This window comes from Chelon labrosus, assembly GCF_963514085.1.
Source record: "Chelon labrosus genome assembly, chromosome: 14".
In the NCBI taxonomy this organism is placed as follows: Eukaryota; Metazoa; Chordata; class Actinopteri; order Mugiliformes; family Mugilidae; genus Chelon; species Chelon labrosus.
In genome coordinates, this window is record NC_140347.1 from 3,610,740 (window position 1) to 3,682,828 (window position 72,089).

At 42.8% G+C, this 72,089-nt stretch overlaps 2 protein-coding genes across 2 annotated transcripts; one reads left to right on the top strand and one right to left on the bottom strand.

Moving 5' to 3' along the window:
* Positions 1 to 5,056: 5,056 nt before the first annotated feature.
* On the bottom strand, positions 5,057 to 40,290 carry mei4 (meiosis-specific, MEI4 homolog). The gene is made up of 4 exons (XM_084560510.1): positions 40,121 to 40,290; positions 37,543 to 38,117; positions 29,477 to 29,605; positions 5,057 to 5,943 (listed from the first exon to the last, which is right to left on the bottom strand). The coding sequence occupies exons 1-4, from the start codon at positions 40,272 to 40,274 to the stop codon at positions 5,722 to 5,724; spliced, it is 1,080 nt and encodes a 359-aa protein (XP_084416636.1). The 5' UTR covers positions 40,275 to 40,290; the 3' UTR covers positions 5,057 to 5,721.
* A 3,596-nt stretch (positions 40,291 to 43,886) lies between these two features.
* On the top strand, positions 43,887 to 45,337 carry LOC311499734 (5-hydroxytryptamine receptor 1B-like; the record flags this gene model as incomplete). Its single annotated transcript, XM_084560849.1, has 1 exon — positions 43,887 to 45,337. Exon 1 carries the CDS (start codon positions 44,192 to 44,194, stop codon positions 45,335 to 45,337), a length of 1,146 nt encoding a protein of 381 aa, XP_084416975.1. The 5' UTR covers positions 43,887 to 44,191.
* Between the last annotated feature and the right edge of the window lie 26,752 nt (positions 45,338 to 72,089).

Genomic DNA, 72,089 nt, shown 5'->3' on the forward strand with positions numbered 1-72,089 from the left:
TTTCTTTAAAAATATCTTGAGGACGCCTTCCAAAACAGTTTTTTACTTTTACAAATTGCAGAAAACACACGTCCACTAATCAGGTTGTGTCAAGAAACCAGAGGATCCAGGAAACGGTCAAATCAAGATCAAATTGAATTGAATTGAATTTAAATCAGAGGTGTCCAATACGTCGATAGAGATGGACCAGGAGATCGCAAAGGTAGGGCAGGTAGGTTGTTTGTAGTTCAGAAAAAAATAATTTAGATAAAAATTAGTTAGTTCTGGTCCAAGTGAGAAAGTCTGCTGCTGTCAGGACTATCTAACCCTTCATTAGATGACGATAAATGTAGTGAATTGTATTTGTACCATTAGGATTCAGGCAATTATGTATTTTGCCTTGGTCGTTGTGAAAGTACACCGATCAGCCACAACATTATGTCTACTGACAGGAGAAGTGAATAACATTTAAACCATCTTGTGACAGTTCAATGTTCTGCTGGGAAACTTCTGGACCTGGCATTCATTGGTGTGGATGTTACTGAGACATGTAGCACCCACCTAGACCAGACCAGGCACCCCCACCCCATAGCAATGACACTCCTTGATGGCAGCAGCCATCCCCAGCAGGATGCAGCCTGACACAGACACACACACACAAAAACCCTTTAGGAACAACTAAAAAAAAACATGAAGAACAGCACAAGGTGTTGACCTGGCCTCCAAATTCACTAGATCCCAAACTGATCAAGTATCTGTGGGATGATCCACAGAGGCCCCTCCCCTCAAAGACCCCCCCACTAACACCACAGGACACCCTCAGAAGGCCCATGTCCATTCTCTGATGAGTCACCACAAGGGAGACCTACACAATATTAGGAAGCTGGTGTACCTAATAAACTGGCAATCAGGTGAATATCATGTTATGCCTGACTGGTGTAAAAGTGGCACACCTGTACAGTCCCCACCTGGCTGGGTTGTCTCAAACTAAATGTCTTACTGAAGACGATGAATTATGTAGCAGTCAAGACTTCAGCGTCTTTTCACGACACATTCTGACGGATATTCATCGACACACCGTTTACTGCGATGGTCAAAACGTCGATCATCCTCCGCAGGCGCTGAACTCCGGCTTGCTTCCATCTTCAGAACGAGCCGCTGCCTTGGCGGCGTCTCTAGGCGTTGCCCTTCGATCAATAAAGAATGACAAGAGACAATAAAGAAAGGGTCAACCGACAGTGATTGTCTGAAGGCAGGCACGCTCGGCTGAGCAGCTTCCACCACGGCCCAGAGGTTAAGGTTTTACTATTTGTTGAATATTTCAGAGGGCTGCATGGCAAGTAGGGGTGTAATGAACATCTCAGTGTTGAGTGAATTAAGAGGAGTCTGACAAGAAGTGAGATCAAACCGACGAGTAACACGAGAAAATGAGAGTCCTCGCCGTTCACTTTGCTCCCACGGCTCATTAAGATACCCCCACAGGACCTGACGCACAAAGCAAAGGCCAGAATTGCCCCAGATAAATTGAAAGTGAACTTCAGCATTACCTGACATGCTTGGTTAAATAAAAAGAAATAAATCTAATCATGGTCGTTCCTGCAGCTGCTGGAAATCAAAGGCAAGTTGAATACAGAGCTACAGAGAGTTTGTGAAAGCTCATATACAGTTAGTTTAGACTGAGCAGCTTGTGTTTTATTTTACAGGGAAACCAGATTGAATGTAGAAATCTGGATTCAAAACAACTGAAGGAGCATGATGGCTTTATGTTTAATACAACACCAGGAACTGAGTTGATGATATTCACTTACTTGCCAGTGAATTCATTCTTTATCACCACCTTCCTAATATTGTGTAGGTCTCTCTTGTGGTGACTCATCAGAGAATGGACATGGGCCTTCTGAGGGTGTCCTGTTGTTAGTGGGGGGGGGCTTTGAGGGGAGGGGCCTCTGTGGATCATCCCACAGATACTTGATCAGTTTGGGATCTAGTGAATTTGGAGGCCAGGTCAACACCTTGTGCTGTTTTTCATGTGTTTTTAAAAGTGTTTTTGTGACTGCATCCTGCTGGGGATGGCTGCTGAACATCAAGGGGTGTCAATGCTATGGGGTGGGGGTGCCTGGTCTGGTCTAGGTGGGTGCTACACGTCTAAGTAACATGCACATGAATGAATGCCAGGTCCAGAAGTTTCCCAGCAGAACACTGAACTGTCACAAGATGGTCATAATGTTGTGGCTGATCTAAATCCTCCTTCATGACTATCCTAATGTTCAGTTGATGGTATTTTCTTTTCAAACAGAAGACGAGCCAGCTTGGTTCATACACTAGACATACTCGCGTCCTCTGTGAATTGCTTCACTTCTTCTTGTTCCACTTAAAGGAGACTGTGTCCGATCAAGTGTTCGTTTATTCATAGAAACCAGAGTGAATGTCGGGTCCATCCATCAGGCTCTAAATGTGGTTCAGGTGCTGAGCTGGAATCAGCTCTGATGGAAACAGTTGGTGTTTTTTTTTTACAAATCAGCGGTTCTTCCTTGAAAATGTCCGGCCTGGTGTGTGACGAGGCCTCTGGGAAGCTTTTCTAACAAACATGGCACCGTTGCTGCCCGCTGGCTGTGTTACTGACGCCGTGCTTCCATTACCGCTCGTGTTCCTGACAAATGAAAGCCATTAATGAGCAGCGGAAGGCACCTGGTACTAGACGGCCACCGCAACGCTCAGAGCGATAGAGGCGTCCAGGAGGACGGCCCGGAGGACGGATGCTGGCTGTCAGATTAGTCTGAATTAGAGATAAAACCCTCCATTTACCAAAGGAGGATGGATTCACACATGTAAATGAGACTCAGAGGCACAAAGCTTCGGCCACTTCTGTTTATTCTGTCATTATTGTTCCTTGACGTGTGAATGAAAACCTTTTTTCTCTTTAGTAAAGATCGGACTAAAGTGTTTACGTTCAGAAAATCTCTGAGATGACAAACACTTGATGAGATTTCTATCCAGCTCAGTGGAGTGTGTCACCAGCAAAGGCTTCATACATTGAGATTGATGGACGCTGCCTCTTCCTCTGGTGTGTTTCCTCTGGTGTGTTTCCTCTGGTGTATTTCCTCTGGTATGTTGGGAAATAATGCGTCAACGCCGCGTGGCTCTAGTGAATTTATGCCGTAATCTTCCAATGATGCAAAAACCTGTGAAATTAAGATGAACGAGCAGGAAGTCGTCTTGATTTACAGCCTCCTGAACCACATTACTCTCATCAGCTCGTAGAGCGGCTGGGGGGGCGAGGAGGGCAGTGGTAGGGTGTCTGTATTTAAATTTATGTGACAGCGAGCGAACAGGGGAACGTATGGACAGAATGAACAGTGGAACGGTTCAAGGACGAGTCAACGGGAACCAGGACTCACTTTGGGACGTTACGACCTCTGAGAACTGGAGTCAATAATTCTGATCCTCTGGTTGTCATGGGTCCATCAGTTTGTAGATTTATATCAGGAAACAAGTTGAGACAAGAACCAGACGATGACGTCTAGACGACGTCTTTCTACTTCTCCTCTTTTTTCTTTGTCTTCCTCCTCCTTCCTTCCTACTGTTTCCATCTCCTTGTCATCCTCCTCCACCTTTTCCACCTTCTGCTTTGTCTTCCCATCTCTCCTTCTCGATATTCTCCATTTCCTCCTCCTTTTTCTTGTTCTTCTTCTTTCTCCTCCCCCTTGTTCTTCTGCTCTATTTCCAGTAGATGTGATGCTCCACATCATCAGAACATCTCCATCTTCCTGGTCTGCAGTAGAAGAAGAAGAGACGGAGGAGGAAGAGGAGAACCAGAGACAGGGTCATGTGTCATTGAGGAGGAGCAGGAAGGAGGAAGAGGGGAAGGGGGGGGGGGGTGAAGAGGAAGAAGAAGAGAAGGAATAAGAAGTAGAGGAGAACCAGAGATAAAATCAGGGACCAACGATCACTGAGGAGGAGCAAGAAGGAGAAAGAGGAAGAAGAAGAGGAGGAAAAGGAAGAAGTGGAGGAGGAGGAAGAGGAAGGAGAGGAGAAGGAGGAAGATGAATAAGGAGGAGGAGAAGGTAGAGGAGAACCAGAGATAGGGTCATGGACCAAAGGAAGGAAGAAGGATAAAGAGGAAGAAGAAGAGGAGGAGGAGGAGCTGAGGATCCAGATCACCTGTTCAGTCTTTATGGTCGATATAAACTCGTCACATCTCAGTTTCATCTTCTCTTGAATCATCTCCTGATCAATGTTTATTTAAACCAATTCTCTGTCTATCTTCATGAACGTATCCTGACAAACTCTATTTTCATCCATCAAGAGGATGAAGCCACAGCTGAATTTATTAAACTCCTGTTTTCCAGAAAGCTGTTGACCTTAACACCGCTGGGCCTCCGATCTACGACTGAACATATGGAGTCCAGAGTATAATCCAACATGTCCTTGTAACAGGTGGAGGTAGAGCAGAGCGTAGTATTAATTAAACTAAAACATGAGTGAGTCTGGAGGAAGTGTGGGCGGGGCATCAATATCACGGCTCCACGTGGCTCCGCCCTCAGACCGTACTGATCAGACTCTGGATCCAAGATGGCGCCGCCCGTATCCCCGGGAAAATAGCATCAGTTTGACCAATGAGAGGAAGAGGAGATGTGTAGTCCTTATTTATGTACAGTCTATGCTCCAGAGTCTTAAAAACGTCTAAATCTGTATATTTGCTACAGAGTGAATCCAAACATGAGAACAGCGTCAGATCTATGATTAATACACATAAACAGCCTGCCGTCGACCCTCGCTGTGGTTCTCTGCCGGCGACGCCACGCCTGATGACACGGATTCACATAAACCACCAGAGCACGTATCGGGTTTTTATTTTTATTTTCCCAACAGGATATGAAAGATGAGGAGATCACAGACGGAGAGGGGCACAAACCCAGAGCAGACACAATAGCAGCGATGGCTATCAGCGCAGCCGGGACCCCGAGAGCCGGCGGTTATTCATGACGTACCAGGAAACTGATTGGGCTGCAGCTCCGACCCCCGGGCCCGCTCGTTATTGAACATCGAATGAACAGCAGGGAAGAGAGCTGCTTTAAAAAAAATAGATTCTCCTTCCTTAAATCTTTACTAAAATCCCAATCAGAAAGCAGAAAGTTTACCAGAAAGATCAGACTAAGACTAAGAAAACACTTTATAGACGAAGGAGGAAACTCTGGGGTCAAATAAAACGATGTGACGTTAGTGAGTCCTATCAATGTTGGAATGAATAAATTAAAGCACAGTGAGAAAATATCAGGATTTATTTTTGTCTCTTTGCTGTTTTTTACATTTGTTGTCATTTCTTGAGAGTCTGTAAATGGTTTCCATATTTGTTGGAGTTTGTTGCTGCTAAAGACGACGACAAATACTTGGGTTGAGCTTCCTAGCCTCCCAGCTAACAGTAGCGCTTCCTATTTTATTCTATTCTCTTTTGCTCCTGTCTTCTCAGTCCATTGAGTGTTTGGTCTTTCTTATGGACGTATTGACAGTAAAAGAAATTCATAATAACACCAGATCTATCCTTCAACTAGCTTGTGGATATTCTGTGTTTTTTCTAAAACCCAAGCTAAAAAGGAGCTGAACTTGTTTGAGGTTTCCTGAGTGGTGAAACGCCTCCGAGAGGAAGAAGACCAAGGCCTTTGTTTTAGCTTTGTGTTAGATTTACTATGACTTTCCTTTGCTCTATCCTCAGCACCAGGTGTCCAGTCCTACCTTCCCCCATCACGAGGTGAGGAGTCCTCCTATCCTCCACATGTAGATCGCAAACAAGGGAAACTCTTCGGACAAAAGAAAGACCCGCTGCTCCAGGAGACTCAGGAAGTCGGCCGCCGCCCTGCACGGTACCTCCTGCTTTGGTTTCTGCAGCAGCTCCTCCAGGATCCAGAACAGGTGGCACGAGTTCTGGTACCGGTCCACGGGGAACTCGTCGAGCCCGGAGCTTTCCTGGTCCTGTGGAATGGAATCGACACACAAACGGTTTTCTGCGTGAAACTGGACAAAGGCCAGAGTTAAAAGTACGACTTTCACCACAATAACGAATAATAATCACTTGATTAATATAAAACAAAGGTAATATCTTTACAAACTTTCAAAAACACAGTGAGTACAAATGTTCAAAAGCCAATTTAAATATCTTATCGCAATGCATTTGACATTTTCCTGTAGTTAATGGAGAGAAAATGCTAACAATATACAAGACTGGAAGCCAGACCTACTACCTTTGCCTACTAAGAATAGCTACTATTAAGTGGGAGGCTAGGAAGAGCTACTGTTAGCTACAATTAGCCAGGAAGCTAGGAGAAGCCACTTGTAGCTGGGAGGCTAGGAATAGCTACTATTAGCTGGGCGGCTAGGAAAGAAAGAAAGAGAAGAAAGAGCCTTTATTTGTCATTATATTATACAAGTATCATATAACGAGATTGCATGGTCAGACATGGAGGGTTGGCCCTGAGCCGCTGCACTCGCGCGCGCCGCCACTGTGGCCCAACCTGACCGGTGCCTAACACCTAGCATGTTTTGATGATGGGAGGAAACCGGAGTGCCCGGAGAAAACCCACGCAGACATGGGGAGAACATGCAAACTCCACACAGAAAGGCCTCCGCCCCGGGGATTTGAACCAGCGACCTTCTTGCTGTGAGGCACCAACGCTACCCACTGTTCCACCGTTAGCTTGGATGCAAGGAATGGCTACTATTAGCTGGGAGGCTAGGAAGAGCTACTGTTAGCTGGGAGGCTAAGAAGAGCTACTGTTAGCTACAATTAGCCAGGAAGCTAGGAGGAGCCACTATTAGCTGGGTGGCTAGGAATAGCTACTATTAGCTGGAAAGGTTCTGTCATCGTGTAAATCTATTTTCAGCTAATTAAGTGTTTAAACAAACGTTAGGGGGCGGGGCTTAATGTGGTCAGAAGAGTAACAGAGATCATACATGTCATCTGAGCAACGTTGAGTTGTATTAGTTTACAACTAAATGTCTCTGGTTGGTTGGATTTTGAAGAAAATCTGTGTTGGAGTTTTTATAACTTAAATATCTCTAAATTATTTGAATGGCCTAAAGGAACCAGTAGTGATACCCATGGTTATTTCTGGATCCAGTAACCCCTGGTTCTAAGATGATGACCTGATAGAAATAACAACTGTTTCCACTTAAAAACAAACAACACAACAAACCAAAGTTTAATTATTCAAAGCGACAGAAGCATTTCTTCCCAGGCTGGTTCTCAGTGTGTCACGACTGAGATGTCACAGAGAAAAACAAGCACCAGATGGTTGTCAGGTATTCCTCCAGGCTAACACCTTCAGAGAGCTGACAGAATGCGACAACAACAACACACCTTAACCTCCAACAAACACAAAGTATTAGACGACACCAGGATGGATCGGGTCACTCAGCACTCTGCTGCCACGATATGGTATCTCATAACTCCTCGAAAACATTTTCCCAGCAATGAAAGATAACAGATAATTCTGGACTGAACTCTCCTGCTGATAAAACAACGATCAAGTGATCAATCTCCTCCAACAGTCTCTGCATCTGTTGTACCATATGTGATTGATTATCTTATACCCTTAATGATGGAAACGTTTTAGATTAACAGCAATACTCTAATGGTATGGAAACACCAAACTGACAACGGAGAGCAACCAATAACTTGAACTTGAACACACCACAAAAAACGCAGCCAACTGGTACGAGGGGAAATACCACTTTATAAAAGCGGGTGGCAGCAGTCTGTATTCATCACTCAAAGGGGAAACAGGAAGATCTACTATTAGCTGGGAGGCTAGGAAGATCTACTATTAGCTGGGAGGCTAGGAAGAGCTACTATTAGCTTGGATGCAAGGAATGGCTATTATTAGCTGGGAGGCTAGGAAGAGCTACTATAAGCTGAGAGGGTAGGAAAAGCTACTGTTTGCTGAGAGGCTAGGAAGAGCGACTATTAGCTGAGAGGCTAGGAAGAGCTACTATTAGCTGAGAGGCTAGGAAGAGCGACTATTAGCTGAGAGGCTAGGAAGAGCCACTGTTAGCTGAGAGGCTAGGAAGAGCGACTAGTAGCTGAGAGGCTAGGAAGAGCTACTGTTAGCTGAGAGGCTAGGAAGAGCGACTATTAGCTGAGAGGCTAGGAAGAGCCACTGTTAGCTGAGAGGCTAGGAAGAGCGACTATTAGCTGAGAGGCTAGGAAGAGACACTGTTAGCTGAGAGGCTAGGAGGAGCGACTATTAGCTGAGAGGCTAGGAAGAGCCACTGTTAGCTGGGAGGCTAGGAAGAGCCACTGTTATCTTGGATGCAAAGAATAGCCACTATCAGCTGGGAGGCTTGGGAGAGCAACTATTAGCTGATGCTAGGAAGGATGTTAGCTGCAGTTGTTTTTGTTTCATCACTTCCTGGTTCTCTGAGCTGATCAGCCAATCAGAGTGACACTATTTTACAGTCTCTACAATGCACAGTGTGGCATTTACTAACTAATACTGTATCTTCACGGCAGCTGAAATGCTTTAAACACATAGTCTCCACGATTTTTGCTTGGCTTCTCTAAAAGCTAAATATGAATCGTGGAGAGCTTTGACCTCCTAAAAACATTTACTCGACCTGTTAGCAGCAGGTCAGCGCTCAACACTCACTGAAATATGGCAACACATGGAGCATGTTTAAAGTTTCTCTTTAAGAGCAGTGCGGCAGTAGCTGGGCCAGATACTACAGATATTTATGAACGTGTCTGGATGCTGCTGGGTTTTTAGAGATAACACAATCTCATGTGTTAGCCCGTTTATTTAAGGCCACGTCAGTCAATCTTAGGAGTGATAACAGCTTCCATTCGTGGGTCATTTTTGAGTTTAGGGACAGTATGGTGGCGACTAAAGATATTCACACTGTCTGCTGCAGCAGCTGTCAACAAGACGGAGAGCAACACATTTCATCTGCCTGATGAGACGAGGCTCCACAAATCATTGTTAAAAAACAGGATTATCTATTCTCGCCGCCCTCAGACGATCCTTCACAAACCAACAAAGACATGAGCTTGGTGAAGATGCTTCAAGTGAATGATTAGGTTTTATTTTCAGTTCACCTGACACGTGCTTATTTTGTAACGGAAAAGCAACAGAAGCTCTGCAGGTTTTTCTCAGACGTAAAAAGATCCGACCAAGGACACCAGGAAACAAAGGAGAGCTACTATTAGCTCATAGCAGGGAGGCTAGGAAAAGCTACTGTTAACTGGGAGGCTAGATAACTAAGAAGAGCTACTATTAGCTAGGAAGCTGGAAAGAGCAACTAGCAGAAAGGCTAAGAGGCTAGGAAAAACTACTGTTAGCTGGGAGACTTGAAAGCTAGAAGAAGCTACTATCAACTGAGAGGCTAGGAGGCTAGGAGGAGTTACTGTTAGTTGGGAGGCTGGGAAGCTAGGAAGAGCGATTGTTAGCTAGGAGGTTAAGAAGAGTTGCTGTCAGCTAATAGACTAGGCAGCTAGGAAGAGCTACTATTAGCTAAGAGGCTATGAGGCTAGGAAGAGCTACTGTTAGCTAGAAGGCTAGAACGTTACAAAGAGCTGCTATTAGCTGGGAGGCTAGCAAGCTAGAAGAAGCTACTATTAACTGAGAGTCTAGGAAGTTATTGTTAGCTGGAAGGCTAGGAAGATATATATATATACACTTTTTTTTTTAAATTGTCATATTAATAGTTGTTACAGTGTTAAAAGCTCTATCCATCTTTGTTTTAATTTTTATCAAGAAGAATTGGTGCACTGCACCTTTACAAAAATAGCGAAAGACGGTAGTCTGGAGTTGCGTGGCTGTGGATGTGTGCCTCTGAACTGAGGGCATGTTGCAACTAGTAAAGTAAAAATAAAGATGAAGGTTTGTCTTGCTGTTTGTTTTGGAGTTGCAATGGATACATGTTTTAGACTAACATCAAAAAAAAAAAAAAAAAAAATAATAATAATAATAATAATAATAATTCAATGGCACGCGATCTACCCGCACTACCATCGCGATCTACAGTAGCCTACCTGTAGTATGCTACTGCAGGTGGCAGTTATCGCGAGGCTAGTGACAGAGCTCAGATTGGGAATATTTTTATTTTATTTTTTTTACTCCGCCCGGGCCCGGGGTATTATTATTTTTTTAATAACGCATGTTAAAATACGGGAGATTTACGGGAAAATACTAATACGGGAGGACGGCGGGAAAGAAGGGTAAAATACGGGACTTTCCCGGCCAAAACGGGATACTTGACAGGTATGATAAGTAGTTAGATTCAGATCTCTTTCACACCGTATCAGTCTCATCAGACATTCATACTTTTAATGAACCAGGCTCATTAATACACAACATGATATTAACAGTAGGTAACCTGCATGTATCCTGACCACAGTCTGAGGGAGCTACAGCTAACAGCAGGACAGGCTGATTGAGTTATCTGTAGCTTATTAGCGGATGGTTGGGATCCGTCAGACAGTGACAGGATTCACTGCTGTCTTTTAGTAATGCTGATGAACTATCCTCTGCCTCAGCGCCAGTAACAGGACAGCTTTCACCTTCCAGGACAAAGCACAAGGTCAAAATAAACGCCAGCGTCTCTGAACCTACGAGCTAAACGCCGGACGCCAAGGACTCGGGAGGAGCTCAGGGTTAAAGACAAGGTTATTTCACAATCGACTCTCCCGGTGACAACAAGTTTGGTCTTTGAAGCTTAACAACAGGACACTGTAACAAGCCTCTGAATGTCTGCAGGAGGCTACAGCTCCACCACTGAGCCCTGGAAAGGTGATAATTAGATTTGTCAGGAATGAACATCTGTGTTTACAGGTTGATTTCACACGGTTTTATCATTTTAATGAGGAGCTGGGCTAATTCACCTCTCAACAGCTTTTGAATTAAATGGTTCCCACTTTTCTAAACTGTATGTTTATATTATTAACCATGTTTGGCTTCTGCTTCTTTGGATCCAGACTAAAACATCTCAGCCACGATTCTCTGAGGTTTAATAGCTTTGGTGAACTTTTTATCTAGAGCCATCATCAGGTCGGAAAATTAGTAGATCTGGTATTTTTAAAATAATGGGATTGTGATCTTTTGTAGTTATTTATGTTAGGTCTGCCATAAACCAAAACCACGTCCCTGTAGCGTCAAAACATCTTCGTTTTAATGGGAGTTGTTGTCAAAGCCGAAGAAGAAGAAGAAAAGGAACCAATGAGTCCAGATGTCCAATTTCTTCTTTGGATAAACCATCAAAATCTGCTTCTCCTTTTTTTCTTCCTTCTTTCTTCTTCTGTTGAAACAAGTGTTTGAAAAGATGAACCAAGCTGGAATCCATGTGGACATGTCTTGGTCGTCTTCTAAGACTCTAGACATTCAGGACCGCACAAACATGGAGGAAGAAACACTCCTTCTCGTTCTTATTTTCCTTCTTCTATCCCTTCTTTCTCTCACCTCTTCGTCCTTCTCCTTCTTCTCAGTGTCTTCTTCTTCTGTCTTTACCTTCTCATCCTTTTCTTCCTCTTCCACATTCCTCATTCTTCCTCCTTCTCCATTTCCTCTTCTTCTGATCTTTTTCTTCCTCCAAATCCTTCCTTCCACCTTCCTCCTCCTCCTCCTCCTCTTTTATGTCCTTGTCCTTCTCCACCTCCTAATCTGTCCTCTTCTTCTCCTCCTTATATCCTCATCCTACTCTTTCCATCTCCTCTGCCTCCTCCTCCTTCTTCTCCTTTTGTTATATTTACAGTAGATTTGACAGCATCAGAACCTCTTCATCTAGAAACTCGTATCCTGACTGTATCACCATGTAAACTATTCAGGTCTATGTTCAGAACTCCTGATGTCTTGATGTTTTATTATATTTTACACTGAGTTGATATAAATAATTTAGATCAATGTTCAGATTTAGATCTCAAGTCGTTTCTTCGTAATGCAGATATGAATTAATAAACATAACCCACTGACACAAAGGTGAATTAATCGCAAACAGAGAAACAGAATCAAGGAATGAATCAGAGTGAAATATTTTCTTCTTCCATCTCGTCAAAGTGAATTGATTTCGTTGCTGTTCTTTGAAGGCCGAGATGAAAAATAATGCTTTGAGACAAAGTAAATAGTCTGAGGGTTTGTTGGTATTGATCTTTGAAAAATGAATGAGGTTAATTACCGCTAGTCTGTCGAACACCATCTGGATTTCATTATGTTACAACTGAGAAACAAATACCTCAGCATCAACCAGATAGTCTCCAACCAATCAGAGACATTTAGTTGTAAACTAATTCAACTCCACGGCACTCAGATGATTACTGATACTCAACCAAATAAAGCCCCGCCCACACCATCTGATTGGCCCAACAGATCGTTTTCCGACGGAGAAACTCCAGAACAACTTTAAGCCACAAAAAATATTACAGTCGAGGAGTTGGTCTGGCTTCCAGGTTAGCGTACATTACTTCACAAGTCAAATCACAGACAAATGTATGTTAGCTAAAAGCTAGGTATTAGCTAGCATGTTTTTTTTTCTTTGTTTTGTTTTGTTTGAAAATGTGTTCAGTTCTTTTTGTCATTTGTTTATTTACTTATTCAAGTTCGAGAGCCATTTGATTGCCGCGGCAGATCTTAGGCGAGCTCATGGCGTCCCTCAGGGCTCCATCCTGGCTCCTTCTGAAATTCTAATATACTCGAATGGTGCTTCAATGTTAATTAAAATTACAAAAATTACACTGTTGTTTTTTTACATTGGTTGTTTGACGATCAGTGCTTTAAAAACTCATGGACATATCTAAGACCTATCCAGAGCTTCTGTTTACCTCTGTTTTTACTACTGTTTGCGTCAACGCTCCTTTCTATAAGATGTTTTTTTTTTTATTGTGTGTGTCCACTATGTACATGAAGAAAGAAAGATCCAGAAATAAACATAAAATAAGGTGAAACATCAACATCAACAAAGTGAACGCACATAAAGAGCCGGAGAGCTTCACGGAAAAAAGGCAAAAGGCAGAGAAAACATAATGTGACAGGAAGAAGGAAGGAGATTGATTAAAATAAAGAAGGATTGGGCATGGGAGGCGGTCGAGCTGACAAAGAGAACATAATGAAGCTGTGCACGGCTGGATGTGTGAAGGGCAGTAATTTACCGATCAAGGACAGAGAGTGATTTGTCACCAGAGTGGAAAAGAAAGTCTGAGTGAGAAGCTTCAACCGATTATCGACAGCAGCGCCGTCAGTTATCCACCGCTGGCTACTGAATGCTGAATGAGTCTGAATGCACAGAGGCTTCAACCCGTTTCTGACCTCCACAACAACAACAACAACAACAACAACAACAACAACAACAACAACGTTTAGTCCTTTCATTATAATGCAACCTGGTCAATAGACTGTAAAAATAGGGGGCGCCATGACAGCTTCTCTAAAAGTAAAGCCAATGCATGTGGCTAAAGAATAGGTCATAAAAGCCCTGCCCCCTTACTGTTAGTGGAAGGAAGGAAGGAACCGAGGAAGGAAGGAAGGAAGGAAGAAACAACGGAGGGAGGAAGGACAGAAACAAGGAAGCAAAGAGGGAAGGATGGAAAACGACCAAAGGTAGGACGGAAGGAAGAAAGAGAAAAGAAGGAGGGAATCAAAAAACAAAGGCGAGAGGGAGGGAGGAAGGAAGGAAGGAAGGAATCAAAGAGGAAGGAATGAAGAAAGAGAGGAAGGAAGGAAGACAGGAAGGAAGAAAGAGAAAAGAAGGAAGGAATCAAAAAACAGGAGAGAGGAAGGAAGGAAAGAAGGAAGGAAGGAAGGAAGGAATCAAAGAGGAAGGAAAGATGGAAGAGAGGAAGGAAGGAAGACAGGAAGGAAGGAAGATAAAGGAGGGAAGGAATCAAAAAACAGGAGAGAGGGAGGAAGGAAGGAAGGAAGGAATCAAAGAGGAAGGAAAGATGGAAGAGAGGAAGGAAGGAATCAAGAAGGAAGGAAGGAAGGAAGGAAGGAAGGAAGGAAGGAATCAAAAAACAAAGGAGAGAGGGAGGAATTCAATTCAATTCAATTCAAAGCACTTTATTTGTCCCCAAGGGGCAATTTAAAGGAAGGAAGGAAATGAGGAAGGAAGAAGGGGAGGAAAGATGGAAGGAAAGAAGAAAGGAACAAATGAGAAAGGAAGGAACAGTGATTAATCTAGTCTCCGTTACTCTTGTCCCACATTGATGCTAGCTATCATACCACAGTGACTGACTAGTCATGCTAATCATGCTAGTCGTGTTTAGCATCTGAAGCTGAGCCACTATCTGACTGAAGCACAAATCATCCCGACACTGATCAGCCACTGTCTGTTCATCTCTGGCCGTCATTGCTGAAGAAAATGTAAAACTAATTAAATCAATATTTAGGCCAATCTGCACCGTTGCCAAGTACATTTAAAGAGCAGAGATCTGGCCCAGAACAAAGATGATTTATGCCAAACAAACAAAAAACCTCCAGCACCAGAATCTAAATTATTATGACTAAGAGGAGAGAGAGAGAGAGAGACTGGCTACCAGCTCTGAGTCCAACCTTTTCAACCTTGACATCATGTAAACAGAGAGGAGAAACTAAAATTCAACATTTGGGATGAAATAAAGTGCTCACATGACTCACCAGATATAAAACTATAACTCTGAGCTAAATAAAGTTGAGAAGCTTCATAAACTGCGGTCCTGACCAGCCGTCTGGGGTATTTTAGTCTGTTAAACATGATCAACGCTTGAAGACGGGCGTCCTCCCAGCGTCCGCCTGCCGCCACACGTGTGGACAGACTTGAAGAACGATCAGATTTGAGACAAAAAAAAGAGAAAGTGACGGACAATTAGCGTCAGATCAAAGCGGTCCTGGATCCTCAAAGCCCAGCGCTCTCATTAGCGGCGGCTGGGACCACTTGATCAAAGTCACTTTAGAAAGCTAAACCTGGAAGCCTCCGTGGAGATCCTGTCAAACTCTCAAGCTTCAGGCTCACGCATCGGTGCTCAAACATAATGTAGACGTAGAAAAACAGCTTCTGTCTAAATTCTCCACCAATATTTGTACTGACTAAGATGTTTTCTTTAGTGTTCAAGGTTAAAAAGTCATTAAATGTCAGACACTGCCTCCTTAGTCACAACACTAGTGTAGGAAGCTAGCATGACACAGACATTTTCCACCAAAACCTTAAGATACAACTAGTAAAAATAGTTTAATGTTAAATTCTTACATTAATTAAATATGAAAACACCTGAAAACTGTTGGTCTACAGTGCACCCTTTGAATTAACTTGGAGGAAGTTTACGAGCCGACAATAAATCCACATAATTTTTAAGAAAGTCAGAAAAAACTTCATTATTCAGAGCAGCATCTGTTTTCAGTGCAGCAAACAAAACAAACTGAATGATCTTGTTCATTTTTCAAAAATTTAATCCAGTAAAAAAATATTTAATTGCGATTAATTGCATGATTTCCACAAATCTGTTTAAAATGTAATGTGGAAGTTGGTACGTACTGAAGTTGAAATACGCTGTTATTATTGCAACAAACCAAAACAAAGACAAATACTGTCCTGTCTTTGTTGTAATTTATTCGTACTGTGGATCATCTGTTTCAGTAAATGCTGATTAGTTAGTTCTTGTTCAGAGAAACATCTGACAAGACTTTGAATCTGAACTTGTTTTCTTCTACTTCTTTCAGGTTTTTGGCCGTTTGGACACGTCAGGGAGTATTAACTGCCCTCTGCGAGGTAAAACTGTTCACTACGACCACACTTCACATTCTGCTTGCTTTCCACACCACTGGGCCGAGGTCATAATAAAAGAAAGCGCAGGCGTCAAAAGGAATTTAAGCATTTAGACGTTTCTGATTGACCCCAAGGCTGAATCTTAACAGTTAAGGCCATCAGACGCCGTCATTAAGAAAAGACTTTAAGCTGTTTACTCTCAATAAGCCTGGCGTGTTACCAGACTCTATCTTGAAAATAACACCTCTACATCAACTGGACATTTAGTTGGAAACTAACTCCACAACGCCCTGATGAGGTGTATGACTACTGTTACTGTTCTGTCCATCACCACATTAAGCCCCGCCTACATGATCTGATTTGGCCCATCGGCAGATCTTTGCTGGAGCTGAATCAGTTCCCAACAGAGAAACTCCAGATAAACTTTGGCGCAAAGTTTGGTGTGGCTTCCAGGCTAGTTGGTTTAAAGACTTGAGCTAAACCAAGGAAAGACTGTTTCATCTTTAACCACATCTTGTCTAAATGATCAGTCTGTAGTTGTTGATATGAAGCTTTTAAAGTCATAGAGTTTAATGAGTTTAAGGGTTCATTTACACCAAGGTCGTTGTGATCATTTATCCCTTAGGTCTTTTGGCTCAGACCAACTTTGTGGGCTTCCAAGCTAGTTCTAGGCTAAGCTTGTTGGAATAACCGTCAGAAGTGATACTTAAACCTTCATTATTCACTACATTACTGTCCAAAAAGTGTGATCTCCAGATGACAAAACACAAGCTCAACTTTTAAACTAGACGAGATCAAACTCATGCAACTAAACAACCTGGAGATTTGTTGAGTACCAGTCCTTTAATAAAGTTATTTTATGTTTCCAGATCTTAGAGACGATAACGGATAGAAATAAGAAAACTTCATCCTTTAAAACTGGAGTCAAACTGTGAAGGAAGAGAGAAGAGGAAAAGGTCTCTGAGTTGTCAGGTCAAATGTGCAGCTTATCTGTCATCTCTATCAAGTCTTTTCAAGTGGCTGAACACTATAAATATTTTGTCTTGGCTCTTCGGAGGAACTCTCTGCTGTCAAATCAACCACCTCCAGTTGACAGATGTGACGGGAACCGACCTCACGCCTGGAACATCGTCCATCCTCCTGAGACCATTTAACCAAAAAAAAAAGCAAAGCAATCACCCAAACCCCAGCAGAACTTTCTCGGGTTTGCTGCTGATGAGATAAACTCAGCAGAGGATACTGTACGTCTTTGTGTGAGCGTACGAACTAGACAAACCTGTGTTCTTCCTCACTCCCCCCCGAGGGGGAAGCCGAGATGTCGAGATATGAGCTCGGAGAACACCGACTTGGATGAGATGGAATTGATTTTCTGTCACTTGAATCTGTGGATTGTCGGCGGACCCCCTTGAAAGAGATGGTCAGGGGAAAAAAATAAAACACAGCAAGAGGATGCTGCTACAAGAGGGAGAAAAAAATCAATTCCTGGGAGTAGTTGCCTGCTCTCACCTAACGGTTGTGTGGTGCATGTCACTTCGGTTCAGGAATATTTAGAGGTGGATTTACTAGACTGGGTGGTTGGGTTGTTTAGACGTTTGATAAAACTGCAGTTCCTCTAACGTTCACTAGAGGCCCCAACAGTATATAGAATACGTAAGGAATGCATAACTATGGGTACTTCCTTCCAAGAGAAAAGGAAAGAATAAGTCATTCATGTTTTGAGTAGTTTTAAGGCGGCGTACAAACAGGAAGTGACTAGCAGCGATGTCGTGACCGGAGACGATGAAATTTAGCAAGTTGTAGCGACAACAGTTGGCAAAAAGGAACTATTTGGCATGTACCTAGATGAACTAACGTTAACTTTAAGGTAACAACCAATGGCAGCAACTGAAGGAAGCATCATCCACCATTTTGGTTCCTACCACCAAATCCATAACGAAGACAGCGGCTTGGAAGTGTCGCCAGGCTGAGAGGCGTCAATGATGTTGACGGTAGCTCTGTTCAAGCACTAGACATATTTTTATGTTCAGCTTGTGTTACTTGGAAGTACACAAGAGGGTTACCTAGGCAACCAGAGCCTGGAACGTCCACCGGAGACCAACTGTCAGCTACGAGGACATGGACGACGAGTGAATCGTTTTATTTGTGGACGCTGAACGCAACAAGGGGACCGCGTATTTCCCACCACTGCTCCGCTGTGTGTTCGCCCCCCTTGATCGACACAATGGAAGTGATATGAAACATTAAGCTGATCAGTAGAGTGGTGGATTATTTTAGTGACAGCTGAGACAGGCGAGCACCGTGGGAGGACGGCAACAGGCGACCAGAGAGCCCAAAGAATGCTAATTAATTAAGCCATCGACACAGATGCCAGCAAACGATTTAAAAATCAAATATTCTGCTTCTTCTGTGCGCGGAGCTCAAAGGAACGCTGTGACAATGGGTGTCAGGTGATTCGTGGTGAAGGGCTGGTAGCAGACCAGACAGGAGGCCTGCTTCCTCTATTCCCATAGCTGCAGATTAAAACACAACAGGATTCACGGGGGTCGTTCGCTGAAATAACAAACGCCGTCCGAGGTGGGAAGCAACAATGAGACGCCTCGATTGGTCCCAGAGTTGGCGCTTGATTAGTTCCTGTTATCTTGTCACATTAGCATAATGGTTTAGTGGATAACACTCACCGCCTCGGATTCTGTTTTGCAAACTTTTCCACTTTTATTCCCTGAGACTTTTAATGGAAACACAATGACTGAGATAAGACACAAAAACCAGTCTGACAGAGGCGTCCAGATGGCACATTATACAGCTCTGTAAATGATACGACATGCTGGAAGGAAGTCAAACTGAAGGAGACGTTTCTGTGAGGAACAGGCCCAGATAAACTTATTTTGGTGAACAGTTGACGGGACATTTCCCTGGATTCTAAACAAAACTGAAGCCGTTTGAGGTTTGACTGATCTGGTCTCTAGTGTCCAGGTTAAACAGGTCCAGGTGTGAACACTGATCTGGTCTCTAGTGTCCAGGTTAAACAGGTCCAGGTGTGAACACTGATCTGGTCTCTAGTGTCCAGGTGTGAACGCTGATCTGGTCTCCAGTGTCCAGGTGTGAACGCTGATCTGGTCTCTAGTCTCCAGGTGTGAACACTGGCCTGGTCTCCAGTGTCCAGGTGTGAACGCTGATCTGGTCTCTAGTGTCCCAGCTAAACAAGTCCAGGTGTGAACACTAATCTGGTCTCTAGTGTCCAGGTGTGAACACTGATCTGGTGTCAGTCCACATGTGGAGGTGGTCTGGGACACATGTGACCTCCTTCCTTTGGTAGTGTGAACACACAGTGAGTCCTGGGTCACATTAAAGACCACCTACTCAACAGGGCTGATCTGAGGACGAGGAGTTTAACTCATTCATTCAACCACTAGTAGAAATGATCACATGAATCAGTGATGTCTGTTCATTAGTAATGAGAGCCTTTTAAAAGATCTCTTCATCACCGGAGAGGAGGATGGAAGCTTCCAAGGTTCAGTTCTAAGCTGATCTCTGTCTCTAAAATAAATCAGATCTTATCATGTGAGAGTCTTTCCATCTTGCTCCAAAATCTGGATCATGTCTCCAAGTCAATAACCAGCTGTTCATGGTTCTGGTCTTGGAGCTGAGAACCAAACTTAACTAGGAGATGATTCAATATGAGGAGGATGTGTGTGATTCTGTCATTAAAGAACATCATGCACAGACAAAAACTGTTCTTGGTTCTGAAACATCGGTTGACTAACTAAAGAAGAAATAAATCCAAACTGGAATCAACAAATTAAATAGGGACTAGTTCAGCTCTAATCTGAGTCTCTGTCTCTAAAATAAATTAGAACTTAACGTCACATCTTGTTCCAAAATCCGGATCATGTCTCCAAGTCAACAAACAGCTGTTCATTGTTCTGAAACAGCGGTAGGTAGAGATCCATTAGAGACAGCAGCTGGTACAGTAGACACATTTTAATACCACGGGTGACCACAGGGACTCATGCTGCATTCCAGAAAGCTGGGATGTCTGATTTATTCCACTTGGAGTAAACTAGATGTGACCTCAAAGCGTTCCAGGACAAAGTTGAACATAAACAACAAACATGGCCGACCGCGAGATGATAATATTTGTTTTGCGTCCAAATTTACTGACAATGATTGAAATTGAGGTCTCCCAAGGTTTTTCCACCACAAATAGGTAATATACTTCTCTCTGTGCTGAAAGCTAACGGTAGACGCTCAACAAACCTCCTCTCTTTAAACGTTAGGCTACACTTCATGCAGAGGGATTATAGCAACGCAAAAGTCTCACGCAAAAGTCATGTTGTGTAATATGATGATATCTAGTAGGACCTCCGGCTTCAAGTGGCATTCCAGAGCACCTTTCCTAGTAGGACGTCTGAAATTTCAGACCTCACAGTTTTCTGGAGCTGAAAATTCAAATTGGACAGTTGAGATCATACAGCCCAGGATGGGACCTTTAACCAGCACAACATTTGTCTTCAATGTGAATTATTGTAGAAGTCAGGTTAAAGCCCCTGAATGAGTTTGATCCAGAAGGTAAATCCTGCAAATTAACTCTTAATGAATGAAATCATTCCCAAATGGCGCCTCCCCTGTACCAGGGTCTGGTTCAGCTCGTATACTTGTCGTCACAAAGACCCTGGATCAGATTTACAGAAACCGTGTCGCTGCTTTGTTTCCTCAGCCTCATCAGCACCTGACTGTCACTGCACTTCTCAGTTTACCGCTGACTCGACTCAACACCGACGCGTTGACATCACCATTTGTTTTCCTTTCAAGGTGCGTTATTGGTTTTTTTTGGAAAATCTATGTGGATGGAATATCTTAAATCAAGTTTAGTTTAGTTGGTCTACCGAGATAATTCTTCATACGAGGCAGTTCTTGTGTTTTTGACTATTTGACTATTTTAGTGTTTTGTTCCTAAATGGTCTGAATAAACTAGTTCCACCAAATTTAAAAGTTTTAGATGAACATAGACAAGTTCAACAACTACTTTGTCAAAGTCAGAACTTCTTATTTCAAGCATCTGAACATATTAAAAACAGATAATGTCCAGATCAATGACAGTACTGACTGGAAAGTCTCAACTATTGATACAGACTAAAATGTTCTGTTCATATTTTCCTTGGATCGACACAAATCTACTTGTTTTTAGTCTAAAACACCAGTTTGGAGAAATCTGGGGGTTCTCTGAGGACATTTACTGGTTTTAAAAAAAACCTTGGCAAGTCAGATGTTCCTGTTCTGTTGGCAGATCATTTGGATCATTTTAAGTAATGTATCCCTACCAGAGGTCCTTCATCCCAACTGCCATCAGGCTGTACAACACCAGCCAACAATAACCCTGGACTTGGCTTCGTTTTGGTTTTTACAGTTATTTTTTTGCACAATTAAATCTGCTTTTTGCACAAACCACTACCTTACTGTCTTATAGCCTTAGCTATTATTTATTTGCCCACTGTTACCTGTTTAACCTGGACTCTAGAGACCAGATCAGTGCTCACACCTGGACCTGTTTAACACCTGAGATCAGATCACTCAGGATGGATATTAACTGAAGGTAATATTAGCTGTCTGACTGCATTCTCCTTTTATCTTTGTTATATACCTATATCTTAGTACAAACCACCTTTAACTGAGTGTAACTTCAAGGTGTGTGGACTCAAGCCAAGTGGAGAATAAACAGGACTATATCTGTCGTCTGTCTTCTCTGATATGATATTTTAAAAAGTCTTTTTCACCCCTCGTGTTCTCGCTCCAGAACTGACTCTGTCCTCGTATCACGCTCTCAGCAGGATATCTCTAAACCACAAGCTCTCCATCACAAACTGCAGGAACAGACATTTTGCTTGAAAATATTTCACAGTGCAATCCATCACACCATCTTCCCCCTGTGTGCCTGAAACGATGGTCTTTAAAAACAGATTTTCAAAGGGTCACATTTTTCAGCGAATGCCACGAGTCAAGGATTTCAATTTCTCCCAGAGTCCACCTCGGCAACGTGGATTTTTGTGCCTTTTGCGTGAGATGGTGGCACAACTCGTACCTCCATAAGAATTTCTCCTTCAAATACCACCGCCACTCGCACAGGAAAAAAGCCATTAAACCCACAACTCTGAGAATGAATTCATCTCATCCGAGTCAGAGGAGATTACTAACAGGCATGCGGTGACACAAACTGTAAGGACTAAGAGGGTCTGAACGGCAGGAATCAGCCGGCTCTTGATATTTAATGATGAAATGTGAAGTAGAGAGGAATCCGGGGGCCGACACTGGCCTTTAGAGGCATCAGCTGCGATGCTCATTTCCTCCATCTTTGCCACCGCCGCTGAACCCTGCATGTCTGGAAACTCATTCGGCCGCCCAAAGCCAAATTTAATATCACCCCACCCCGCGGCCAAACTTAATATCATTAAAGGTGCAATCACCCTCAGACGCTGGCTGGCTGGCCGAGAAACTCATCAGGACACCGAGACGTTTCATGGGATCTCAGTAGAAATGAAGTGGGGATGGAGGGTTCACCAGGAAGGCCTGGGCCTAAAGAAGGCTTACAACCGTTATACAGACATGATTAATAATGATTAGTTTCCCATTCATCATTTAGAAAAAGTTTGAAAAATCCTCGCTGGTCATTGGAGGATAAATTCTTTTGAAGTCTCTAGCGCTGCCATGGCGTTGTGGACTTGATGGAAGTCTTTTCAAAACTACTGAATGGATTCTTACAAAGTTTGGTGCAAACACTCATCTCCCCCTGAGGATGAACTACAGTAACCGTGAGGATGCTCTGACTTTTCATCTGGCGCCATCATCAGGTCAACATTGGCCCGACACCAAAGAGCAGACAGACAAAGATGGATGTAGTATTGGTGTGATTTGCCTGTTTTCTAATCTTCTCCTGGGAGTGAACGGCAATAACCGTGAAGTGTGACCCTCACTGGATAAATTCTTCTCAAGTCTCCATGACTCTGATATTTGTGGCCTTGACAATGATCATTTCTACTAGTGGTTGAATGAAAGAGTTAAACTCCTCTTCCACAGATCAGCCCAGGTGGTCTTTAATGTGACTCAGGACTCATTGTGTGTTCACACTACCAAAGGAAGGAGGTCACATGTGTCCCAGACCACCTCTGGACTTAAAGATGGACACTTGATGGATTACATCACTCAGGAAGGATGTTAATGTGAGGTCTGATTAGGTGCCTTGAAAATACGTTGGTTTGGACTGACTGACACTCCCCTTGCATCTCTGTTATATCTTAGTATAAACCAACTTTAACTGAGTGTAACTTCAAGGCGTGTGGACTCAAGCCAAGTGAAGAAGTCTCTTGTTGACATTTGTGGGTTTGATGGACGTATTTTAAAAAATCCCACATGGATCGTTACACAATGTTGCGCAAACACTCGTCGTTCCCTGAGGATGAACTCCAATAACACTTTTAATCAGCATTTTTATTTGTCCAATACTCTGGCTTTAGACCAAATTAAAGATTGTCCTAATTGGTGTCGGGCTCCTGAAAACCAGTTAATTGTTTTAGATCTGACCAAAACCAAATCCTTGTAGTGTCAAAGCTGCCAAAAAACGAAGAAGAAGAAGAAGAAGAAGAAGAAGAAGAAGAAGAAGAAGCACAATCCTGTGTCTAATCGTGTTTTCTGTGTAAAATGGATATTTGGTGAGGTGGTAGTAGGAGATCATCATTCTTGTTGAACAGCTTTCTGTTTTCCATTGACCCACAGTCCTCGCTACTAAATGATTAAAACCACAGAGCTGAAGATGAGCTGCAGCCCACCCTCTGAGGGTGAATAGTAATGTGGTCAGAGTGGCATTTATTCTGGCCGGTGGTTTACTGTTACTGCTGGATTTCATGGCGCTTTGTCCTGAGGGGCTGTAGCTGCTCTTTGCTGTACGCCGCCGCCGCCGCCGAGTGTCACGCCCTCTGACAGGACAACGCAGCGCCCAGATGGCGAAGCTTATCTGTATGCTGAGCAGCTCCAAGGACAAGAGTCTCTGAGGACGTATGTCAGATAGGAACGCCGGCCTCAGCCACCCTGCTGCTGATAGCATACTCATGACTTTAATGCCTCCCCCCACTACTACTATTACTACTACTACTACTACTACTACTACCTGTGTCCTTGAAACACTGCATCCAATAAACGCTCTGAAATTCAGTAAATCCTCAATCCCCAACAAAAGAACAACAACTAAGTGTGAAATGTTGCCTCACGTCTTCCTGTGCTAATAAAACCATCAACCAGCCGATTGATCAACTAATCATTGCAGCTCTGAGCCACTGTAGCGACATATCTGCTACTGGACTTCGCCGACAGTCTGCCTTTAACCGGTGTCAGGTCGTTGGCGAACGTCAGGGTTGACACTAGACTTTAGCTGATTTAGCTCAAAGAGATCACGGTGATCTGAAAGTTTAAATCCACAAATATGTTTATAACAACATGGTGATGTAGAATTAAAGTGTAGACCACCAGATCAGCATGATTCAGGAGTGGACAGCTCTGTACGACGGTTTGTAGCTCTTCTTAGCTTCCTAGCCTCCCAGCTAAGAAATGGTGTAAGAACTGAGTCTGGCAACACTAGTTTAACTCATTGTAGCGTGGAAATGAAAATCTTGAGTTGCTCTTGAAATGAAAACTCACATCAAATAGTTATTTCATCATTCGTCACTTCAAGATCAGTTCTTTTTCGTCCAATACAGAAAACTTTTTTGATAGCTGGAGTGTTGCAGGGGATTCGGGGCGCTGAAGAAACTTGCTGCCACGTTTTGTCTTATTGGCAGGGATCCACGGCTCACTCTGACTTGGAGTGGAACTTATCAGGGCACTTTGGTTTAGCACTCAATTGAGTCCAGTGAGCCATCTGGCTGGTAAACACAAGGGACAGTTAAGTCAATGTCTGCGGCAGTTGTTGTGGAGCCAACTGTACCGAAGGTGACCAGAGAGTCTAGAAGGGCCAGTCGGAGGCAGCTGTTGCAGTCGGATGGTGAGATAGGTGGAGGCATAGCTGCTAAGTCATTGGCTAAAGTTAACTTTGTTAAACTTTACGTACTTATACAATGTGTATAAAATGACTAATAAAATCCTTCATCTAGGTCTCCGGTGGCATCAAATTCAGTGTTACCAGCGAATAGTTTGTTGTGTTGTGTGTAGAATATCATAAATGTTCTTAAATTCGGTTTTCACAACTACACCACATCTACTCATGGCTGCCACTGCACAACGCCCGGGTGTGATGGGGCTAACTGCACTAGTAGTTTAGGTTTGGTCCAGGTTTTACTTTCGGTTGTTAATATGGGGTTAAAAGAGACTGTAAGAGGAGACTGAAGCTGTCTGTATCATTATAATTAAAGTCCTAAGTGGACGTTAATTAATTTAAAACTGGCAGCTCACCAGCCGGCCTCCACAGCGAATACAGACAGGCGTTCGTCCTTTTCCAGCTGGAAGCAGATTGTTCCCATCTGTCCGGGACTCGTAGCTGACTCAGGCGTTTATGTTCCAGAGAGGACAGGCGATGATGGCTGAAGGGCTCCGTGTCATGTTCACACATCATCAGCCTTAATTCCCTGTTACCGTTCACATCACAGCGGTGACGACACCTGAGCGACCCCTCTGTCTGCAAACATGCGCTAAAGACAAGCTAATGGGGAAATGTTAACTGGAGGTGTGCTAGTCACTGATTGAATCCTCTGAACTGACAGCGTACAATCACTATTAGCTGCGAGGCTAGGAAGCTAGGGAGAGCTACTGTTAGCTGGGAGGCTAGGATGCTAGGGAGAGCTACTGTTAGCTGAGAGGCTAGGAAGCTATCGAGAGCTACCATTAGCTGGGAAGCTAGGAAGCTAGAAAGAGCTACCATTAGCTGGTGGGCTAGAAAACTAAGAAGAGCTACCATTAGCTGGGAGACTAGGAAGCTAGGAAGAGCTCCTGTTAGTTGCTAGGCTAGAAGGCTACAAAGAGCTACTATTAGCTGGGAATATAGGAAGCTAGGATGAGCTACCGTTAGCTGGGAGGCTAGGAAGCTAGGAAACGCTACTGTTAGCTGGGAAGCTAAGAAGTTAGAAAGAGCTACCATTAGCTGGTAGGCTAGAAAACTAGGAAGAGCTACTATTTGCTAGGAGGCTAGGAAGCTAGGAAGAGCTACTGTTAGCTGGGAAGCTATGAAGCTAGCAAGAGCTACCATTAGCTGGGAGGCTGGGAAGCTAGGAAGAGCTCCTGTTAGTTGCTAGGTTAGAAGGCTAGGAAGAGGTACTGTTAGCTGGGAGGCTAGGAAGCTAAGAAGAGCTACTATTAGCCGGGACGCTAGGAAATGTTACTATTATCTGGGAGCATAGGAAGCTAGGTAATGATACTGTTAGCTGGGAAGCTAAGAAGCTAGAAAGAGGTACCATTAGCTGGTAGGCTAGAAAATTAGGAAGAGCTACTATTTGCTCGGAGGCTAGGAAGCTAGGAAGAGCTACAAAGCGTGTGTTTCCTGAATCCTGCCGATCAGTTGATCTACACTTCATTCATTCTAGATCATCATGTTATTGTAAAGATATTTGTGGATTAAAATGTTCAGTTTTTCATTGTTCGCTGTTGTCTTTGTGGTGGTTTTTGAAGAGGAGTCAGGTAACAACAGCCTCCACTCCAACTAGTTAATTTTAACCAAACACTTTTGGTATGAAGGTAACATCTGTGATTTTTCTGTGACGACCACGTTAAACCTGACATTCAAAACAAATATGAAAACAGAGGGAAGTGAACTGAAGAAAGACAACCGCCGTGACGGTGCTCCAGACAAAGAAAAATCCTCCACGCTGAGAATAGTTTTTACTGACGGAGAGCCAGAAGGTCTGCTGCTGCTGACCAAGAATGAAAAGCCGCCACTTTTACCTCAGTGGTTCACAAAGAGGGAACAAGAAGCTCCCAGAGAGTCTTTGTGGAGTTCCTGTCGTTGGTTTGAAAAGTGACATATCGCTGAAGGTCAGTCTGACTCACCTCCACGTAATCTGTTCAGTCACTTTAACATCTATAGTGGAGGTGCATTGTGTTATATTTGTGCTGTTTACTGTTGACTCTTCAAGCATCCTCTGGCACAAGACGAAGCCAGAATGAACTGCAGCCTTTTAAATGTGAGAATTTAATAACATTGTGCTGCAATTTAGTGATTATACAATTAAATTATTTTACTAAAAAACTAAATATAAGTGGATTATTTAATTATCACCTCGTCAAAGGATTATAAATCAACTAGATGAATGCTTCTGAATGCTAAATGTAGCTAGTTGAGCATAAGCTCAATTCTTATGAGGCATGTTTCAACCAATACAGAGAAAAACAAAACCTCTGCACCAACTGGATCAATCAGAGACATTTAATTGGAAACTAATTAAACTCCAGGTGAACAATCTGATTGGGTTATTGTTGGGTTATCAGTTCCCAATGGAGAGACTCCAGAGCAAATGTGGACTCAGTCAAAGGCTGCACCCAAACAACAACAACAAATACTGAACGTTTAAAAGAAGAGAAAAGTTTCCTGGAGACAGCGTCAAGGAGAAACATCTTCCAGAGAGGGTTAGGGAGTTTATGGCAGCGTTGGATGACCAGAACATTTCTGGAGTAGAGAACACAAGGTACCAGCTACCCTCTCCACACTACATTAACTTTGACAGAAAGATTTATTGGACTGAATCCAGTTGACTCTAGGAGAAGACAAGGAAGACAAGGACAGACTTTAGAAAGCTACAGGAGACCAACTCTAGGAGAAGACAAGGAAAGACTTTAGGATACTACAGGAGACCAACTCTAGGAGAAGACAAGGAAAGACTTTAGGATACTACAGGAGACCAACTCTAGGAGAAGACAAGGAAGACAAGGAAAGACTTTAGGAAGCTACAGGAGACCAACTCCAGGACATTTAGGATTGGATCGGGACTAAAGATTGAAAGACATCTGTGTGGACATCTCTACTCCAAACTACAGATACTAGTTTAGGAAGTCAACGGATGAATCAATAATAACCCATAATTCGAATGATTAACGAGTTGAAGGAATACTAGTTTGTTGCAGCTCTAACTTTCTACAAACGTCCGATCAACTCAACAACTCTGCTTCCAGGTTAAACGTTGTGATTCAGTCCAGATAAATATACAGATGGAGTCTCCTCTTTGTCTCTTTTTATATAATATCAGCCCTCTGACCGAACAAACAAATCCTCAAATTCAAAAACGCTCACCGTCTTCTCTTGTATCTCGGCTTAAAACAATAAAGATGAGCGGTGGTGGAGGACGGACACACCAATCACTGTGTGTTTGCTGTGAAAATGTCAAACCATATGCTACTTAAATTATTAAAAATGATCAGTCAATAGAACAGGAACATGTTCTCAAAGAACCCACAGATTTCTCCAAACTAATGTTTTAGACTAAAAAACAAGTAGATACAAGTAAAATATGAGTAGAACGGTTTAGTCAGTAGCACTAGTTGAGACTTTCCAGTCAGGAAAGGCATTGATCTGGACATTATCTATTTTTAACGTGTTCAGATGCTTGAAATAATAAATTCTGACTTTGACAAAGTAGTAGTGTTCATGTAAAACCTTTAGAGTTGAGCTAGTTCTCATTTTAATCGTTAACTTCCTACAGTAACAAGTTATGAAACACAAAAACTGTAAGAAGAATTATCTCAGCAGATCTCTGATTGAAGATATTTCACCTTAATTCGATTCCAGTTTTTACAGTGTACATTTACAGGTTTACACTAATTTTGGGGTTTAATTAATCTGAAAGCTCAGGGGATGAAGACACGGCTCCACTTCCACCCGACACTTTGTGGAGGATTAACTTTAACGCCCGTTGCTCCGCAATTCTGTTTGTGCTTCGTCGATACCTAAAGTAAACAGCAGGTTCAGCTGTTTTTATTTTCCTCCTCAACCTGGCTACAAGAAATACACTACAACAACTCCAGAGCATCTGACTGGCTTTTAGCGTTCTGTTCCTAAATGATCTTAATAAACTATTATAACTTGTTATTGTAGGAAGTCTCAACTATCGCTATCGACACCAATCTACTTGTTTTTAGTCTAAAAACACTAGTTCAGCGATATCTGGGGGTTCTTTGAGATTACATAGATATATCAGTTTTAAGTCAAATGTTCCTGTTCTATTAATTTTTAAAGCTGTGGTTTTGCAGCGTTGATGAAACGCCTCATTCTGGCATCGCTTGACTCTATCGAGGAGAAAAATAGGGGAAATTGAGCGTGACCGACCCCGGCGAGTGGGAGGGAAGCTCGGCAGGAGGGGTATCCTTTTCTTTCTTTTACGCATTTCCATTTCGAAGGACACCCTCCCCTCCCCCTTCTCCCCCTCCTCCTCCTCCTCCCCCCCGGTGGGTTTGACACTTCACAGGAAGCAGGCCGGCCAACTGCAGCTGTCGCCCGGGCTGTGACTCAGTCGAGCCACCAAAGCCACCGAGAGACATTTGAATACACGGCTGACAGGAAACTGGCGGGATGCGGCATCGATTTTATGGCGGTTCAGAAGTGACCGTGGTAACCGGTCGATAGGGCAAGCTGTTTGCACCTGAAGCCTCGCACAAAGGGGCCGCTCTCTAAAAGCTATAAAAAGGTTAAAAAAATATAAAGTGTTTGTGGCGGAGAAAGAGAATACAATCTGGTTTTAAATGCATGAACTTCTGTAAAATAAAAGAGAGAAGGGAGGTGGTGTGACTGAAGGATGGAGGTGTGGTGAGAGTTTACCTGGAAGCTCTGCCACAGCTGTTGGGCCAGCGCAGTGATCTCAGAGAGGATGTGACGGACGAGGAAGGACTTTGAGATGCTGCTGTTGCTGCCCACCGTCATCAGACACTCCTTCAGCGTCTCTGAAGGCTGGAGCTAAGGATTAGAAAAAACGAGGTTATCGTCGACTTCTTTATCTATAAAATTATACTGGTTAGCATTAGTGCTCATTAATAACAGGGTTTCTGCAGAGTTCATGCAGAGTTCTGATTTGAATCAGTCTCGTTTCCCAGCTAGAGAAACGAGAGGCAAACGAAAACATAGAGGCTACGCAATAAGGTGACGAATTCCAGGTGCCGGGAATTACCTAAAGATTTACCCAAAAACCTGGACGTCAAGTATTTGGGAATTCTTAAAACCAAGAACCCATGAAAACCAATGAAACTGGCCACTTCCTCGCTGCTACATCCTTGATTTGTGGAAAAGTAAATGTAATGATTGATGTGAGTAGAGTAGGGTCGCCAGAGTCACTGATGACTACGTTAATTCGTCAATTTGCGTGGAAGAGCTAGAAAAGGCAAATCCCCATTGGCCAAAAGAGTGAGAATTCATTAACCAAGACCAGGATAGATAGGCTACATTACAAATAGTTGGGATGCTCTTTTCCTGGATATGAAAGAAGGCATCGACAAAATGGTCACAGACGTAGGAAAGTATTGAATGACGTGAGTAGAGGTGGGCGTTTTGCGTGGAAAAGGTTGATGCTTTGCAATGTGGCGGGTTTCCGGTGCCAGGAATGCCAAAAACGATCCAAAAATGCCGAACCTGAACGTCAAAAGTGTCGAAATTCATTGACCGAGACCCAGTGAGCTGCACGAAACTGCCACCCATCGTAAGGAATGGTAGGTTCAGATGCCACATCCTCTTTTCCCAGCTGGAGTAACTAGAAATGACGGCATCAGCAAAATAGTCACGGATGTGGGAAAGTATGGATTGATGGGAGTTGATGAGAGTTGACTAGAGACGCAACAACTCAGAGAAGTCAACGATTTGCAATGCATAGCAATATGGGTGTGGCCCAACGTCCAAACTGATAGCGCTACAGCATCAGCTAAGATATGGGTCCATGTACATATTACATGTTTGGTTTTAGACTTTGAAATAAAAAAAATAAATAAATAAAAGTTTATTTGATTTTAAATTCTAAAACCAAAGATAAACAAGTAAATGTATGTTTCATCTTTCAGTCCTAGTTAAGCTAGGAGGAGTGACTGTTGGTTTTTGACTTGCTGCAGATTTCATTTCTTAAATCACATCAGTAGAAAGTAAATTGAAGTTAATATTAACTTCATTTTATTCAAATCGACATAATTTGGTCAATGGACCCAATATGCAGCTCAAGCACATCTCGACCATTTCTGTGTATTCCTTTCTTTTCTAACGAGGAGGAAAGTTGAACTAAAGAAAGTGAAATTCAATCTGCTTTGGATCTGCCTCTAAGTGCTGATAACCCCGGGGAGCTGAGTGATAGGAGGACATCATCTGTGAAATCGTCTGGAATGATTATCCTATCAAGAGATAAATTTATATCTTTGAAAACCACTGAGGAGAGTTCTCCCGCTGGAGCTTTGGAAGCATCAACCTGTTCAAATCTCAGATAGTCCAGTCGATTGCTTCCAGACAAAATTTAATAAAGTCTTCACGGTGTTTTGATTTCAGTGATGATGTCAGTTAGGGTCAGACAGGAAGTCACAAGATGGAGATTCTATGCAGCGATGTGGCAAATGGCTAGCTAACTGTTTGGAGATAATCAGATATTACTGTAAGTTGGGAGGTTAGAGTGCTAGGAAGAGCTACTATTAGCTGGGAGACTAGAAAGAGCTACTATTAGTTGGAAGGCTAGGAAGAGCTACTATTAGCTGGGAGGATAGGAAGAGCTACTATTAGCTGGGGGGCTACGAAGAGCTACTATTAGCTGGAAGGCTAGGAAAAGCTACTATTAGCTGGGAAGCTAGGAAGAGCTACTATTAGCTGGAAGGCTAGGAAGAGCTACTATTAGCTGGGAGGCTAGAAAGAGTTACTATTAGCTAGAAGACTAGGAAGAGCTACTATTAGCTGGAAGGCTAGGGAGAGCTACTATTAACTGGGAAGCTAGGAAGAGCTACTATTAGCTGGGAGGCTACGAAGAGCTAGTAATAGCTGGGAAGCTAGGAAGAGCTACTATTAGCTGGGAAGCTAGGAAGAGCTACTATTAGATGGGAGTCTACAAAGCGCTACTATTAGCTTGGAGGCTAATAGCAGCACCCAGTGAAACCTAAAACAAACTACTGCTGCAACAATTACTTGGTGTGAAAGGAAATCAAACTATTTTGGTTCTCCTATAATCAGTAAATATGTCACATCATTTCCAGCTTCCAGACATTACCAGCTGCTCAGATGATTTGCTGTGAGACAGTAAATGGACCATTTTGGTCCGGACATGTATTCACAGTGAGACGCATCATAAACCCACGCTGCACCTGCACCTCGTTCTTCTGTCGTCAGAAACTAATTTCCAGGAGCCGTGATTGATGTAAACAGAGCGTCTCTTGTCTTTTTGTGTGTAACGTCACATAAAGACGAGTTACAGGACAGGAATTGATCACAACACTGGTGAAGGTTGAAATATTCACTGCAGCCAGATGAGACAAGATGGAAACACAAGAAGACGTCCAGGTTAGATAAACGGCAAACTTTAAACTACAGCAGTGGCAATGTGCTCAGTTTTAAAGAGATTATCTGAGAGGCCAGGAAGCTAATAAGAGCTACCATTAGTTGGGACGCTAGGAAGCTAGGAAGAGCTAGTTGGGAGACTCGGAAGTGTTACTATTAGCTGGGAGGCTAAGAAGATAGATACTTTAGGGATAAATTATTAGTTGGGTGGCTAGGAAGCTAGAAAGAGTTACTGTTAGCTATGTTAGAAAACTAGGAAGAGCAAGTTGGGACGCTAGGAAGCTAGGAGGCGCTAGTTGGGAGGCTAGGGAGCTAGGAAGGGCTATTGTTAGCTGGGAACCTAGGAAGCTAATATGAACTACTATTAGCAGGGTTAGGAAGGTAGAAAGCGCTAGTTGGGAGGATAGGAAGCTAGGAGGAGCAAGTTGGGATGCTGGGGAGCTAGGAAGGGCTACCATTAGCTATGATGCTAGGGAGCTAGGAATAGTTACTGTTAGCTGGCAACCTAGGAAACTAATAAGAACTACTATTGGCTCGGTTAGGAAGCTAGTAAGAGCTAGTTTTTTTTTTAAGCTCCGAGGCTTTTCACTTACCCCAACACAGACCAGAATAACACCCATAACCATGAAAACCATACACAAATATGGAGGCGGTTGCAGATAAAAATATAAATGACATGAAAACAGAGACTGGAATGAACAGGTTTAACTGAAAGGACTAAGAACGAAGCGTGTTCAGAGGGAACAGGTTGTAGATCAGAGGGTCATGGTCTCGTCCCTCCACAGACATTAAACTGATGGTGAACAGCGTGTTTAATAGATTAGTCCGCTGTCGTTCTCGTGTCAGGAGACGATCCCAGTCTCATAATTACCCCCCGTCACTCATCTCTGACCTCCATCACCACGTCTGGATTGTCTTCAGCGATCAGTTTGACTGGCGGCGCCACGGAGAGCTCATTAGAGAGACATCCTCCTCCAGGCAGTTAGAGACAATATCAGGGTTTAATGGGAGCACTGCTCTATATATCAGCCATAACATTATGACCACTGACAGGTGAGGCGGCACGTTGAACATTTAGTCCCTTAGAGCTGATATAAAGAGGAAGAGGAGGAAGAGATGAAGGAAATAGAGGAGGAGGAGGAGGAGGAGGAGGAGGAAGAGAACAAGGAAGAAGGGCAGGAGGAGGAGAAGAAGAAGGAGAAGGAGGGAGGAAAATGAGACGTAGAAAAAGACGAAGGAGGAGGAGGCGGAGGAGGAGGAGAAGGGGAGGGAGAAAAAAATAAGAAAAAGAAGAAGTAGGAGGAGGAGGAGGAAGAAGTATAGAAGGAAGAGAAAGAGGAGGGAGAGGGAGAAAGAAGAAGACAAAGAAGAAGGAGGAGGAGAAGAAAGAAGAAGTGTCAGAAGAAGCAGAAAAAGACAGATGAGGAGGAAGAGAATGAGAAGGGGAGGAGGAAGAAGTATAGAAGGAAGAGAAGGAGGAGGGAGAGAGAGAAAAAATAAGAAAACGAAGAAGAAGACGAAGCAGGAGAAGATGAAGGAGGAGGAGGAGGGAGAGGAGAAAAGGAGGAGGAGGAAGAAGAAGGAGGAGGGAGAGGGAGAGAGAGAAAAAAGAAGACAAAGAAGAAGGAGGAGGAGAAGAAGAGGAGGAGAAGTGTCAGAAGAAGTAGAAAAAAGACAGAGAAGGAGTAAGAGGAGGAGGAGGAGGAGGAGGAGGAGGAGGAGCTCAGGAAAGCTCAGTGACCCGGTGTGAAGGTGTTTCTGTGGGAGCAGAGGAGCAGAGGAGCAGAGTAATGATCTTCCAGCTGTGGTGATACGGGTCACTGATCTCAGCTGATTAAAATTCAACACCTTACGTTTTCATCCTGGTCGATGTTAACCCCACAGAGACAGGAGATACTGGCTTCTCTGTCTTTTCTATTACTGACGGCAACTTGTACGGAGGGTGAAGTTCTGACCCAGATGGAGGCTCGAGAGGGAGGAGGGAGGAGGAGGGAGGGAGGAGGGAGGGAGGAGGAGGGAGGAGGGAGGAGGGAGGGAGGAGGAGGGAGGAGGAGGCCGTCTGACATTTAAATCTAAAGGTTGTAGATCTTTGAAACCGTGTTGAACCGAGCTGATGAGCTACTGCTGGGATGAAAACCTGAGGAACAACATCACCTGTTGTCCACCAACCTTTACTGGCTAATACAAACCGGTCAGCCACAACATTATGACCACTGACAGGAGAAGTGAATAACATTTAAACCATCTTGTGACAGTTCAATGTTCTGCTGGGAAACTTCTGGACCTGACATTCATTGGTGTGGATGTTACTTAGACATGTAGCACCCACCTAGACCTAGTCATAATGTTATGGCTGATCGGTGAAGTTCAAGTTTGTTCAGCCTTCTGTCTCATTATGCTTCATCAGCCCAACCATCCACCCAGGCCTCCTCACGCGGGGCACCATATCGTTACCCATCTGCCTCCGTCCTAAAATAATCAGTTAAAAGAAAAAAAGGACTTGATTTCATTAAGTCTTGGTTTGATTGAAGTTTCCCGTCGATCCTGTCTCGGGTCTCGTTTAGAAATTCATTTGAGTCTCCGTCATCGTGGATTAAATTATTTCTTCATGTGAGGGATGTTGTGACTGTTTGCATCAATCTCAATTATCTGAATAACTTCAGAATTAAAACGTTTCTAGACTTTTAGGAGGAGAGGGAGGAGGAGGAGAATACGAATGAGGAGACTTAGACTTAGACTTAGATAAACTTTATTGATCCACAAGGGAAATTGCTTGGTTACAGTAGCTTAGTTGTCATAAAAAACACACTCTTAAGAACCTCAGATAAAAAGAAAAGATTAAGTTAAATAAAATAGAAATAAAAAATAAGTAGAATAAGATCTAGTAACATAAAATATCGAGGAGGAGGAGGAGGAGAAGGAGGAGAAGAAGACGAAGAAGAAAGGGAGGAGCAGGGGGAGAATAGGAAGGAAGAGAAGATGGGAGAAAAAGAGGAGGTGGAAAATGAGGAGGAGGAGAATATGAATGAGGAGTAGGAGGAGAAGACGAAGAAGAAAGGGAGGAGCAGGGGGAGAATAGGGAGGAAGAGAAGATGGGAGAAAAAGAGGAGGTGGGAAATGAGGACTCAACAGATGAGAGACTTTTTTTGGAAGCTTTGATGGTAAACATTAAAACAGACGAAGAAGTCAAAGAAGAAGAAGAAGAAAAGTGAAGAGGAGGAGGATGGAAGGAGAGGAAGGAAAAACATTTTGAAGGACAAGTAAAAGGAGGAGGAAGAGGAGGAAGAGGGAGAAGGGGGAATAGGGGGAGGGGGAGAATTGGATTGAAAAGAAGAAGAAAGAAAAAGAAGGAGGAGAAGAAGAGAAGACTTCTTCATTTAATTTTTTGGCAGCTTTGATGGTAACCATTAAAACAGAGGAAGAAGAGGAAGAAGAACAACAGGAAAAGGGAGGAGGAGGAGGGGAGGAGAGGGAGGAAGAGAAGAAAGAGGAGAAAACTTGAAGGACAAGTAAAAGGAGGAGGAGGAAGAGAAGAAGAAGGAGGAAGAGGAGGAAAATGAGAAGAAGGAGAAGAAGAAGAAGAAAAGGAGGAGCAGGGGAGAACAGGAAGGAAGAGACGAAGGGAGAAAAGAAAGGAGGTGGAAAATGAGGAGAAGGAGAAAAGACCATTTTTTTGGCAGCTTTGATGGGAAACATTAAAACAGTAGAAGAAAAGGAAGAAGAACAACAGCACAAGGGAGGAGGAGGAGAGGAGGAGGAAATAAGGAGAAGGAGAAGAAGGAAGAGGAGAAAACTTTGAAGGACAAGTAAAAAGAGGAGAAGACGAGGCGTCATTGAGCTAAACTAAATACGTAGTAAAGATGATGTTTGAAGGCCGATAACGATCAGCTGATCTCTATTATCTCAATAACTTCAGTGTTTCTAGACTTTACTGATGTTTGTCAGATTGAAGGAGAAACAGTAACCGTCAGAAACACAGTCAGACGACATCATTCAGCTTTAAAACTATAAACAGTAAAGTCAATAAAAAGGTTTATATGGAAATGATTGTTCAGCTCAGTCATGAGTCAGCTGATTCATAACCAAGGACACTGATTCATCTGGTCTGTGTTTGTGTCTTTTGCGCCTCCACCACAAATAAATAAATGAATAAATATAATGATAAGAAGAATATCTGAAGCTCAACCTCGACCCTGACAAACCTCAGCTTCTAAATTAAACATTTTCCTTCAACAATCAACAAGAAACAACATAATGGACCCAGAATGACTCCCCGTGACAGAGCTACCAGACGTTATCCAGCTGTAGCTGCTCCTCAATCAAGACACTTCTTCTTCTTCTTCATTCATTCATATCAAGTTTTAGGTTTCATCTGACTAATGATCAATATTTAGTTGTGTCTACGAGCCCTGAGCTGCTGCTGCTGCTGAGTCAGCACATATTTATACACAGACACAGATAATCCCGTCTGCGCTTTAATAAAATAAGACTTTATGAAACTTTAACGACGCCCCAGGGACACAGTGAGGTATTAAAACTGGTCAGGTAAAAAGAGTCATAAAATAAAGGTTACACAAGTCAAGATGGTGATTTTAAATTGGAATTAATGAATCTATCAACAAGTAGTTCACTAATAATTTGGTCAACTAACATAAATAATAACAATAACTTCCAGCATTGAGCTTTGACTCATAAGAACACCGTTTAACTTGAACTCTATGACTGAATAGTCAAAGTTTAGCTTTTACTTAACAATAATATAGTTCCTAAACTTCAGATTTATTCAGACTAATTATTGTTTGATTCCTATATCATGTCATTAATTAACATCCATCTAATTAATGATCAGCTAAAGGTTGCTAACAATCACAGAAATCTACCTGGTTTAGTTTCACAGGTCTATATGTGCAGAAACAGACATGCTATCCATTAGCATCACCATTAGCCTCAACATTAGCATGTCTTTTGTTGAGACACTCATGCGTAGACGTCTCATTTCTACAACACGTCCGTCTTTTTGGGTTTCAACCCTTTTACTCACTCTTCTCTTGAACGTGTCCGTGCTTTATCAGCTGTTAGCATTTTCATTAGCATCACCATTAGCATCTGCTCCACTCCCAGCCCCAGGCACCAACAAACAATTGGACTAAACTCACTGGAACAAACCAGAGTTCTTCTTCTTCTTCTTCTGAGATGTTGGTAGTTTAGATCTACTAGTCAGATTACTGCCCTCTGCAGGACACAACTATTAACAGCTGATGTTCTCTGTTGAGATGCTAGTTTTCACTGTTTCCTTGTTTGTACACATACCTCATCAACACCAGCCAATCAAAACCATGAACTGCAGGACCGACATCATAATCTTTCCTACTCACCCTGTCGGAGTGACTCCTGTGCAGCAGCATCCCAGTCAGCTCCCTCAGCGGCGCCTCCACCCGTCTCAGGAACTCCTCAGACGGCGTCCTCCGAGAGCAGAGGAGCTCCGTCGCCTGGGCGGCGGCCCGGCAGGCCTTCAGGACGAGGTCCGGAGGTCCCAGCGCTGGAGGGTCCCTGCAGGCCCCCACCACGGAGTCCAGGAGCTGGAGGACGGTGTCCGCCAACACCGAGCCCACGTCCCCATCGGGGCTGAACCACAGAGCCTCCAGGCCTCTGCTCGGGCCTTCTCCTTGGTGCAGGGCGCACAGCGACTGGAGGAAGTGTACGTGAGGAGACAGGTTGTCCTTATGTTGACTGGAGGGAGGAGGAGCTGGCTGGGGGGTTGCGGGGGTGAGGACGGTGGGGGCAGCGGGGGCGGCTGTGGCGGCTGTGGCGGCGGCGACCACAGGTTCAAGGTCCTGCAGCATGAGGTCGGGGGTCTCCGAGTCATCGTCCAGTTGGGATTCTGCTCTGAACGCCGCGCTCTCTGGACCAAACAGATCCTGAGAAGCGTCGTCCATTCTGTTATCACTGTCTGGAGGATTTTACACAGAAAAATCATGATTAATGCTGATTAATGCTAACCGCTGCTAAAGGTTGCTAACACCCACTTAGAGCGGAACGTTCATGGAAATCTACCTGGTTTAGGTCAAGACGTCTACCTGAGCAGAAACACACTGGAAAGCAGCGCTGACATGCTAGCTACTAGCATCATCATTAGCTTAAACTTTGGCGTTGTCTTTACCGTCGACTTTTAGCATCGATTTAGTCTTTTGCGTCGCAAATTGACCCGAAGAAATTCAGTTTACAATCAAATTGTCACATTTGAGCTTAAATTAGCCAACGATAGAAAGTTAAATATACTAATTAAAAATGATTATGGGGTGTGTTTCTCTTTACAGTTGTATTGTCCTGCAACCAATCAGAAGCCTTGATCGCTGTTAACTGTGATAGCGGACTGTAAACATCTAGCTTCTCTGACGGTGCTAATTTAATCGTGACCTAATTCAACTCCACGGCGTTCAGATGACGTGTATGTCATTCTCTGTCCATCTCCACATTAAGCCACGCCCCCAAACGATCTGATTGGTCCGGGAGATCTTTGCAGGAGCAGAATCAGTTCCCAACAGAGAGACTCCAGAAAAACTTCTCTGAACACAAATCTCGAGTTTCTGCGCGTCACTTTAATGTAGCACCCATTAAGTTAGGAGCGCTAAGCTAAGCTTAGCTAAGCTAAGCTAAGCTAAGCTAAGATGTCCAAATAAAAGAGCCACAGTAACTAACCATCATCAGTTATCTCTCTGTCATCAGGACACAGCTCTAACATTTAAATGTAATCCCAAAAACATTCAGATTGAGATTATCGTTGCTATGGCGACGCTAAAAATAAACAGAAGACTCCTCGGTGTCTGAGGAGCTCCATGATCGTCTGTTGGGCTTTTAAAGTGTAAATGAAGGAAAAGAAACGATGGACGTTGATTTAATCCGTCACAGCCTGGACGTCCTGGACGTCCTGGACGTCCTAAACGTCTCCGCTCGGCCACCGAGGCTCAGATTTAGGAGGACGGAGGCGTCAAGGCTGCGATGTTTACGACCGAGTGTTTTTATGAGAAACGATGGATCAGAAACCAGGGGAAGACCTGGAGGAGGAAGGAGGAGGAAACAGGAGGAGGAAGGAGGAGGAAACAGGAGGAGGAAACAGGAGGAGGAGGGAGGAGGAAACAGGAGGAGGAGGGAGGAGGAAACAGGAGGAGGAAACAGGAGGAGGAAGGAGGGAGGAGGAGGAGGAAGGAGGAAACAGGAGGAGGAAGGAGGAGGAAACAGGAGGAGGAAACAGGAGGAGGAGGGAGGAAGAGCAAAGATGGAGGAAGAGAAGTAATAAGAGGAGTAAAAAGAAAATGAAGGAGAAGAAGGAAGATGTAAAAGAAAAAAAGGAGGAAGAAGAGAAAAAGGAGAGGAGGACGAGAAGGGGAAGCAAATGAAGAGGGAGACAAAAAATAAGGAGGAGAAGGAAGGGAGGAGAAAGAGGATGTGAGAAAGAAAAAGGAGGAAGAGAAGTAGTAAGAGGAGTAAAAATGAAGTGAAGGATGAGGAGACGAAGAAGAAGAAGAAGGCAGAGGAAATAAAAGGAAGGAAATGAAATGAATAAGGAGAAGGAGGAGGAGGAGTAACAAGACGTAGTAAGAGGAAACATGGAGGTGAAGGAGAAGAAATGGAGGAGTGAGAATAAAGAGAAAAATAAGGAGACAAAGAAGGAGGACATGACAAATAAAAAAAGGAGGAAGAAGAGAAAAAAGAGAGAAGGAGGAGGAGAAAACTGGCGAGGAGGAGGAGCTGGAGGAACAAGAAGTAGTAAGAGGAAACATGGAGGAGAAGGAGAAGAAAGGGAAGACAACAGAGAGGAGTAAGAGAGGAAGGAAGTAAAGGAGACGAAGAAGAAGGACGTGACAAAGAAAGAAGGAGAAATAGGAAGAAGAAGAGAAAAAAGGAGAGCTTAGAAGACGACCAAGATGTCTCTACGTCTCCGGAGTCTCTCACCTGCTGAGACTGTGTTTGCCGTCACCGTGGCGACCAGCCTCTCCTGCCTCAGCCTCAGCACCTCCTGCTGCAGCTCCTCCACCTTCCTCCTCCAGCCTTCGTCCCTGGTCCTGAGCTGGCGTCCCAGGACCTCGGCGTACTCCCGGCCGCTCATACCCACGGGCCTGGTTCTTATCAGGGCCACGGCCACGGCCAGTCTGGCCCTCACCCACTCAGCTCCTGGAGGAGGAGGAGGAGGAGGAGGAGTTAGAAATACATCTGTATGCAGATACCAATGACACATGACCCAATAAATATATTAATCAATGTTTGTTGTGTTTAATTTAATCTAATAATAATAATAATAATAATACATTTTATTTAAAAGCGCTTTTCAAGATACTCAAAGACACATCTATATGAATAAAAACCTGTTTGCTTTGATTTGTGTCTATAAACATTTAACTGTAAAGTTTAACAACAGGCTAGCTACACTGTTAGCTACACTGTTAACTACAACGCTAGCTACACTATTAACTACACTGTTAGCTACAAGGCTAGCTACACTGTTAATTGCAAAGCTGGCTACACTGTTAACCACTACACTAGCTACACTGTTAGCTAAAACGCTAGCTACACAATTACCTACAAGGCTAGCTACACTGCTTCACTGTTAGCCATAGAAATAACTGTTAGCTACACGGCTAGCTACCGTGCTAGCTAGCTAGCTAAGCTACATCGACACTGTTGTCAGCGTTCTTTCATATTATTTTGTAAATGAACATTTCCGTATTTACTCACTGACCCTGTAAAAGATTCTCCTCTCTGCTCATCAGCAGATCTTCTCCTCCCCGCTGTCAGCAAACATGAAGCTAACTATGCTAACGTTCATGAAGCTAATTTAGCTCCACAGGTGTTCTGGCGAAATCTGTGACAGGAACGATTCTGTGTCATTGTTTAATTTAATTTAATTCTTTTATATAAATGCTAAATAATTAAATGTATATTATTATTATTATTATTATTGTTATTATTATTAAAAATAAGACACACACAAAAATAATAATATTTGTATATGCTCTTCGACAATTTCAAATATATATATTTTAATCGCTGTTGTTTGGTGTGATGTATTAAAATAAAATAAAATAAAATAAAATAAAATAAAATAACGGACCTTTTTCAATGTTTTAGATTAAAACAGGAAGTGGACCTCCAAAATAAATGTTAATCAGCAGCAATCAAAAGCAGTAAATGCTTTTAAAGAAAGTACATATTTAGATATAGGTTTCAAAATTTTCTACACTTTGTGTTTATATTTATATATATAAAAAACATTTTACAAGCTGAAAAATGCTGTTTCATGGTCTCCTCCAGGACTATGAGTAAAAATCTGATTTATTTCTGTATTAAAACAGTTAAATTCATGTTTTTTGTATATTTTTATGTGTTTATCCTTTTCTGAAATGGTTTGGTCTTTGGTTTTACTTAAATCGATATGTTCATGGTTTTAAAAACAATAATTATTATTATTATTATTATACAGAAGATAAAACATGACGAGGAATGACAGAAGATCAACATGAGGTCGTATTTAAACCATATTTACGTCAGTCTGTGTTAAACTGACAGCAGCTATCTGACTGTAAATGATCAGGTTTAACCTTTCAGACGTTTCCTCAGTGACATTTTCAAGAGTCCTCGTCGTGTTAGAGCGTTGTTGACGAGACACGTGTGACCGTTTCAACAACATGAGCGCCTCGCTGTCTGCAGCAGTAACACCCTGGACCTGATCATAAGGTTTATAGATTAGGAAGATGAAGAGACGACATGCTCACACAAAACAGAAAGATGCACGACAACAGTGACAGATGTAAATAAATATGCGTTTCTCCTTCAGGTGCAAGCACAGGCCTGGACGCACTCAGAGACCATGTAAACAGGTAGGACTTGACATCAACAGCAGTTTATTGTCCTGAGTGATTCTCTCCAGATCTACAAACCAACAGGAAGTCAATGAGAATGTGTTCAACGCAGCTCTGAGAGGAGACCAGAGACTGAGGAACCAGACACAGTCAGATTTAGCTTCATTTTGTTGACCTTTAAAGTTCACTGGTGACCTTTGACCCCTCAGCAGCAGCTGTAAGACCTCAGGACAGGTTCCTAGCAGTTGTCATGTTAACAAAAGTTTAAAAACTAACAAGATGTTAAAGCTTCTGGGAAAGTTTGATGCAACATGAAAGTGAGTCACCTCTACTCCAGACTTCAAAGACTCCAGCTCCTCTCACTCGGGTCCTTTGGGGTCATTTTGATTTGACGGAACGAAATCAAAGCAGATGAATAAATAACGACGCAAAAGAAAGAAAGAAACCGTAAAAAGAACATCAAGAAGACGTGAGAATGAATGGAAATGGATTAAAAACATATTTATTAAACTGGAGACCTGTCCAGGGTGGACACCGCCTCTCACCCAATGACAGCTAGGATAGGCTCCACCCCCCACGACCCTTCACAGGACAGGACCCTTCAGAGGTTACAGCAGATGAATGAATGAATGAATGAAGACAGGGAGACTCTGAAGCTGGAGTCTCCCTGTGTTGGGCTCAGGGAGCTGTCCGTGGTGCTGAAGCTTCAGTCGTTTCCTCTCAACCAGAGAAGAACAAGACGCTGTTGATCTGCTGTTAGATTTAAAGATATAAAGTTTTAATTACAGATAACTGGGCGTCTGTTTAGATTTCAAACATCAGAGAAAAAAAGGTTTTTAGAGAATCAGAAAAAGAAAATGAATCAACTATTGTTTGAGTCGTTTCCGTCTGATTTTCACTTGTGAACCAGTCTCTGAATCTTCTGCTGCGCCAACATGATAAACACTACAATACTGGTCATCTGCCCCCTGGTGGATCCATCCAGGCTCTGCACTCACTGGCTTTTGGCAGCCGTTTCCAAAATGGCCACAGTCACAGACTCGCATGGAAATGTTGTCATCATATAATAATATACATTACATCTATTACACATATTTAAAATCTACTATATTGAAGCAGCCGATTATTACATGATTAATAATAGATTATAGTTAAATCATGGTGAAAAGTTGTGGATTGAATACGATGCAGCAGATATGACTTTAGACTTCATTTATCGTTTGGATTTTGAAAAACAGAATAAATGTACGTATAAAAACTCCTGTATACAAAGATAAATGGAAGATAATTACAGGGTAATATGTCACAGTAATACGGCAGAGGTTGACTATTGGCTTTAATATTCAGCAACACAATTAAACGACATTTATAACCTATAAAATATATCTTCACCAGCTCAGAGAAGAAACTCAGAGATGTACAGATTTGTTTTTCAGTCTGTTTTTGTCTGAACCAGGACAGTTTTTGTGTTTTCTGCCAAAAGGCAAAACATAAAGGTCACAGAGAGGGAAAAATAAATGTCCAAATGTTTCCAAATAAAACTGATCATGATCAGGTTTAACTGAGCTCACCGGGAAACAATAATGATCAAACATTTATTTAAAGGGCCTGGAGGATAAACGTCTCCTACATCAGGTACAATAAAATGTTTGCAGCTCGTTGATGTGTTCCCAGAAAATCAGTGGATGCTGCTTTAAAGAATCAGCTGTAGGATATGAGAGAGGGAGAGAGAGAGAGAGAGAGAGAGAGAGAGAGAGAGAGAGAGAGAGAGAGAGAGAGGGAGAGAGAGAGAGAGAGAGAGAGAGAGGAGCAGTATAAAAGCAGGAGTCAGGTTGATCAGCTCTGAACTTGAGGAGACTCTGAGCGGATTAAACTAAACGTCTGTTCATTTTGGATCTTTGTTGGTTTTTGAAAAGAAAAAGAAAAACATTTTTAAAAGAATCAGGACATGTCTGATGGATGATGGAGACGTCCCTCATTTTAACGGATGTTTAAGTTGATGAAGATGAAGAAGAGGAGGCAGAGATAGAGAGACGCTGCCGCTGCTGCTGCTGCTGCTGCCGGACATGGAGCCGAGGAGAGGAGGACGGGTGGATGAGCTCTGGGCTGAACTCAGAGCGCTCTCCGGGCTTTCCTTGGAGCTCAGAGACCGGGGGCTGTGACCGGGATGGAGAATGCCAGCCAGCTCAAACCGACGCCCGGCATCTACGGGGAGCTGCTGAACATCTCCACCAACGGCAGCCATGCCAACTTCACGTCCAGAGCGGCGGAGAAGGACCCGAACCTGGCTCTGCAGGCGGGTCTGGCCGTGACCTTAGCCCTCATCACCCTCGCCACGACGCTCTCCAACGCCTTCGTCATCGCCACCATCTACCAGTCCCGGAAGCTGCACACGCCCGCCAACTTTCTGATCGCGTCCCTGGCGGTCACGGACCTGCTGGTGTCCATCCTGGTGATGCCCATCAGCGCGCTCTACACGGTGAGCCAGACGTGGACGCTGGGGCAGGTGGTGTGCGACATCTGGCTGTCCTCGGACATAACCTGCTGCACCGCCTCCATCCTGCACCTGTGCGTAATCGCGCTGGACCGCTACTGGGCCATCACGGACGCGGTGGAGTACTCCAAGAAGCGCACGCCGGGGCGCGCCGCCGGGATGATCGCCACCGCCTGGGTGATCGCCATCTCCATCTCCCTGCCGCCGTTCTTCTGGCGCCAGGTGAAGGCGGAGGAGGTGACGAGCTGCAACGTGAACACGGACCACATCTTCTACACCATCTACTCCACCTTCGGCGCCTTCTACATCCCCACGCTGCTGCTCATCGCGCTCTACGGGAGGATCTACGTGGAGGCGCGCAAGCGCATCCTGAAACAGTCGCACAACAAGCCCGGGAAGAGGCTCACCTCTGCGCACCTCATCACCAACTCCCCCGGCTCCGTGGCGTCCACCACCTCCCTCAACTACGGGACGAACGACAACTCCTCCTGTGACACTACCTCCTCCGTGGGCCAGGTCAAAGTCACCGTGTCCGACGCGCTCCTGGAGAAGAAGCGCATCTCCGCGGCCCGGGAGAGGAAGGCCACCAAGACCCTGGGCATCATCCTCGGAGCCTACATCGTGTGCTGGCTCCCGTTCTTCATCTACACCCTCCTAGTGCCTGTCTGCGACGCCTGCTTCCACCCGGAGCTGTTCGACATCTTCACGTGGCTGGGTTACCTCAACTCCCTCATCAACCCCATCATCTACACCATGTCCAACGAGGACTTCAAGCAGGCCTTCCACAAACTCATACGGTTCAGATGCTGCAGGGCATGAGCCGAGATCACCAGCCTCCCCCCCTTCTCCCTCCCCCTTCTCCCTCCTCTTTTAAATCATGTGTACAATCCCAAAGTTGAATCACACCCTCTCTGTCCCCTGGCCCGTCCCTGATGAGGCTGCAGAATGAGCTGGTGGAGGGAGGAAGGGACACTTTGAAACCAGTGGAATTAAAAACTAAACTAAGACACACCTGGATTGTTCTGAGGTGGAGACGCTGCAGCTGCTTCACATTTCTTCGCCATAAGAGTTTGACTTGAAAGCACAAAAACAGCTGAAGCTGACCGAGAGCCCCACGGGCAAAAAAACAAACTAATAATAATAATAATAATAATAATAAGATTTGTGTTCCATTTTCCTGACTCAATAAGGGGAAATACTGGTGCCTACAACAACTTTAGTTCCTCAGACGTGCCTGGCCCGGACGGAGAGCATGACTTCAGTTTGAGGAAACAAGGATCTGTGGTTTTCTTTTTCTTTCTCGTGGCCAGCAGCCGTTTGTTTTTCTTGTAAATGTGCAGGATTTTTACTTCCACTTGTCGACCGAGGCCGAGGAGGAGGAGAAGAGGTGTCACACCTGTAAAATAGCTCCACTCTGATCTTAACTGTTAATATCTGCTTCATCGTTTCATATCAGGGCTGAAACTAATCCTCCAAATCCTAAATCTGCTCCTTCTGGAAGATCATGAATATAGTTGTTGTTGTTTTTTTTTAAATGCCACCGTATTCTGATGAGAATCAGCTGACAGAGCGTCACATGGTAAATGTCAGACTGCTGCTCAAAACAGGATCTGACAAACAAACAAACGACGACACAAATCTGTTGAGAATCCTGTAAACTAGTGAGACATGTCCAGGGCTGTAGCTCGGTCCACGCTGAGGTTCATGGTGTTTGTTGGATTTAGACTCTGAAGCTTCCTCTAAACTTCTGCAGCAGATAAACATAGAGTCTGGATCGTAGCCTGGTTCAGACCCTCGGCTTCGTCCTGCTGCTGAAATCATGAGATGATTTTATTTTTTTATGTTTTTTGTGAAGGCTTCTCCAAACGATGGAGACTGGAAACTGACGAGTTGGAGGCTAAAAAATGTTGAACGCTGGAGGCGCTACTATTAGCTGGGAGGCTAGGAAGAGCTACTGTTAGCTGGGAGGCTAGGAAGCTAGGTAGAGCTACTCTTAGCTGGGAGGCTAGGAAGCTCGAGAGGTACTATTAGCTTGGAATCTAACAAGCTAGGAAGCTAGGAAGAGCTACTGCTAGCTGGGAAGCTAGGAAGCTAGTGAAAGCTACTGTTGGCTTGGAGGCTAGAAAGCTAGGGAAAGCTACAATTAGTTGGGAAGCTAGGAAGCTAGGAAGAGCTACTGTTAGCTGGGAGGTTAGGAAGCTAGGAATAGCTACTATTAGCTGGGAGGCTCGGAAGCCACAGAGATACCATTAGCTTGAAGGCTAAGAAGCTAGGAAGAGCTAGTATTAGCTGGGAGGCTAGGCAGCTAGGAAGAGCTGCATTTAGCTGGGAAGCTAGGAAGCTAGGAAGAGCTACTGTTAGCTGGGAAGCTAGGGAAATAGGAAGAGCTGCAATTAGCTGTGGGGCTAGGAAGCTAGAGAGATACTATTAGCTTGGAGGCTTGGAAGCTACTGAGAGCTACTGTTAGCTTGGAGGCTAGAAAGCTACTGAGAGCTACTGTTAGCTGGGAGGTTAGGAAGCTAGGAAGAGTTACTGTTAGCTGGGAAGCTAGGGAAGTAGGAAGAGCTACACAGCGTCCAATAAAAGACATTTCAAAGACAGTAGGACGTGTCTGACATGTTGTGTCAGGCTATGACGAAGCTACAGAGTAGATCTGATGCAGAAGCATTAATCCAGTTTGACTCTTGTTTTAGTTTGGACCGTTTCTTTAGACCTGACAGTTCATGAGATTTACAGTCGCATTTCTACACTGGAAATCCATTTTGAGATAAAATGTGATTTAAATGTTTCAGAAACTTAAAGAAAGTCTAAAAGTGATCAAATCAAATGAAGCTTTTTAGGAAGGATGGGGTTAAATTTCAACTTTTGCCCTGGACATGTCAAACAATCATTGACTTTCTGGTTGAGAATCAGATGAGGAGATTGATGCCACTGATCACAGAGCGCACTTTTATTATTCCACACGATCGGGTTCCTGCGTTACCCATAATGCAACTACAAGCAGTCAGAGATTGCGATGTTATGCTTGTGCCAGCTCATGTAGTAGTGGTGAGAAGCAGCTACAGAGATCTGCTACGTTACCGTAATTATGTTACGTTAATAATGTTTTGTTGGTAGGTTGGTAGGCTAGCTGTTTACCTTTGTCTTATGCTAAGCTAAACCAACCACCTGCTAACTCTAGCTTCAGTGTCAACATACAGACGTGAGCATAGATTCCTCTCCAAATCAAATCAGTAAAGCTGGAGTTAATTATGTGTTATTGCTAGGTTGATAGGCTAGCTATTTTTTCTTTGTCCTATGCTAAGCTAAACCAACCACCTGCTAATTCTAGCTTCAGTGTTAACATACAGACGTGAGCAGATTCCCGTCCAAATTAAACCAGTAAAGCTGGAGTTAATTATGCGTTGTTGGTAGGTTGGTAAGCTAGCTGTTATCTCTCGTTTTATGCTAAGCTAAGCTAACCACCTGCTAACTCTAGCGTCAGAGTTAACATACAGACATGAGCAGATATTTCAGGCCAAATTAAACCAGTATGGGTGGAGTTAATTAGGAGTTGTTTGTAGGTTGGTAGGGTAGCTGTTTTCCCTCGTTTTATGCTAAGCTAAGCTAACCACCTGCCAACTCTGGCTTCAGAGTTAACATAGAGACATGTGAGTGGTATCAATCTGTTCAGCTAATTCTCAGCCACAAAGCTGGGAAACTTAATTAACAAACTATAAAATGATCAAAAAAAACCATTTGTTAGCTTACATAACAAAAAAAAAATCCTGGATGAATGCAGATAACAGCCAGAACGTCTGTGGCGTACGATTGTAATTCCCCTTCACTGCATCAAAGATGGCTGCTGGAGGTTCTGGCTCCCACCTCGTCCCGTAGATGAAAGGTGGACATTTTGGGACGTTTGAGTCAAACTGGACGTACTGTTGCCATCCCGCTCTTCTCCAGCTCTGTGATGAATAGCCTCTTTGTGAACAGTATCGATCAGCTCAGTGTGAAACTCATCTGGTGGCTCTGTCAGTCCAGTGGAAGTTGCATTTCATCCAGGTTAGCTTCTTGCTGTACAACGCTTCTGCACACAATAGGCGACGCACTGTAACCGCTCTGCTCTGGAGGATGAAATCCAACCCACTTGGAGCACAAACTAGCCCTGCTGCTGTTGTGAAAACTGAAAAAAAATAAAAATAAATGAATAAAAAGGTCTATGGCATCATGAGGTTACGATAGCTTGCCCACATGTTTCTGTTTATTCAAGCTAAACCTCAGTTTCAATGTGATTCTTACAGAATAAAAGAGAGCGATGACATTTCTTTTATCTCGGAGAATCTGCGGCGGTATTCGGTTTGTTGGTGATAATAAAACATTTGACAGATATGGTTTGTAAGTCCATCAATCAGAAGAGAAAACAGTCATGTGGAAACAGGAGGGAAAATGTCACGTATGAATATCTAATGAAATCTGATCTGAATGTGTGCATTCTTCAACATGACAGGGATTATACATCAGTGATCATTGGACACAGCTCAGCATGACAGGCATGATCACTTGGTCAAAAATTTGATGCAATTTTTGTCATGAATGTTTCAAATTTTGTCAAAAGTTTTGTCCAAACATTTTGCTCAGACAAACTCTAAGATCTTCTGATCATCTAAGAAAAAAACCCAAATCCAATTTTTCTGACAAAATGGTTCAAACTTTGATCAAAGTTTTGTTAAAAATTGATTTCGGACAAAATATATAAAATTTTGTCAAAAAATTGTTGAACTGTGACCAGACAAGTTGTAAGATGTTATATGTTGTGATCATCTAAAATAAATCCCCAAAAGTTAGAAAGCAATTTCTTGACAAAACTGGACAAATTTTTATACAAATTTTGATAAAATTTGACAAATGTTAGATAAAATTTTCCCTTTTTTCTTTTTTTCTTTTTTTTTTTTTTGATTCAACATTAGTCTAATTGTACCCGGAGAAATCTTCTTAGAAACATCCCAGAATTCAGAAAGCACACTAACACACTTATACTAGATAGCAAATTTTAGAGCTCCAATGTAATTCACATCTAAAAATAATGAAAACGAAGATGAGATATAATCAATTTACAATACAGTTTTAACTTCTGTCCTCAAGAAGTTTCAACCCCATTCACACCTTGAGACTGGAGACTGTGACTGATAATGAGTCATTAGAGCACCGTTCATAGGGAAAGAGGACAGTGACAAACAGTCCCCCCCTCAATGACAGGTAAATATCTAACCGTTAATGGACACTAGTTGCACCAGTTTCTGGTCTTTAACAGAAACAAGTCAAGCCAGTTTCTGATGGGTTATACCCACAGAGTTTCCTATTTAAACCTCAACATCCCACCAGTCCCTTAGAACTGAAGAATCTACTCAGATGAAATGTCTTCTCAAATAAACTCTACAAGTCCACTTGCCTTTTTAGATGCTTTTTGGAATCGTGTTGCTTAAATGTTTTAGAGTAAACTGATTTTTATCTAACAGGAAGCTGGTATGATATCCTGAATGGTGCTTGTAATGACTACATTATGAGCTGAACAGATGAAACAAAAGTTCATTTTCACATCATTCAGTTTGGTCTGTTGTTCAGGGTGTGATTCGTTGCGGCGGGGTCATGTGGCCTTGAGTCAAGATAAAGTGCAGCATGTGGCTCACTGACGAGGTCTTAACTATCACCAGACTTCAGTTTACATGAAAACAACTAATTTAGAGGATTGTTTCATCACCTCCTCCTCATTCTGCCCCGAGCCAGCCGCTCAGACGTGGCCTTCATGCCAACAGCCAAACCCTGAGCCAATGTCATTCTTCCCTTTTGTCAAAAAATAAACCCTAAATGTTTGTATTGTTGGCTGCCTCTGAAATCGATCGGCTGATTGCCGTTTCCACGGGCTCATGCTCGGCTGAACCATGGCAACGCGGAGCTCTGCTGGAAATGTGTCGCGCTGCAGAAGCCAAATAAAGACACTGACTGGAATATAGATGAAGCCACGCCGCTCCACCTGCCTCGCACGTAATCTGAAAACGGGGAAAGCTACACCTGTAATGTCTGAACTAATCAAAAACAGATTTTAAGGTTTAGTCTGTTTGAGTTGTCTTTAAAAAGCTTCACCGTCGAGTTTTTCACATCGTTTCATTGGCTGCTCTCTGGAGGTTTGACCTTGGAAGCTGCTGTACTGAACGAAGCTGCAACTGAGGACTGACTGACGGGTTGACAACAAAGGAAAAGAAAAATGTGACATTTTTATTTGGTACTGAAAGAGAAATCCGTCTCCAGTCGAGGTTCAGGATTTATCATCGTATCATACCATCCTGTTTCCTTCACTGAAGATGCATGAGAGACTGAGGATTAAGAAGTTGATCATGAATTATGTTTTATTTTAAAGTAATTGTAATTTTAGGGCTTTTACTTCACATGAGAGAGAGTAGTGATGAGCAGTGATGGATGAAATCCTCAGATGAATCTCGGGCTGCGAGAACAAAATAATGTCATTTTGTTCTTGCAGCTTCTTCTCAACACATCAACCGGACAGAACTTTTTTCTCCGACCAATCACTACCCTATGAGAAATTGGAAACGAGGTGTAATCTTTACATCAACGATTCCGCAGCATTTCACTGTAGAGACAGATTAAAGGAGCACTGTGTCGGATTAAGTGACATCTAGTGGTGAGACTGCAGAATGCAACGAGTTGCATGTAGGAGAACCTTCGACCTAGTCAACTTAACCCCTTAATGCCTGAATTGATTTTTCAATTATATAAAGAAATTAATTATTTGTGTTTTTGCTTACCACTCCGACCGGTCCTATGACAAACTAGTGCTTGCAAAAGGTTCCTAGGAATTTTTTGAATGTGCACAAACCGACATTGGAGTATTACATGCGTTATTTCGGCTGCAGTCTGAGTGGAAACAGTGCGTCGCGAATTCGCAACACTCGGCATGAAGGGGTTAAAAACATGGCGGCTGCTATCTAGAGTTGATTTTTGAAATGTGGCAACACAAATCGGTGGCGCGGTGTCACCACATTCGGCCATTCGGGTTTGGAGTTTCTCCAATAACTTGTAGAGGAGACGAGTTCAAGTCGACTTCCAGGCTAGAGCCAAGGTCTTTGCGTGGCCTCCATCCAGCCCAACCTCCTAATAGCTCATAAATATTTTAGCTGATTTGAATCCAGGGCTTCAAAGGAGGATGTTTCTGATTCTTTTAGACAGAAGAATGAAGAAGATGGAAGAAGATGGTGAAGGTCTCCTGTAAATTATTGATCATCACCGTGTTTTCACCACCAGTTCATCGCATAACAAAACTCATGCAAAATTCAGGCAAGGAGGCATCTGTTGGTGGTGATGAGGAAATGTTTCCCACCTCTAACCCACACATTCCATCCATCCATCCATCCATCCATCCATCCATCCATCAGGTCTTTTCTTGACTTGTTTGCCGGCTCATTGTTTCACTGAGGCTTTCCCTCGTCTACACGTATCATCGCCCTTTTCTCATTCTCCATTACGATCAAATATGTGCTTGTTTCTGAGAGCGTGGCTCAGTTCTGAAAGGGGATTAGTCTCAGCTCACGCTTTAGCCGTCTCTTCTGTATATTTACCGTTTTAATTCACTCTCTCTGAAAGGACACTCTTTCTGGCTCTAGCTCCAAAAAAGAACCCCTCCAAAACTCCAACTTCACACTTCCTCACCAGCGTCAAACGGCTCAGTTCGAGTCCAGCGGTGAACAAAGTGGACTATTTAAGAGCTGATGAGATGGCGGAGACCAAAAATGGAGCTAAAAGACGACAAAACCATGGCTGTACAGAAGACAACGATGGGTGTTTCCTCAAGAGCATTTTGAGATCAATGAGGCGTCTCTGGCCACCTCCAACTTGGCCTGACTAATTCAACAATGAGGCTAAAGACGGCCAGTAACCTGTGAGGACACCCACCTGTCATGTAACATGCAACATGTTGCTTTAACATGGAGGTCTATGGAGACTGACTCACTGTTGGAGCCTCTAGTGGACGATAGAGGAACTGCAGCTTTTGGCCTTATCTTTGGTGTGGAAGTTGCAACTTGGATGACAGTCCAGTTTTTGGCTTCATTTTCCGCCCTTGAGTTTTTCACTTGGGTTTAACACAACTTTAAGAGAATCTTTTAGTTTGTGGGAATAAGCAACCCTGGTGACCTGAGTCCACAACATGTCTGTGAAGGTTCATCAGTCACCCAGGTCTTAAAACCCAGCTCAAACAAGGATAACTTGAATCTTCCTGTTTTATTTTGAAAAGGTCCCGGCCCCTGTTTTCTGTTGGTTCCCCTTCCTGTCTTTTTTCCCTCCCTTGTTTTTGTTTTCACATAATAATCTGACTCTTTAGTTTGAATTGGACCTTTTTCCTCTTTTGACGCCAACTCTTTAGTAAAATATTCATACTCCAGCTGCCTGAGCCAAGATCCTCCCCTCCAGGTTGTGAGCGTTTGTCCCACAGCTTGAGACATTAAACCTAGAGGTAAATGGTTGTCTGAAGCGGCGGCGCTGTAATGAATGGCTTTAATCGTTCCTCCCATTGTAGGTCATTACTTACCACGACAGCAGACACATCATAAAGGAGGGCGATGATTAAAATAATAATTCAGATGGCTCAACGAGGCCGCGAGGTTCCGCTCACTCTTTATCAGATAAACTCATGGATCAATTTGTTCTCCGTGTGTTTTCAGGAAATCAGTCAAATCACAATCTGATCTGATCCGGCATGAAGTCACCTCTCAAAACCTAAAACACCCAAAACCACCACAGCAGCAGCCCGGCAGCGTTTTATAAAACTCTGCAAACTAAATGAGAACTAAAACCTTCAGAACAAAAGAAGAAGACCAGCGTTGACTCAGAAGAAATACTCATATACATATTTAATAAGGGCTTTGTCCCGGGGGCCTGGACGGCGCTGGGTGAACATGATAAATGCATCACGAGTCTGCACCTGTTGCTCCTGCAGAAACACGCCGACGTCCGGCCCTATTTATAAAAGGTTCATAACCTGTAATTAAGGCCTTTATTAATGGATACCGATGATTAAACCGTTCACAGATCCTCCCTCAGACATTTATCTTTTGGAAAAAGAGCTGCAGAACAACAGCAGCGGGATTAAAAATCCATTTATAACCACTGACGTATTTATTGTGACCGCTTGTGAGTGTTTACACTGAGTCTGACAGACGCTGAGCTGCATGCAGAACATGAAACGGTGCAAGTGTTTACAGAGCAGCACAGAAAATGTGGATTTAAAGAGATGCTGTTAGCGACGATGAACCCGTTCTGCTTTAGACATAAAGATCAGACGGGCTCAGCCCTTTAACTTTAGATTTATGTTTCACAAGCTACTCTGATGATCTTTAAGTTTAAATCCATATAACTTCTCATCTAAAAGCACTTTCTCATAAATGAGCAGGTCTGCAGGATTGTAAAGTTAAAATGATGGGAAGCAGAGCTTTGAGATTTTGTGTAAGTCGGAAAATACATAAGAAATAAATCTGTCCTGAGAAAACTCAACGCCAAACATTTATATGATTTTGTACAAAAGAAGCTAAGATTTATAGAAACTGTAAACAGAGCCACTTAAAATAATCTGAACCCCGATTCAAATCCTGAAACTAGACAGAGAATCTAATCAAAACAGAAATATTCTACTTTAGTATGTGTTTATTCAGGAAAATGAGCCAATATTACATATCAGAGAGGTGAACATCCAGGATTAAATCAGAGTCCATGTGTTCAGAAGTGTTTTCATCTATGTGATGAGACTCAGGTGTGGTTCAGTTCCTGGTTCAGGAGCTCAGACAGACAGTTGTTGTTGCTCGTCAGTCTTTCATTGGTTTCATTTGTTGTGACTTTATTCTCTTCGTCTACTTTCAGGATGTTTTGAGTAGTTTTCATGCAGAAATTTTGAAAATTTCAGAGGTGGTGAATAAACTTTGAAGCTGCATGACATATATAACATGTATAGAGCTTTAGGTACGAAATCAAACAGACTGCGTTTCCACAAAGCTGCTAGAAGGTGTCGTGGAGCTGCAGCCCATCTCTAATGTCGTGTTTATTTTGGAGAACAGGGACTATTTTAAGCCGAGGATGGATCACGCCTCCGACTGCCAGCGAGGCTACCGGGTGGGTGTAGTAATGCTCAGGTAAACATGTCAGTCAACGGCAGCCTGGAGGTTTGAGAGGTTTAAAGATTGGATGTAGGATCAGCTGGAACAATTAATAAGATCCAAACTTCCTGGTTCGGATGTTTTCTTGAGAGTTTCCTCTGATTGAGGCTAAATCCTAAGACACTAAAAATTTCTCATTGAGTTTTAATAATAACATCAAGACGGCAGGATGTTGACATGAGAGTTAATCACATTATGAGACATTACGCTGAATGACAGAAGCACCGCGGGTGGAGTTCTGGGTGGATGGTGGGTGAACAAAGACCATCAGGCTTGAGGCTGAGGTTCACATTCAGACTCTGATCTGTGGTTCAGGTGAAACAACAAAACTCATAATGTTAAAAATCAGGCAACTAATAATTGAAGAGAAAAGACAACATGTTATAAAAAGGTTTGTGAGGAGCTGTGGGTCGATGGTGGGTCATTCATTCATTCATTCATTTTATTTGGCGCATAAAATACAATAAAAACACAACAACAATAACAATACCGAAAGTACATTAACAATACGCAACTGAAGAAAGAAAACCCCAGAAACTCTCAAGGGGCTTGAATAGGAGGGTTCACGAAAAGAACATTTAAACTTTAACCAAAGAAAACCAATCAAGACGTGAAACAGACGACAAAACAACAACAAAAAAACAGAAACACTACGGAGAAAAGAAGAAACAAAAACGGTGATTCACAGAGCAGTAAGTTTTTGACAGAAATTTTAAATGACCTTGGAGAAAGTTTAATCAAGTGAGGAGGAAGTGAACTCTACATCCTGGGACCTCTGGATGCTATACTAGATTGTGATGACGTGGTACGTGATGGGGGCGCCGAAGCTGGAGAGCTGTACTGGTAGGAGAATTATGGAACTGATTATTGGCTATAAAATGAACCAACCAAATACAAATTGAGCAATTTGGAGTTCGTTAATGTGATAAATATTAAGTATGCCGAGCTTGTGAGACAGAGGTAATGAATGTCTTCTTGGAGCTGAGGAGGTAATAAGTCTCACTGCTCTTTTTTGCAAGTGAAAAATTGATTCCAGTCTAGTTTGGTGAGTACTGGCCCCGGCGATATATTGGAGTAACTAATGAAAGGATGAATCATTGAATAATAAAGATTTGGCGAAACTTTCGTATTTAGAAGATAATGAATTTTTCCAAGTATTCCAGTACAGGGTTTACTGGACCACTTCTGAGTTGGGTCAGACAACGCTGGCATCGAATTAAAGGTAAAGTTAGGACACATCATGCTGGAAACCAAAGTGATTCAGATTATAAGACTTTATGTTTAAACTTACCTTTAACAAGAGGAGGTTGGGGTGGATGATGGCCATACAAACCTCATGAGCCTCAAGCTTGAGGCTGAGGTTCCTGTTCAGGGTCACGTTTGTGATTTAGTTTCAAGCACAAAAACATCAATTTGAATAGAAACGTACGAGACTTGAGGCTTTTTTAAAACGTTATGAGCTTGTCTTCTAGTCTGAGTGTGAACTTTAGCCTCCAGCATGACGGTAACAAGCCTTGTGCACCCAGCCATCCGCCCCAGCCTCCACCTGTCGCTGCTTATTTATTCTAACATCAGTCTACATCTCCGCTGTCTCCAAAATGACTTCACATCTTCGTAGCGTTGGACATGTGGAACCGCCGCTGAGTCAGTCTTTTCTGGCCGTTCGATCTCATGGATTGTTTTTGCAGAGCGGTCGCTCGGGTCCAGACATCAATCGCCATCTATTACGGCGCCGCTGCTTTAAAGTGTCTTATTGATGTGAGGGTCTGCAGTGCAGCCGCCGCGGAGGCTTCCCCAGGTGAATACTCTTAATCAAGTCCGTTTGTCTGCGGCATCGACAGACGACAGAGAAGAACCTAATCAAGCCATTGGACGGTTCAAGTTCTCTCACTGCTCGTTTACCCCCACAGGCCGAGGGCTTTTTAAAGTTCTCCACATGTCATTCAATAGAAAAGCAGTAAAGTATTCTCTGAAGCGTTCAGCTGTCAGACGTCCTGGATTCTCTTAAAACCATTTCAGACTTTCAGTTATTTTCCTCGCGGCCTCGAATCAATGATGGAGTCCGACGGCTGGAGGAGCAGAATTATGTTCAGGCTCGTTACTGGAACAGAAAAGTAGAATCTGTTGATGTTTAGTCGTTGTTTGTGTTGTCGCTGGATGTGTGGAAGGAGTTTGGTCTTGTTTTGTCTCCTCCAGATTCAATCTGTACGCCGGCTATGGACTGAGAGAAGGGCTGAAAGGTCACCATCTCTCATCATTTACTTTACTTTCCAGCCTGTTGTGTCTTTTCTCTTTGTGAATTAGCAGCCTTTGTTATCTAACCCAAGTCTTTAGCTTTGTAAACCCACCATCCACCCTGACCTCCTCCCAAATCCCTGAAACTTTTTTCTTTTGTCTGTTGCTAAATCTATTCAGTTTGATGCTTGCTTTAGTTGTCTAACCTAAATCACAAACCCTGAACATAAACTTCTGCCATAAGCTTGAGAGGTTAGATTTGCCCACCATCCACCCCGACCTCCTCCTAACGTTGTTTATAGACACCTACGTATGTTGTGCTTCGGTCATACATCATAAAGTCTTTCTTTACTGGTTCTGATTCTCTTTAATTTGACATGTGTCATGAGGTTTGTAAACCCACCATCCACCCAGACCTCCTCCTAAAGCTCCTCCTCCTAATGTTTTAGCACTCTGTGTCATTTCTTTGTGGTAATTGTATCACAAACAGAACCCTGAACATGAACTTCTACCATAACACTGAGAGGTTAGATTCGCCCACCATCCACCCCGACCTCCTCCTAACCGTTTATATACACCTATATTGTGCTTCAGTCCTTCATTATAATTTAATCCTAGTTTGGTTTCCTTTGGTTCTGCTTCTGTTTAATTTGACGTAATTTCATGAGGTTTGTAAACCCACCATCCACCCAGACCTCCTCTTAAAGTTCCTCCTCCTACTCTGTGCCATTTCTTTTAGGTAATTGTATTTTACTTGATACTTTAAATTAAATCCCAAACAGAACCCTGAACATGAACTTCTGCTTCGAGTTTGAGTGTCTTGAGGTTTGTTAACCCACCATCCACCCCGACCTCCTCTTGTTTTTTGTTTTTTTTAACAGTTTCACCAAAAGGCAAAAATAAAAAGGTCCTAAACGGATCTTGTTCCATTTAGATTTGTTCTTAAATTAAAACGAATGTGGTGGTGAAATTGCCACTCATGTCTGAAGTCTCAAATATGAGAATTATTAGTTTAAAGGTCGTATAAACCCTACAGTTTAAATTTTATGAAAAGGTTAAGAGGATCTGCTACTAGAACTAAAAACTTAAATAAATCTGTGGTTTAAATAGTTTTCAGTTCCTCTTAAAGTGAAGCAAGGTGCCTGTACAGTAAGTTCTTACTCTGTGGTGTCATTGACTTCCTGTCATTTTATACTGACTGTGCTCCTTATTGATCGTATTTCGTGCTTTTCCAGCTTTGTGACAGACGGACGAACTTCGAGCTGTAAACCTTCCTGTCAGGACGACGTGTTCTTGGCTTCTATAGACTGACTCAGATCCACTAAGACAAACCGAGCTGTTGTGTCAACCAGAGAACATCGTGTTAAAGATAGAAATCATTGAACTGGTTTTGACTTCAGCTAACTCGGTGAAAGCGAAGGGTCGGGCCCCGCAGCTAGTTTCATTTCACCTCCCACGGAGCTCATTAGGCCGGAATATATTTATCGTCACAGTGTTTGGTCGGTTCGTTTAACCTGTGTTTGTCCAGCAAATGAAGACAAATGAGGGAAACAATGATTCATACTGCTGCCTCAGAGCATTTAAATGTTTTACAGTATATTAACGCAGAATGAAAAACAGGAAAACACAGGAAACGAAAACCAGGACTCAAACAGAACATGGTATAGAACGTTTTAAAAAGTTTTGAATGAGTCAGAGTGTCTGAATGATTGAGAGGTGGAGCTGAATCTGTGGACTCTGATTGGTTGGAGGACAGTTTGAAACGGATCTTAGTTGTCATTTTTGTCGTTTTGTGTGTTTCTTTTGTAATTGAATTGATTCTTCAACTAGAACTCAGAATCACTGCAAACAGAGGCACCGAGGGCCCCCAGACCTCTTTGGCCCCTGAGCCTGTTGAGTAATCCACCCAAGGCTTCACCACAGCGTCTGCAGGAAGCTTAATTCCCGCGGCGCTCCACCTCTGATCTTGGTATCTGACGGGAGTTTTGCCAACAGACTGTGTTTGCGTCTCTGTAACATTCAGCGTGAGTGTTTACAGAGATTGGCAGCAGAACACCGTGTGTCAGATGAGTCCCCAGCGTCGCTGTAGATCCCTGAGTGTGTGGCCCCAATCGTCCAGCCTGAAACTCCATTTCTGTCATCACATGCAGAGGGTAAAAAAAAATAAAAAAAATCAATTGCATATTGGCTTTTTCCAACCGTCACTCTTGAAGCTGTGCATTTTTTATTATTTTTTTTATATATATATTTTGCAGCTTCAGAGAGCAATTTCCTCTGCTGTTTGAGCTGCAGATATCTCAGGGGTGATTCAGCTACGCCGGTGGCCCAGTCCTTCACAGCTCTTGACGGGGGATAAAGACCGTTCAGCCGGTCCGTCTCCATCGGCTTATCAGCCTGGGTCCACTCAGCAGCAGGCCTGAGATTCTGGACAGTAAATGTCAAGATGTCAGAGGGAGCCTCCGTCTGAAAAGATGCCTCAATAGAGTAACTGAGATCTGGGAGTTTTTATTCTTTGTAGTCTTTTCTTGTCTCTTTATAGTTAGTTTATATATGTTTGTGGTCAGTTTGAGCATCTTTGTTGTCTCTTTATACCTTTGTAGTCATTTTGTGCATTTTATGTGTCTTTGTAGTCCTTTCTTGTCTCCTTGTCGTCATTTTGTGTATCTTCATAGTAATTTTTGTCTCTTTGTAGCTATTTTATGTATCTTTGTGGTCATTTTATGCATGTTTGTATTCATTTCATGCATATTTGTAGCAATTTCCTCAATCTTCGTATGTATCTTTGTAGTCTGGTTGTATCTTTGTAGTCATTTTGTGCATCTTTGTAGCAACTTCTTGACTCTTTGTAGTCAATTTTGTCTCCTTGTAGTCATTTTGTGCATCTTTGTAGTCCGTCTGTATCTTTGTAGTGCGCCTCAGTTCTGGACAGTAAATATCAAGATGTCGGTGAGGTATCTGAGAACATGCCTCGATCAAGTAACTTTTATCTGGGATTTTTGAGGCCTGCGTTGTAGATGAAGAAATGAAACACAGGAGAGAAAAACATCTATGTAGCATCGCTGAGATTCCCAAGACACTAAAGATTCTTGTTAGCTTCGTTAACGATGCTTTATCTGTGTGTTTCTAGCTCGGATGAAGAACAAGCTGCGAGGAAGCAGAAATATTTCAACCTCTTCTTGAAAGGAATAAGTGACAGTCTATGAACATAGTAAGTCACATGGTTATCTACATCACTAGTAAATAAGACAAACATCCCAATCACAGACACGTTAATGAAAAACTAGAATACTTTGTTAAAGGCCAAGAGCAACGGTGTTTGTTTTAATGTCTCCGTGCTGCCGTTAATCTCTCTCTCCAGATAAATGAGGTATTATTCCGAGCAGAAGAAGTAATAATTGTGTTGTCAAGGTGAGAGAAGACGGACGGTTATTGGAATTTCATGGACCACGTGACGGCGACAGTCATTCAGACTGAATGAGTCGTCTTAGAGGGTTTATAAAGAGACAACAGCCTCACGTTAAGGTTTGTTCTATAGAAGAACCAAACAATGGAAGCAGATGCTGATGGACACAATGATCCCTGATGATTGTGTGGACGGTATTATTATGAATGACGACAACAAATGATCTGAAGGACAATATAAACATTTCACCCAGAGAATATAGATGCTTTTTTTTGTCTCATTGCGTTACGTCTCGTGTTTCTCGTGATAGTTCTGCAGCTGTACGTCGTCAATCAGGAGTCGAGGTTTCTCAACGCTAAATTCAAAGAGGAAGCAAACTCCCGTTCGCTCGGAGGGATGTTGAGTTTAATAGTTCATCTCTTTGAAGCAGAGCATTAACGCATCTTCTGGATGAGTCAGGATGTGTTTGACCGAGGGCAGATCCGACAGAAAATCTGTTCAGGATGAAATAATTCACCAGCAAATACAACTTTGATCACAACTCGATGTAACTGAGAGGAGAGCGAAAGACTAAACGCAGATCAGCTCGAGAACAACCAGCATTACGTTGAAAATAACCTGAAACCTTAATATTACCAGACCTTTTTCATTAACGAGAATAAAACCAGAGCTGGAGGAAAAGACGAAGCTGCTGATTACTGACGGAGTCCGGGAGAAACTGAGGCAGCTTTGGTCTTATTAGATACGACAGAGTCTCTTCTTCAGTTTTCACAAAGCGAAGGAATAAAAACAATGTGGGAAAGAAAATGTGATGACGCCATTCTCAAGGTTTCTGAACGCAGACGTTTCTAATGGACTCATCCGTGATTGATTCTGATCAATGGGAAGGAGAAGAAGAAGGAGTAGGAGGAGGAGGAGAAGATGAACAGTATAAGTAATATAAAAACAAGGAGGAAGTTTATGAGGAAGGAGAAGAAAAAAACAAGAAAAAGATGGAGGAGGAATAAAAAGAAGGAGGAGGAGGATAAAAACAAGTAGGAAGGAGTAGGAGGAAGAAGAAGAAAATAAGTGGGAGGACAAGAAGTTGAAGGAGAAATGAACAAGAAGAAGAAAAACGAGGAGTGGGACTACAAGAAGATGAAGTAGGAGAAGAAGAAGACGGGAAGAAGAAGAAGGAGCAGGAAGAGGAGGAGGTGAAGGAGGCGGACAAAAAGAAGATGAACAAGAAGTATAAAATGAAGGAGGAAGTGTAGAGGAAGGAGAAGAAGACAAGAAGAAGAAAATAGTAGGACAAGGAGAACATGAAGGAGGAAAAAAACAAGAAGGAGGAGTAGGAGGGAGGAGAAGAAGAAAAGAAGGACGAGGAGGAGGAGGAGGAGCAGGAAATTAACCAGACGAAGAAAAACAAGTACTAGGAAGACAAAAAGATGAAGTAGGAGAAGAAGAAGATGGGAAGAAGAAGGAAGACGAAGAGGACAAAGAGAAGATGAATGAGGAGAAAAGTAGGAGGAAGGAGAAGAAGAAAGAGGAGAAGAAGAAAAGAAGAAGTGGGAGAAGGAAAAATGAACAAGAAGATCAAACGAGGAGTAGGAGGACAAGACGATGAAACACGAGAAGAAGAAGACGGGAAGAAGAAGAATGAGGTGGAGGAAGAAGAAATAGGAAGAAGTGAAGATGAAGGAGAAAGAAGAATAAGAGGTTGAAGGAGGAGGAGAAGGATAAGTTCGTCCTCCATCTCTGTCTCCAGTCCTGATCTGACTGAGTCTCATCCTCACATTAAACTGAATGAAACCATGTCTCAGATCAGATCAAGTGTTTTTCTCCTCCAGATCTGATCATCAGCTGACAGGAAGTTCTCCTGATTGGTCGGGACGGAGGAATAATGTCATCAGTTATCCTCTGACTGTCAGTCTACTCATCTGAACAAAGGCCACATCAGAAACACTTTAAGAGAGAATGTCAGGCTGCTTCGGTGTAGACGTGTAATTTCCATTCATTTAGATCTGTGCCTCGTCTCTTAATAGACGCTGAGCCGTGGGTCGAGGCTCCTGCTGCAGCTGTTTTCACTTTTAAAAGCAGCCGATGCGCAGGAAGTCAGGGGGTCGCCGGCGAAAAAGCACAATAACACATTAGAAGTGACCTTTTCAGGACGTGGACTCACTTATCCAGAGCGAGAACGCTTCAGAGCGGCAATCAGCGACACCTCGGGAGGGAGGTCAGAGGTCAGAGGTCACTCATATTCAGTCTGCAGGGAAAGAAAGGAACGAGAGGACGGGGTGGTTAACACCGTCATCTCTGAATGAACATTTACACAAAGCTTCTTTTAGTTGTGTCTGTGCTTCAGGGTGATGATGAGTGATGAGTGAGGTTGATCTGGTCTCAAGTGTCCAGGTTAAACAGGTCCAGGTGTGAACACTGATCTGGTCTCTAGAGTCCAGGTTAAACAGGTCCAGGTGTGAACACTGATCTGATCTCTAGTGTCCAGGTTAAACAGGTCCAGGTGTGAACGCTGATCTGGTCTCTAGAGTCCAGGTTAAACAGGTCCAGGTGTGAACGCTGATCTGGTCTCTAGAGTCCAGGTTAAACAGGTCCAGGTGTGAATGCTGATCTGATCTCTAGTGTCCAGGTTAAACAGGTCCAGGTGTGAACGCTGATCTGGTCTCAGTCCACGTATAGAGGTGGTCTGGTGATCTTCTGGTTTTCATCCGTCAACAAATACCATAAAAACTGTGAATGTTATCTTTCACCAAATAGATTGACCTCTGTGGAACGCTGATCTGGTCTCTAGAGTCCAGGTTAAACAGGTCCAGGTGTGAACGCTGATCTGATCTCTAGTGTCCAGGTTAAACAGGTCCAGGTGTGAACGCTGATCTGGTCTCTAGTCTCCAGGTTAAACAGGTCCAGGTGTGAACGCTGATCTGGTCTCCAGTGTCCAGGTTAAACAGGTCCAGGTGTGAACGATGATCTGGTCTCTAGAGTCCAGGTTAAACAGGTCCAGGTGTGAGCACTGATCTGGTCTCTAGTGTCCAGGTCAAACAGGTCCAGGTGTGAACACTGATCTGGTCTCCAGAGTCCAGGTTAAACAGGTCCAGGTGTGAACACTGATCTGGTCTCTAGAGTCCAGGTTAAACAGGTCCAGGTGTGAACACTGATCTGGTCTCTAGCGTCCAGAACCTTTATGAAGACAAGATGAACTCACTAGTGTACCTAATTAAGTGGCCAGTGAGTGTACAGTGAATTATTGACTCAGTTGTTGATGATATGAGTCTTAATTCAGTGAACAATTATTGAAAACATGATTAATTCATCAACATATTCCTGAACTTCTGTTAAAAGTTTAAGATTTAGGGACCAAACCACAATAATGTCATCACAGTGACGTTTAATAAAAGAGTTAAATAATTTTATATACTAATAATAATTGAATATGAAGCTACAAAAATAGCTTTACCTCATATTTGATTTAGACGCCTTGCTATTCTCTATTTGAAGGTTTTAAAACCGTAAGTGATATAATTACGCCCCGTCCTTGTCAGAAAAGCATAAATCTGTTCAAGAACCTGCAGGATTCATTAATTCATCCATTCTCTTGGCTGCTAATTGTTTTTTATGTGTCTGTGAATGTGCAACTTTGATTTAAACCTCCAGCAGCTCGACACTCGTCCTCGTTTCACAGCTGTCATAATAGACCCGGTGTCGCCGATGCGGCGGCGGCTCTTTGTCCCCAGACTAATGGTGTTTACAAGCCCCTGATGCACACTTAAATGGGCTTTTAAATCATTTTTTAATTGGCCTGTTTTTAGTCCAACTTGTCCTCCGCCTCGACGCGTAGCAGCGCTCCAGAGGGATTCGCCGCATCGAGCAATTTCTTCTAAATAATCCAGGAGAGCTGTGCTGTTATTAAAGCGCCTATCTGTGCATCCACCTGTCTGTCTGCTATCTGGGTGAGATCTTCTTCATGTGTCACTCACCACTCGGCAAATAGCTTCCTTGTAAAGTGCGTCTCCGTCGTCTTCAGCGAACCTTCGTCTGCATAAATAAAAAGCTCTGACATTTTACATGAGTCTCTGAATCCTCTGCTACACCAACACAATCAATATGTAACAGAAATTTTTTTTTTAAAACTATTTCAGACCTGTCAACTGCCCCCTGGTGGATTTAACCAGGCTCTGCAGTCAGTAGCTTTTGGCAGCCATTTCCAATATGGCCGCCTTTATATACTTTCCATTTTTTTTGCAAGGAAATCTTAAAATTACATATAATATACGTATTTATATTTATGTTGTTGAAGCAACCTATAATTACTTCATACTTTATCCATTATAGTAAAATCATGCTGAAAAGTAGTGACCAGGTTATTCCAACAATGGATTTTTTCCTCCCTGATGTTCACGGGCATATTCCAAGATGACAATGTCAGGATTCATGGGGCTCAGATTGTGAAAGAGTGGTTCAGTGGTCATTCAGTATATTCAGGTAGTCAGCTGACCTCATTCTTTGGGCAACATAATGTTGCTGAACCTAGACCTGAGCAACTGCAGCAACCCCAGATCATAGCACTGCCCCCACAGGCTTGTACAGTAGACACTAGGCATGATGGGTGCATCACTTCATCTGCCTCTCTTCTTACCCTGATGCCCCCATCACTCTGGAACAGGGTAAATCTGGACTCATCAGACCACATGACCTTCTTCCATTGCTCCAGAGTCCAATCTTTATGCTCCCTAGCAAATTGAAGCCTTTTTTCCGGTTAGCCTCAGTGATTAGTGGTTTTCTTAAGGCTACACAACTGTTCAGTCCCAATCCCTTGAGTTCCCTTCACATTGTACGTGTGGAAATGCTCTTACTTTCACTATTAAACATAGCCCTGAGTTCTACTGTTGGTTTTAATAATGTGTTGGACAGTTCTTAACCCAGTTTTAGTAGTTTCTACAATCTCCTTAGATGTTTTCTCTGCTTGATGCATGCCAATGATTTGACCCTTCTCAAACAGACTAACATCTTTTCCACGACCACAGGATGTGTCTTTAGACGTGGTTGTTTAAGAAATGAGAAGCTACTCATTGCATCAGTTGGGGTTAAATAACTTGTTGCCAGCTGAAAGATAATCACCCATGCAGTAATTATCCAATAGGAGGCTCCTACCTATTTGCTTAGTTAAATCCAGGTGGAGACTGAAACGCATTTCATGGTGAAATCTGCATTATTTCTGCCACATTGCAATTTTTTTTCTAGTTGAATCAAACTCATTCTTTAACAGATTAAAATGTGGTGTTAAATATGCATTCAATTTTCTATTTTATTTAAACTGATTAGTTATTAAAATATTAAAATGACATCTTAAAATATGCATTAATTAATTCAATATAATTATCAATATTTATATGTTTTTTAATCTACCTAAAGTGGCAGAGGTATATTAGGTAGTCATTGTCTTTAATTTTTTATCAACACAATTAAATGACTATCATAGTCTATATAATGTGTATTTAACATAATTGATTTGTACTTTTTCATAAACCCAGCCCTCTAATGTTCTCAAAAGGAGAAACAGCTTGTGGACATTAAAGCCGACATTTACACTGATAACAATGACATTTAGTTTATTAATTTATCCTTTTTTTAAAACAGATTTGGATTTACTGGACCATTGTTAAGGTTGGTTTAACTCATGTTAAGGAGGCACAGCCTGGTATCATCGTTCCAGTATGAGTCATGTTGCCTGCTCACACTATGTTGCGTAATCTCAAATTTAACGCTGTAAAAGGATTCACAAAAAAAAGTAAAATTCGTTGCCGTGACATGCAAAGTGTGCCTAAAGAGGTAGTAGAGCTCAAAATCTGCTCTGCTCTTCTTTAAAATGCTGCATTTTAAAGCTCCCCACCAGCTCCGCTCCACCGAGGAGACGTTGTTTGCTCGAGTGAATCTCGTCACAGTTGGTGTTGTAAGAACTGAAGCCCTGAAACTCTCTCTCTCTCTGTGTCTCACAAATCTGCTTGTCGGAGAGTATTTATTCAGCCATCGGACGTGTTCTGGCGGTTTCCAGCTGCTTCAAGGTTGATAAAAGAAGTTTGTGTCCAGAGGCGACAGATTGAATGTTTTCCTCAGAGTGTAGGGAAATATTCACAGGAGGTAAGAGATATTTATGTGTTTTCAGTTCTGTTTTTATTTAAACGAAAAGTCTAGGCGACAAATACCATGAGAGAAACTGCAAATCAGCACAACTGATAAGTATTTTTTTGTGCATCCATGGCCAAACAGGTTGTGGATTTTCAGTAACTGAAGAACAGTCGTCTTTGCAATGACATCTGTCCTGGGTGATTTACTCACATGTGTCCAACTTAAGGTCCAGGTGTGAACACTGATCTGGTCTCTAGTGTCCAGGCTAAACAGGTCCAGGTGTGAACACTGATCTGGTCTCTAGTGTCCAGGCTAAACAGGTCCAGGTGTGAACACTGATCTGGTCTCTAGTGTCCAGGTTAAACAGGTCCAGGTGTGAACACTGATCTGGTCTCTAGTGTCCAGGTTAAACAGGTCCAGGTGTGAACACTGATCTGGTGTCAGTCCACATGTGGAGGTGGTCTGGGACACATGTGACCTCCTTCCTTTGGTGGTGTGAACACACAATGAGTCCTGGGTCACATTAAAGACCACCTACTCAACAGGGCTGATCTGAGGAAGAGGAGTTTAACTCATTCATTCAACCACTAGTAGAAATGATCACATGAATCAGTGATGTCTGTTCATTAGTAAAGAGAGTCTTTTAAAAGATCTCTTTATCACCAGAGAGTAGGATGGAAGCTTCCAAGGTTCAGTTCTAATCTGACCTTTGTCTCTAAAATAAATTAGATCTTAACATGTGAGAGTCTTTCCATCTTGTTCCAAAATCTGGATCATGTCTCCAAGTCAACAACCAGCTGTTCATGGTTCTGAAACAGCAGTAGGTAGAGATTCATTAGAGATTTGTTCAAAAATTATCTTTACCAAATGTAAGAATTTTTTTGCCAGAAAGTTCATCTGGAGTCTCTCTGTTAGGAACTTCTGCTCCAGCAAAGATCTTCTGGGCCAAACTGATTGTGTGGGGGGCGGGGCTTAATATGGCGATGGTGTTGTGTCGGCTACGCTAGGCTAACAGGATGGCACTGTCCCAGAGTTTGGCTTCACTTTGTTCAGTGGGAGGAGGTGGAGACGTGTCATCCATCTTTAAATCCAGCCTCTTGTTGGTCTCAGCCAGTAAATAACCACTTGTGTACGTTTACTGTAAATCTTCAAGACGCTCAGGGGCTGTTTTTGGCCTCTGGGTTGTTCAGCTGCGGGGTGGTAAACATTGCATGTCAACATGTTACTGCATTCAGGAGCAACCAGAGGGGACGTGTTGTGTTTTCTGTTTCTTTTGTCCGACCACAGTGTTGACCAAGGTCAAAGTGAATCCAGCCTGATGACAGACACACAGCTCAGACGACTCAGGCTGACTGCTGATGACGGAGAGGACCTCAGATTACCTTCCATCTGAATGCTGCTCTGCCTTCAACTGCTGCATAATCGCACTGTGAGCTCCATAATGGCTTTTCAAGAACTACAATTTGCTTTTGATATATGGAAACCAACTATTTCCATTTTTTTTTTCAGGGGAAGAATGAGAATATTTTCTCCCTCAGAGGCTCAAATTATTATTTTGATTTCTATTTCTGCAAATTCCAGGCTTCTGATGAGGTTTTAAAATGATGCAGCTGGTTTTTTTTACTGACTTGGATTTTCTAATAGATTTGTAGCAGATAACAGCTTCACTTTTTCATTTCAGTAACTTTATAAAACCATAAATGTTCAATGTCAGATAAATTCATAATGTTTTTAGGGTACTGCTGTCTCATATGACCACTGGATGTATTGTGGAATACTCTAGATGAACTCCAGTCTTTAATTTTGACTGATATTTTCCACGTTTTATGAATCTTTCATATATTCCTGTTTGAATTTACTAACTGAGGCTGTTGGGCTCTCATGAGAAAAGGTGTGCATCAGGGTTCCGCTTTAGAACAACTTACTTTCTTCATAACTTACGTATTTTACACAGTATATAAGCTTATATTTATTAAATACGGTATTTTTATGCATTAATATTCTATATTTTATACATTAATATACTTGGCAACTACTCTGCTGCTCTCCGTTTCTTATCTCTAACAACAAAATAAAGTTTTCATTTATTCCCACTCAATCACATTTCACAGTTTTTTTAACGGTTTTAAAAGACATAAATCTACTGAAGTCAGTAACAAAACACCAGCAGCGACCGCCTTCTCTCCCTTGATGAGCACATGCAACAATCAGCCTAGTTAGCTTAGCTTGCTAACTTTTATTTTTGACATTAACCCACAGAAGAACAATATCACTATTAGATCATGAGGCTAAAATTCGCTGTAGACGACTGATTGGCAGTTACCGGAAATGTTTAGTTGCGGGTAACTGCTACACACAAGGAGGTCACAGCAATATGTAATATCTGCTAATTTTCTTGAATTAACAAATACAGAGGTAAAATGTTTAGGAAAAGTGGAAAAACTGTGTGAGTGGTAAACATCTTTATATATATAACATATAATATTTGGTTAATACTGTATATAGAGTATACAGTATATTTAATTATTTTTATTTTTTTTTACCTGAGTATGTCGACATGTATCTGTTGAGAAAATATGAAAATATTATGCGATTTCTTTTTTCACATGAACACATTAAAACATCATGTAATCATGAAATATACATGAGGAACATTAGTTTCTTCTAAATGAGGATATGAAAATGACAAACCCGAGCATAATTATTTTTAATCATGTCCTTTTTTTTTCTAGTATAAATTGTGTGACACGAATGTAAATTGCTACATACGATCAATGGATGAGCAGCTACACTCCAGTCGTTGCATCGCTGTGTTTAACAGTGGTTTCTGACTACATTATCAGTTTGCTAATTGCACATCAGCCGGAGCTTAATGTCGGGTCTGTTAGAAGATCGACTGTGAAAACGGCAGAGGGAATAATTAATAAGTCGGTCGATGATGCGTTTGTGCTAATTGTTTGGCCGCTTCCCTGCAGAGTGAGGTTTACACAGGACGTCTGAATCATAAACAAGAAAGTGGAAGGGTTAGTCCACAGATTATACTCAGCACATTAAATCAGTTGGATTTTTATTGTTTTTTTTAATTGCAGCAGGATGACAGGCTAACACCTGGTCATAGATGTATCACCCATATAACTTTTGTGTAATTTGTATTCCTTCGGGAGATAATTAGATCTGCGTATATTCATATAGTGGGAGTGACTGGGGCACCGAAACGCAGCCTCTAAATAACGCATTATCTGGCGCGAAACTCGTTCATTTCACCAGTTGGCTTGTTTACCTGTAATTTGCTACTGCCTCAGAATCAGAAAAATATTCAGCCATGTTGTAAAAAACTAGCAGCAGCAAATTACAGGTAAACAAGCCGACCGTTGCGGGTGCGCGCGGTGCTCAAAGATGACATCCAGGTCAGAAGACACCATCCGGGGACTGTAGGTCAACCTACAGACCCTGGATGATGATAACAGGTAACTCCAGACTCAACAGGGAATAGCACTAGCGTACGATAACAAAACATTGGTGAAATGAACGAGTTCTGTGGCAGATACTGCATTATTTAGAGGCTGTGTTTCGGTGCCCCAGTCACTCCCACTATATGGATATATGCTCATCTAAATATCTCCTGAAGGACTACAAATGACATCAAAGTTATATGGGTGAGTAAATGATCGTATTTTATGCCAGAAATAAGGTCTAGGTTGTAAAAAACAGTAGTTTTCCTTTAAAGTCAGACGTACATTTACTGCAGAGCGTTTCTGAAGTTTTACCTTTTAAACATATCAGCCTCAGGATCCAACTTTAAACATTACGACTGAATTAGATTCATATATTCATATAGATATCTGCAGTGTTTCTGTATTTGACTGTTTGCGGCAGATTAGTTTTCAGATTTGCATGTAAATGACTAAAATGACTCACATCCAGGATTCAGGCGGATTTGAAGAACAAAGTGTGACTTTTATTTCTTTACTTTCAATCAAAAACCCAAAACTTTTTTTGAGAAACCAACAAAAAACTGAACAAGATCATTGTCTATAAAGATGGATGAAGCATCCATTACGTCAAGTTTTGAAGCTCGGTGTGGCAATAAATAAATGCAGTGTAGTAAACTAAGCATGGGAACAAATAGCCACATTAATGGGAAACCATCACCGTCCACTCACAGATTCACAGACGAGATGCTTCACAGCCTTTTAAAGATTCATCGAGTCAAACCCCGGCGTTTATTTCACCTCCCTGTTAGCCCAACCCGATGTCAGTCACGCTAACGTTTTACATAATTGCCTGTAGCATTTGTCCACTGACTGTAAAACGGTACCAGCTGATAACTTTGAAATGGAAAGGGGCGTAAAGAGAGGCTGCATGTGTAATTCACATCAAAGTCAGACCATTTTCCCGCTTTCACGCGGTAACGTTTCATTGCCAGCTCCGCCTCGTCCACGTAATTTGAATCGTTGGCAGGAACATCGACATTTACCCGCTCCAAAGTCACCGGGACGGATTTAAACACAGGTTCCGGGCGGCTGTCTCGCTGGTGAAAGCTTTTCACCGGAACCAAACTGTAAAATCACATCTGACATTCACCTCTTTAGACGCGGCGCGTGATCGGCTCCGGCACATTATGTGTTTTGTGTAAACCGACCTGCAAAGATTAAAACTAAACGCAGGAACAAAGCAGCGGACGCCTTGTGGAATCCTGAGAGCGTCATTGTCATGCATCACATTGCTCTCCAGACCACCCGTTGCCTAGGGGATATACCGCATATATAAATCAGAAAAAAGACCGTTTTCTTTTTTCCCCTCCACATCTGTCGCCTGCCTTTCATCTCGCCTCTTACAATCTATGGGAAACAGAATCTGCTTGTTAACATGTTTCAATCTTCCCTCGTGAACATAATCGATCATTTTCAGCCTCTTGAAGGGTTTCCTCCAGGTCCCCCGTGGGCTCGTCCGTGACAAACTGCAAACTGAGGCTCTTGTAATGACCTTTTCCTCTGATGCATTATTCACCTGAAGATGAAACGCTCGCCACCTTTCTGCGCCGCTCTCAGACCAAGTCACTGTCGATGCTGCCTGTTGTGAAAGCGCTCAGCGGATACCGTCGCTCTCGGCCAAAGTGAAGGCTTTAATAGAATTCATCAGGCAGGTCTGAGCAGCGGCTGAACGATTTCCCTCCTCGGTTCTGATTCCTTGAAAGCAGAAGAGGAGCGAGGCGCGTGAAGCTTTCTTTCTTTTTTGTTCTCTACATGAATAAAAACAGCAGAGCTCACCACTTATAATTCAACTCAACGTAGGGTTGTAGATATTTAAAGGAGGCCAGGAAGAGCTGAGAAAGTGGGACTGAAAAGCAGATAACCAGGGTGTAGAAATGCAAATAAAACACCTTTTTTGTTACCGGCTGAATCATCGGTGTGAATCACAAACGATTACTCAAAGAGGAGTTAATCTGTAACCCCCTTTGAGAACTCTGACATTATAAGTATTTAGCTGAAAACCCTGTTGCAAACAATTAACAGCATTTTATCAATGCTCTGCGGTCAGTAGCTTTAGGCAGCCATTTCCAAAATGGCCACCTACGTGGACTGACTTTCTAGTTCTAGTTTTGATTTCAGGT

What these genes read in the sequence shown, in the direction of transcription:
- mei4 (XM_084560510.1), bottom strand. Translation starts at nt 40,274, where the DNA reads ATGAGCGGCCGGGAGTACGCCGAGGTCCTGGGACGCCAGCTCAGGACC. An exon ending in ACAGGAGTCACTCCGACAGG is followed by an intron (nt 29,606 to 37,542) that starts GTGAGTAGGAAA and finishes CCTTAGCTCCAG; the next exon opens with CCTTCAGAGACGCTGAAGGA. An exon ending in AGCTGTGGCAGAGCTTCCAG is followed by an intron (nt 5,944 to 29,476) that starts GTAAACTCTCAC and finishes CCACAGGACCAG; the next exon opens with GAAAGCTCCGGGCTCGACGA.